Genomic DNA, 72,089 nt, shown 5'->3' on the forward strand with positions numbered 1-72,089 from the left:
GCCATTTACTAACCAGGTGAGCTTTAGCAATTACTCAGCGTCTCTGAGTCGCCAGTGTCCTTATGTTTTAAACAAACAAAAAACAGTTTTAGACTCAATGATTTAATATATGTGAAAGCCTTTTGAAAATAACAGTCGTAAGCAAATATAAAATGTTTTTTTAAGAGAACACGTTATGGGAACTAAAACTAAGCAACTAGATTATTCCAATTCACCTTTTAGAATTGCTTCACTCTACAGAACCCAGCCTAATCAAGACAACTGGCAAAAATAAAGAAGGCCATTTTCTGTGTTGTAAAAATTATTATTCTTTTTTTAAAAAGACACAGTTTGCACATCAGTACAGGCAAAGAAAATGTATTAGTGATAGTTGAACAAGCACTAGATCAATAAGCTCTAAATCAAGCATTTGAGGGTTTATTAAGAATGTTAATATTACCAATGCAATTATAGAACATGCCAGAGGTTTCTGAAAAGCTGTTCTTATATTCATGTTGATCAGTTTCTTTAGAAGAGAAGCATACATTTTTGTATATAAAACTAGTAAGAAAAATAAACACTATTCTGAATAAACATAATTTATATTGATAATACTTTGAGATTAACTTACTATTACCCATAGAAGTGACTTGCTATGACCTATGTTTAATGTATATATAAAAATTTGTGATAGAGGTGAAATAGTGATGGAGACGCTGATTCATAAACACAAACTAGGTTATAGTTTCTTAGAATTGCTGGAAATCGTGATTCTGTTTGGGCAAAATAACCAAAAGCTTACAGAGATGGTTTTAATTCTGATAGAGACATAGTTTTAATTTTTTATTTCCTGAGAACAGTGTGATGTGTTTTTGGAATGTTGGTAAGGTCCAGAGCCAACGGCCTAGAAAGAATTCTTGAGACATCTTTGGTGCAAAAAGGTGGTTTTAGTGAACCACTGGGACAGGACCCATGGGCTGGAAGAGCTGCTGCCAACCGCTGCCCGCTGCCCGCTGCCCGCTGCCCCAGGATTGTGAGGAGCAAGGGATCATACTCTGGGGTTGGGGTGAAGAGAGAAACTGCCCAAGGCAGGCCCAGGCCGGGAGGCCCCAGAAGATGGAAAGTTACTAACAATAAGCTAGCGATAATCAGAAGCCCTACTGGGAGCAAGAGATAACCAGCCCTTTCTGCCTCTGTAAACAGGCTTCCCGCCACAGGCTCCCTGCACTGCTGTTCCTGACTAAAGCAGCCTGCACTCCCCCAGTGCAAACCCACCTACCAGCAGTCAGCACAGCCCTTGGAGCCTGACTGCCTGCAGTGCCCTATAAAAGCTCTGTAACCCCATTGCCCGGGGCCCAGAATTTGGAGCAGGAGCTCATCTGGGCCCGCCAGAGTAAAATGAATCCGAGTTCTCTTACTTCTCCGAGCGTCACTTGGTCTCTCACCGGTCTGATTCTTATTTTTCTGCAGCAGGGGGGAGTAAAGATAAGGGAAGTTCCAAAAGGACATTCATATCCTGAAGAAGACTCACAGGATCTTGGAGGCCTCGCTATTGTCAAGTTAAGGTTGTTTTGCCCTGTGACAAGGCATTAATATTAAGACAGTTGGGAGCTCCTGGAGGAATGTATTTGTCAATGGGCTACAGGTTATAAGGATATTTAATTTTATCTACATTTCCTTCTGCCTTTTTCCCCCCACATCAAGTGTACCAGCAATGTTTGTGAATAAAAGTAAAAGAAACTTAAAAAAGTTTTTGAGGGGGTTAGGATTTTTCCTTACACAAAAAGGAATTTGGACATAGACTGTTCCATGCATTCCATTCATGCAGTCTCTTAACAATACCATGAGGATTCTACATTTTTCTGTCTTCTTTCCAGTATCTTTTGTACTATGGTTGCAAGCAGAATTCTCCAGCCCCTAGAATGAAGACTGATGAAGAATTTCAGAAGCAGGGATGGTGTGGGGCCAGAAGTAAGTGGGACTTTTATCTCATTTATCAGTGAGAGTAAGAAAAGTATCTATAGGCCTCTCAAGCTGACCTCCCCTTACATGTCCTACTAATATGCCAGGACTGGAACTCACATGGGAGACATGAAAAATTTCAACTAATGTCCTTAACAAAAAGTTTCTGCCAACAACTCAAAGATTATATAATTTGTTCACAGATGTTCAGTGCTCTTATTCGAAGAGTATTTGCACTTTTCCATCCATTTGAACGCAATCATTTTTTGACCCACTGCCAGGTGATTTGTAGTAGGAGAATTCTTCCCAGGCCCAGTGAAGTGGGGCTTGCCCATATTAGTTTTTACCAATGGAAAGATGGACTGAACATCTGATCAGAGTTGTAAGAGGCATCAACATAATCTGGCCTATTTCTCTTGTAATTTTTCTAGATAAATACATGGAATACAAATTAGTTTATTACTTAATATTAGCAGAAAATTTTAGATTAACTTCTTAAATATCAAATAAGCCAATGCTTAAAACTACATGTAATTCTTATAAACAGTCACTAATTATCACCTGACTACAGTACGTCCTAGGGGAGGCATCCCCATCCAGTTGAACTCTAAGGAAATACATCTAGGTACTTAGTACAGATAGAATATGGCTGACAGAACCACAAGGCCATCCATACCAGCTCCCTTTCTGAGGGGCATTTGTTCAGGGTGGAGAGAGACACTCAAAGTTTGGGTAAGAGAGTGGTGAAGGAAAGTCATTGAGTGCAGTGGCTGAACTGTTTATGATGGTAATTCTGGGACAGTCTATGAAGTATTTCTCCCACCTGTCCTCATGGTAGGAATTAAGTCTTGCTCCAACTGGCAGCTTGTTCTCATTATGGCCAGGAGGCAGAGAGCAAGCTGAGAAATTCTAGGACATAAATGTTAATACAGTCAGAAGCATCATGATCCTAATTGAGGCATTGTCAGAAAACCTGGGAGTAAAGACACTTTACGAATATAACCTTGTGTTCTTAAAACGCAGGCTTGTTTAGAGGCAAGGGCCTTTATCAGATGACCTCCTAAATAACTACCTACCTTGAACTATTTTTGATTTACTACAGTCTGTACCTTCAAATTACCTCGCATTCTCAATGCCTCGTTCTAGATAACTTAAGAACATCTGGAATAATGGGGTTCTAAATTACTGAAGCTGGAGAGCAAGGTTCTTGTCTCATGGAGTCGAAGAATGAATCTCATGGCCAAAGGAGAGCTAGTAAAGTGACAGAGTTATTAAGCAAGGATACAGAAAAAGCTCTCAGGAGTGAGAGAGGACCCAACAGGATTGCCACTGAGGGCTTTTAGTGTTGGTCTTTATTGAAGGCTGACTAGGGAACTTAAATCCTTTTAACATCTCTATTGATAGGCCATTGAGTAAGATTAGTGATAACATCTTTAATGGCTTACTTCCATTTTTTGGGGGGAGGGGTCAGGTAATTCTTTGTTGGTCAAAAATAGTTGTTATAACAAGACCCCACCTCTGATACCTAGGACAGGATGGTCTGATTTGTTTCCTTACTTCTGGTTTCCTTACACCTTGGCATTTTTGGCATTTCTGTGAGCCTGCTCCTGTAGCTCCCTACCTATCTCTCCCTACGTAGCCCCGCCTGTGCCTTACTCATTACCGTGAAGGTATTACTTTATTCCTTGGAAATATATACTCCTTGGTAAATTCTATTAAATTATTCCTCAGTCGACTATATTCATTTAATGTTGATAAATACTAAGATTAAACTATGTATGTTGTAATATTATTTTAAAATTGTAAACATTTAAAAATAAATATTTATAAGAACACCGAAAGGAAAAAGGAAACAAAAGGTTGAAAGCAACAGTAACAACAGAACCTTTATAAGTTTTTGATGAATTTATCAGATGCATGTAATACGTTCAAATGAACTACATGTATTTGACATAGATACGCTGTGTAAAATCTTGGCTAACTAAAAGTATAGTTATATAAAGGCTGAATAAAAATGGCCTACCCAGGGGCACCTGGGTGGCTGTCAGTTAAGCATCTGCCTTCAGTTCAGATCATGATCCCAGGGTCCTGGGATCGAGCTCCATGTTGGGGGGGGAGGATCCCTACTCAGCAGGGAGCCTGTTTCTCCCTCTCCCTCTGCCTCCCACTCCCCCTGCTTGTGTGCTCTCTCTCTCTGTCAAATAAATAAGTAAAATCTTTTTTAAAAAAATAAAGGTCTACCCAGAGTAACAAGTATCATTACAGAAATCCTATGTATCAGGAAGAAATAGCCAGCATTGTATTTTTCTATTACAAGGACATTTTTCCTGTCAAGTCAATCATAATAAATTTGAGATAATATATATAAATCTACAAGTCCTTTATTTCATAGGAAAGGAACTATCTGTGAGGTTCAGTAAAACTTCAAGGATGTTGATCAATGTAATGGTCTAATTCACTACGTGTCTCTTTTGTTTTTCATTTACATTTGAATGTGTAACATCTTAGACTCTTCTGCCAGTTCTCACTGAATTAGATAATTTTGCTTATGGAAACATGATGATAATTATAAAAATAACTATTATAGCAAGTGTCTAACCTCAGAAAAATATTTAATGAGATGCTTCTGATTTGTATCAATACTTTATTTGCCTTAGGAAATAGGATTTTTTGGGGGGGCACCTGGGTGGCTCAGTCGTTGGGCATCTGCCTTCAGCTCTGGGTGTGATCCCAGAGTCCTGGGGTCGAGTCCCACATCAGGCTCCTCCGCTGGGAGCCTGCTTCTTCCTCTCCCACTCCCCCTGCCTGTGTTCCCTCTCTCGCTGGCTGTCTTTATCTCTGTCGAATAAATAAATAAAATCTTTAAAAAAAAATAGGATTTTTTTGGTAGTGATGATGAGTTGCAAATTTTATTCAGCATTTTATTCTGAAAAATTCTTTGCTCCCTATTTATTCTAATATGTGTCTAGGGATCAATATGTTGAAGAGTAAGAATATAATATATGGGTTTGGGGAAGAGATAAAGATCATACAGGTCTTGTTTGTAACAAAAGAAAATAATGTATCAAAGTGTGACTAAATCAATAACTAATTGTAATATATTCATTTTATAACAAGTAAATATAATACTTTACAACTGCAACTAGTCACCTGTGCACCATTATAAATTAGTTAGAACCATAAATCCACTAACTTGATGGTTCTTATCGATTTTCTTTACTGACAGATTGGTAGCCTGACTATAATCTATTTAGTCATTGTCAGTGATAAAATATTCAAGTAAAATAGCTTATATGATGCAAATTTTGCTTTATTACTTAAATTTGAAAATAGAAGTTTTTGTTGCCTTATTAGGAGGAGCAATAGAACAAAATGGTATAAAAATTACAGATACATTTAGAGGCACCTGGGTGGCTCAGTTGGTTAAGTGTTAACTCTTGATTTTGGCTCAGGTCATAATCTCAGGGTCATGAGATGGAGCCCCTTGTAGAGTTCTGCACTCAGCAGGGAGTCTGCTTGAGATTCTCTCTCCCTCTGCTTCTTTTAAAATAAATAAATCTTGGGGGCTCGGGGATGGGATAACAGGGTGATGGGCATTAAGGAGAACATGTGGTGATGAGCACTGGGTGTTATATGAAACTAATGAATCAGTGAACACGACATTAAAAACTAATGATGTAATATATGCTGGCTAACTGAACATAATAAAAAAAAGAAAAGAAAAAATAAATCTTTAAAAAAATTGAATAGATCTTGTAAAATAAATAATTTTTTTTTAAAAAATGACAATTACACTTAAAATACATCATATATATCTTAATATATTGGTGCTAATGAAGATCTCTGGAAGCTTGGTTATTCTTCTAAAATCACCATCATTTGAGTGTAGAATTTTTAAAAGGCATGAGATTAAACTGTGTCTGAAAATAAAAGTAAAAATTAATGTATCTATATATTATACTAATTTAGCAGGGTTTTGTTTTGTTTTGTTTTGTTTTATTTTCCCATGACTATAACTAGCATTCACTTTAGCCACAGGCCCGGTTGGTGATCTCAGTGATAAATATCATTGCATCACACATCTCACTTTCATCCCTTATCCTTGGTATCATAGATCTAATCATCTCTCCAAAGAAAGCCAACTGGACAATTTTCTATTTTAACAAATGTGGAATAAAATCACTAAATGTTATTTATTTCAGAGCCGAAGTTTGAGGTTATGCTTTATGCAACAAAACCATAGTCTTACAGCACAAATAAACATTGGAAAGCTGCTCACACACATGCAGACACAATAACCCTGCAGCGCTGAGTTCTGTGTGTAAGGAGAGTATATACGGAAGACGAGCTCACTGTTACGTGAAGACCAAATCAGAAAGGCCTTTGAATGGCTCACCAAGGTGTTTAGGCCTCATTTTTCAGGCAACGGGAAGCAACAGAAGATTTTTAAAGCACTGTAGTGAGAAAACAATCTAATCTTAAAAGATTACCCTGCCAGAGTATTAATAGATGAATTAAAGATGATAGAGGATAGAGGTTCGAGACAAAGACTGGAAATGATGCTGAGGAACGTATTCCGTGAAAGAGTTTGAGATGATGAACTGAAGCATGAGAGTGTGGGGAGACAAGTATAAAGAAATATAGAGACGAGATTTCACAGGAGAAAGTAACTGAATGGATGTGGTGATACAAGGAAGAAGCTGCCTAGTCAGACACTTGGCTGCTGCATTTTTGGTTCTTGGTCACACATAATCTCTGTTGTTGACATTCCTTTCGAGCAAGCAGGGATTGAGGTGGAGAGCCTGGAGCCAAACCCCTCAATGATTCAAAGAAGTGATTTGGAAATTAGTAGCTGTTGGAAGGTAGAAAAATAGTAGTATAATGAGACAATTTAATCTTCTATTGGAGGGGTTTTTAAACAAAGGAGAAGTAAAACTGATTGGAAAATGCTACAAAGAGCCAGAAGAATCTTTTTAATATGTTTTTTTCATGATATGGGAATACAACACAGAATCTTCCATTTCTAAAGTGCAGTGAGAGTTTCAAAGATAAATAGGGGGAGAGCATAAAAATTCTAGGAAAAGTTTATGTTAGGATATTTATTGACAACTGAATATATTTGTTAAGTGTATAAGTGAAATAATTAGACACTAATTCAGAAGATGGGTGATAGTCTATAGCAGGTGTACTCAACCGTGTCCATTTGGCCATCCATTGGACATTTGGCAAAATCTGGAGGCACTTTAAAAGAAATTATTTATTTGAGAGAGAGAGCACAAGCAGGGGGAGGAGCAGAGGGAGAGGGAGAAGCAAGGCTCCCCACTGAGCAGGGAGCCTGACACGGGGCTTGATCCCAGGACCCTGGGATCATGACCTGAGCCAAAGGCAGATGCTCAACCAACTGAGCCACCCCGGTGTCCTGGAGGCATTAGTTGTCACAGCTGGGGCCCAAGTATAGGGGAGGTGCTAATGGCATCTACTGAGTAGAGGCCAGGATGTTGATAAATACTCTACAGGGCAATCCCCCACAAAAAAGAATAATCTGGCCTAAAGTACCAATACTGCCAAAATTGAGAAAACCTAGCCTGGGGATTAGTTTGGTAGCTGTAGATGAAAATCAAGACAGGAAGAAGTGGTCTGAGAGACTGAAGCAAAAAGAGAATGGAATTAAAAGCCTCAAAAGAATTGTTCGTTTTGGACCTTGTCCACCTCAAATTCAATCCTAATTTAAGTGATTTTCTGAAGCATAGGGGAAAGCTTTGTGTCAGTGTTTTAATAAGTGCTTTAAAACTTTTTTTGCATGTTGAATTTCACAATACCTTAATTTTTTTGTTTGTTTGTTTTGGTTTGTTTAATAATGGTCACTGCTCCAGGATAAACCACTCAATTTCAGAAGAAATAAAGGATAAGAATTAACAGTTACTGAGGTTTACTCTCTTAACATGGGCCTCATCATTTATTTTCACATCACTGATAACCTGTCGACGAGAAAGTTTAAGTAGTATTTTATTTTTCCCAAGAAGTTAATAAATGTTGGTGCTGCAATTTGGTCTCAAATCTGACTAAAAAGCCTATATTCTTTTACTGCAATCATAATGTGTGTTAAAACACTTCTCCAACATAAAAAAACAGATTGCTAAATTAAAATGTTAGCAAGGGGCACCTAAGTAGCTCAGTCAGTTAAGCAGCTGACTCCTGATTTTGGCTCAGGTCATGATTTCAGGGTCCTGGGATGGAGCCCTGCATCAGGCTCCGTGCTCAGAGTGGAGTCTGCTTGGGATTCTCTCTCTCCCTCTTCCTCTGCCCCTCCCCCAGCTCACAGTCACACTCTCAAAGTAAAGTAAAATAAAATAAAATAATAAAATAAAATTTAAAAAAATGCTAGCAAAATCCTGGTATAGCTATTGAATGATAAAGGGAATTGAAATAATCCATCCTAGAGTAAATGGGGTTTCATCTTAAGGGCTAAGAATGGGTTTGAAAAATATTCTGAAAATCTTGGTTCAATACAGTAGGGAGCAGCCTTACTCCTAAAGTGAAAGGACTACTGAGACAAATGGGTATGGTTTCTTTTCCCATTGTATTTGTGTTTGCATCCCTCAGGTTCCCAATCTCCATTATGTTGAACGTCCCAAATCGTGAAATTGATTTGAGGTTCCGAAGACTCTTGCATTTGGCATTAACAACACAAAGATTCTACAACCCCATGAACACTTGCATACACACACACATAGAGAGCTTCCTGGAGAAGTTCCTCATTATTTCCACCTTCCCTCGCTGTCCTTTTTAATTAATTAATTAATTTATTACATTTTATTCTCATATCTCACTCTCAGTCCTTTCTTCCACGCTCTAGGCAATGACCTTAATAGTTTTATGTATATCTTCTGGCTTATAGACGTTCTTTAAAATATATGTTGTATTTTGAGCATGAAATTAAACTTACATAATTGGTATTGCGTTTTGCATCCCATTTTGTTTTGCTGTTTTCATTAAAGACTATGTGTCTTATTCTGTGTACAACTGGAAAACACATAATTCAGTTGTTTCAAACCTCTGCATAATACTCACTCTAAGGGTTGAAATTAGGACAATTTCCCTGCAGATGGACTTTTAACTTACTGAAAGTACAAATGATAGAACAGTGAACATCTGTACATGTGCTCATTTATGGTATTGCATTAGAATTTCTACTAAATACTACCCAGGAGTAGAATACTTACTGAATAAGTCCTAGCGAGGAGATGCATCTAGTGTGACTTGGTAGGTGCAAGAGTTTGTTCCAAAATGAAATGCAAAATTGCAGGATCCGGGATTACTTATAATGCTCTATCCCCACACACTTGGCATTATCCAGATTTCTGATGTTTTTCAGGCTTAGAGGTAAAGAGATATTACGTGGTTATTTTAATTATCACTTCCTTAATTATATTCAATATTTTGAGATTCCACTTCCGTGAATTTCTACAAATAACTTTTGACAATTTTTCTATTGTTGTTCCTGCCCTCTGTTTTCTAATTTGTAAACATCCCATTTAGATTGCAGATATTAATCCCTTCTTAGTTTCAGACAGTATATATATCTTTCTATTCTCTACCTATTAACTTTTTCCATAATGTTCATGATGCACTTTGTTAAATAAAACTTTCGAATTTTAAATTAATTAATTTTTGCTTATGGTTTCAACTGCTTTTTAAGAAATTTATTTTTTTTTAAGATTTTATTTATTTATTTGACAGAGATAGGGACAGCCAGTGAGAGAGGGAACACAAGCAGGGGGAGTGGGAGAGGAAGAAGCAGGCTCATAGTGGAGGAGCCTGACGTGGGGCTCGATCCTCTAACGCCGGGATCACGCCCTGAGCCAAACGGAGACGCTTAACCGCTGTGCCACCCAGGCACCCCAGAAATTTATTGAAGTATAAAATGCATACAGGAAAAATGACAGTCTATTCAATAAAGATACTGGGAAAAATGGAAGACCATATGGAAAAATATGAACCTCTTTTTACACAAAAGTTAAAGTGGATCGTTTACCAAAAGTAAAATGCAAAACTATATAATTTCAAGGAGAATATGTAGGAGAAAATCTGTGTAGCCTTCCGTTTAGTTATGAGTTTTTAGACACAACACAAAAAGCAAAATGTATGAAAGAAAAAGTTGGTAAATTGGACTTTATTACAATTACAAATGTTTGTTCTGTGAAAACACTGTTAAGAGAATCAAGAGAAGCCATGGACTGGGAGAAATATTTGAAAACCCCGTATCTGAAAGAAAGTAATTCTATCCAGAATACACAAGGACCTCTTTTAATCAACAATAAGAAAAACAACCCAATAAGAAAAAATTGGGCAAAAGATCTGAAAACATACCTCATCAAAAAAACTGTACAGTTAGTAAATAAGCATATGAAAGGATGCTCAACATCATATATCATTAGGGAAGTTTAAATTCAAATAACAATGGCATACCACTACATATCGATTATGATGGCTAAATTGCAAAAACTTGACAAAACCAATTGCTGGTGAGAATTCGAAGCAACATGCCACTTTAGAAGATAGTTTGGCAGTGCTTATAAACCTAAATATAATCTTATCATGTGAGCCAACAATTTCACTCTTAGGTAACTGCCTAACTGATTTGAAAACTTATGACCACACTAAAACCCACATGAGAACGTAATAACCAAAATAATAATAACCAAAATCTGTAAGCCACCATGATTACCTTCAACAGGTTAATTAATAAACAATTTTGGTATATCCATACAGTGGACTACATTCAGTAAGAAAAAAGACTTAGCTAACAATCTGTGCAACATCATTAATGAATCTTCAATTCATATTGCCAAGAGAAAGATGCCAGTCTGAAAAAGCTACATGTTGTTTGATTCCAATTGTATGACATACCAGAAAAATAAAATTAGGGAGAAGATAAAATGATCAGTGCTTGTCAAGGGATTGGGGTGAGAGTGGTGAATACATAAATCACAGAGGATTTCTTAGGGTGATGAAACTATTCTGTATGATCCATTATAGTAGTGGACACATGACTCTACGCATTTGTAAAAACCCACTTCATAGCACAAAGAGTGAAACAAAACTTTTAAAAATCATTTGGGAGTTCAGTGAATCCCAGGATCACTACAGGAACTCATCATGCTTCATTTAAGTCAATACCCGTACATCCCTAAAAATAAAAACCATTATTTCTATCTGGTGATCTGGTGTCATTTTTCTTCTATCTTAAGGACTTCTAAGATTTGTAAGGACTTAATATTTCTTGTAGGGTGGATCTGTTGGTGATGAATTCTTTCAGGTTTTGTATGTCTGAAAAAGTCTTTATTTTACCTTTGTTTTTGAAAGATATTTTGCTGCTTGGAATTTGTGGCTGGTTTTGTTTTGTTTTTCAGTACTTTAAATAACTGTCTTCTGACTTGCATTGTTTTTGATGATAAATCTGTTGCCAACTTTATCTTTGTATAACATGTCCTTACTTTTTAGCTGCTTTAAGATTTTTCTTTATCAGTGGTTTTATTTGATTTTTTTTAAGAATTTATTTATTTATTTATTTATTTATTTACTATTTGAGAGAGAGGGAGCACACAAGCAGGGGGAGGAGCAGAGGGAGAAGCAGACCTCCCACTGAGAAAGGAGCCTGATGTGGGACTTGATTCCTGGACCTTGTGATCATGACCTGAGCCAAAGGCTGACACTTAACCAACTGAGCCACCCAGGCATCCTTATCAGTGGTTTTAAACAATTTGATCATGATGTGCCTTGTGTAGTTAAACTCCTTTCTCTTGTGCTTAGGTTCATTGAGCTTCTTAGTTTTTGAGTTTAAAATTTTCAGCACCTTTGGGAATATTTCAACATTATTTCTCTAAACATTTTTTTTTCCTGTTCCTCCCTCTCCTTTCTCTCCTCCAATTACACATATATTATTAGGTCAGTTAAAGTTGTCCCATAGCTCACTAATACTCATTTTTAAAAATTCTGTTTTTCTCTACATATTTAAGTTTTCATAGTTTTTGTTGCTTATGATGTGATGTCATGTCATCCACTAATTCTATCCAGTGTTTTTTCATCTCATATATTGTAGTTTTCATCTCTAACAATTGATTCGGAATTTCTTTTTTTATTTTCAATGGCCCTACCTAACTCTTTGAACATATGGAATACAATTATATTAGGTGTAAATGTCCTTGTCTGCTGATTCTAACATTTCTTAGTTCTAGCACTGGGTTGGTTTTAGTTGATTTGGGGCTGATTGTGTTGCATTTTACTGCTGCCTTGCGTGTTTGGTAAGCATAACTGGATGTCAGACAAGCAGAATCCTAACCTTGTTGCATTCTATATAATTTCTCATTCATATAAATACTCTTGCGCTTAGTCCTGTGTTGCAGAAAATTTACTTGGAAAAACTTTTTATCTATTTCATTCTTACTTTTAAAACTTGTTACTAATGACTTGAACAGAATTTAGTTGAAGACTAGTTATTTCCCACTATGGATGCAAAATTATTCTGAGTACTTGACTAAATTTGTCTGTGAATTATAAGATTTTTGAGCCTGGTATCATTTCTTGATAAAATATTTGGAAGAATTCATAAGGGAATCTGCCTTACTCTGTTCAGGCTGTTATAACAAAAATACCACAGACTAAGTGGCTCAAACAGTGAACATTCCATTTTTCACAGATCTGGAGGCTAGAAAGTCCAAGATTGAAGTGTCAACAAATTTGGTGTCTGGTAAGAGCCCACCTCCTGGTTTTTAGATGGCTTCTTCTCCCTGTGTCCTCACATGCCACAAGGGTTGAGAGAGCTCTCTGAGGTCTCTTTTATAAGGGCCTCAATCCATTTATAAGGTGCCCACTTTAAGTGACCTAATCACCTTCCAAAGGTCCCACCTCCCAATACCATCATTTTAGAGGTTAGGATTTCAACAAATAAATTTTGGGAGGACACCAATATTCAGTCCGTAACAGAATCCATCTAGGCCTGTATTTTATTTTTGGTTTAGTTTTTGCACAAAATTATGCATTAAATTATGAATTTAATTTAGTTAAATATATAAGATAATCAGATTTTATAGGTTTCTCACACATAAATGTTAGCTAATTCTGATTTCACAATAAAAGTATCTGTAACACACAAGAAAGTGTAAGCCACTATGAGCAGAAGACAGCAGAAATATAATAAACAACAGATTTAGGTTTTTTATTAATAGCAAAGACTAAATAGTCAAAGCAGACCCATACAAATCATAGATTTTACCTAACACCTAACTTTACTAAGAACTCAACATAGATAAGCACTAAGTATAGACAAAACTTCATTTGGAAGGAACCTGAAACTCTCAGATACAACTTGCAAAAGTGTTCCCTTTCTCCTGTATTATACTGTATTTTGTTTTTGGATTAACAGGCCAGTTTTAAACAAGGTATGTGAAAAATTTTCTCAAGGAAATTCATTTTGGTCTGGAGGCATCTCTGCTTTACTCTCTCTTGTTACACAGATAAATAATTTGGCTATCCATAATCTATAAATTCATAAATGTATATTTTATTGATAATAAAAAATAAAGATTAAATATATTCTGCTAATATATTTCTCTAATAAATACCATTAAATTGTTTTTAAAGATTTCTGGTCAAAGTCACTGATATTTTACAAGGTAGTCTGGTCGAGGCCATTCATTTTCTTAGATATTCAAGTAGGGAAGGAGTGAGTTGGAGGACCACTATGAACCCTTTCTTTCTGAGGGAAATACAGATTTTCAATTTGGACTATAAAATACAATCACCTAGAGAATAATTTAACAATAATATGGCCAGTTTGAATATATGTTGTAAAGTTAAATACATACCTTACAATCCATGATTTTACTCTATAAACAAGTGAGTTCTCACACATGTACAGAAGGAGATATGCACAAGAGTATTAGAGCAGGACTGTTTGTAAATAGAAAAACCATATTATATAAACTGCTGAACAAAAAGGAAGAACAAAGTAAAGAGCTTAATAAAACTTACTGTTCAATGAAAAGGAATAGAGTTAAATGCATTTTGAGATAGACATACAAGTTATACTATATAGTAGTAAAAGTGAATGAAACAGAGCTATATGTATAAACATGAATAAATATCACAAAACATCATATTATGCAAACAACAAGTTGAAATATGCATACAGTGTATCTAGTCATACAAAAAATGCAGCTTTGCAGAATGTATAGGGATCTGTACATATATAAAAAATTACAAAGAAATGTATGTGAATTATAAACACCAAATCTGTGGTTTTAGCTATGTCTAGGTGGGAGAGAAAGAAAACATCATAATATGCAAACAACAAGTTGAAAAATGCATACAGTGTATCTAGTCATACAAAAAAATGCAGCTTTGCAGAATGTATAGGGATCTGTACATATATAAAAAATTACAAAGAAATGTATGTGAATTATAAACACCAAATCTGTGGTTTTAGCTATGTCTAGGTGGGAGAGAAAGAAATGTCTTCAGAAGGGCTAAAACATATTTGAAAATTGTATTATTAAGAAAAATAATGGGCCTTTTTCCTGGATTATAAGTAATCTATACTTAAATTTTAAATGTTGTTACCATACATTTTCTATAAACTAAAAGGATAAAAACTTGTCTGTGAGGAGGCATAACTGTCAAAAAACAAACATTGTGATGGTCCCCATTAAATTATAATAAATTATATGAAAAATAAAAATCCTACAATTCACTAGTTTAAAATCATAAAGGAGTTAGTTTATAATCCAATGAGGACAAAGGAATGGGGGAATTCACAAAAGTAAACAGATAGAGGATATCTGATAAATAGAGTACAGATAACCACAAAAATAAGGAATATTTTTATCTACTAGGATGCATTAAGGAAATCAAAAGTGACAGCAAAGGCCTGTGTTGGACACACTCTTCTACATTACTATACACAGTGTAGAGAATATAAGAAAGAAAGAAAGAAAGAAAGAAAGAAAGAAAGAAAAAAGAAAGAAAGAAAGAAAGAAAAAGAAAGAAGGAAGAAAAGAGAAGAAAGAAAGAGAAAGAAAGAGAAAAAGAAAATAGGCTGGATGGAACAGAAATAATTCCTTTAGTTTTAGCTAGATATGGATTTCATCAATTTCTTGATTTGATAACATCCTTGGCACCATGTGTCAATATTACATTAACAAAATAGAAAATCATTATATATTGTTCTCTATCTATGGTGCAGAACAAATCATTCTCACCTAATTTTTAAATATCTTTACAAATTTCCAATTTAAGCAATCTCTTCCCATAGTGTTTAGAAGAGATCTGAACTAGTTGATTAAGACTAAAATCTGAAGTCAAGGTACCGGTGCCAACAGTGGGCAGTCCAAGTAACCCAGTAAGCACTGATGCTTAAAGCAGCATTTCCCACATTGTAATGAGTGTCCCTATAGCTGCTAACGATTATTCCTGTCTTTATTTTTTTTAATATTTTATTTACTTATTTGTCAGAGAGAGAGAGAGCACAAGCAATGGGAGCAGCAGGCAGAGGGAGAAGCAGGCTCCTCACTGAGCAGGCAGCCAATGCAGGAAGATTCCAGGACCCCAGGATCATGACCTGAGCCGAAGGCAGAAGCTTAACCAACTGAGCCACCCAGGCATCCCAATTATTCCTATCTTTAAAAAGGATTTTGGCCACATGCATTTAGGAAATTTGGGTTAAACCAGTTTTGTTTTGGGATACAAGAATTCTTGAAACCTTTTGTATGCTAACTCATTTTAGGAATTAGTGAGTATAGGATAACTCACCAAGAGCATGTGTGTTTCCCAAACCTATTTTATAATGGAAACTGTTTTTATTAGTCCCCTATTAACCTCTGAATTTTGTCTTAAAGTTTACTTCTAACTGGATGTAGACATGCATTAACATACCAAATATTTTAAAAATTAATGAAATTACAAAATAATGACCTTTATAGCCACTAAGATATTTATGTAAAATGTTGTATTTCAGCTTGCACTCAAAGTAAAAATAACAGCTTACCCTTATCTAACATTTTTAACAAAATGAAGCATTTCATCTCTTTCAAACATCTGAATGTTATCATTATTTCTTTAGCCTAAGTTTAACTTGAGCTTGTAGAGAAATAAGATAAGGTATGAAGAACTTTTCACCTGCTAGAACAATGAAATAGACCACACTGAGAAACAGAATTCTCTGTTGCTGAACCTTTTTCAAACAGCAGCTGAATGGTTCCCTCTAAGATATATAAAGAGTATTCTTGCATTGGGTAATCCCGAAAGTACATTCAATGTCTTGGTGTTCATAGGTGACAAGAGGTCATAAAGAAATTGGGTATCTACTTTGTTAATAAGGGTCTAAGTCAGGAAATGATCGGAAGCCATTCAACCAGACGATTATTAAGTCTTTTCTCAGCTTGAATGTCTCTGCAAAAATTTACCTTAGTGTTTGCATTATACAGTAATGACATAAAACTTACATACCCACAGGGCTTAGGTTGTTTTAAATGTATTCAAATCCTAGACATAGCTGTTTTACTGTCACATAGAAAGATCTCAAACAAGACTAAACCATTCATTCTGAAGTTGCCTAAGTATAAGAAATGCTTAGGTCTTCATAATAGGTTCAGGAGGCTTTTTACATAATCTTTGAGGAATGTGTTTAAATTTCTGGAAAGATAATTGACTACCTCCATCATAGCAGCATATCTCATTTAGATGAACCAAGCTATAAGGAGTAGCATTGTTTAAAATTACCCTGGAGTGAAAAAGCTATTGCAGTGAAACACAGTGCTATTAGTTTTGAGAACTAACATTGAATATTGGTACAGTCATGTGGATAAATGAGGCAGACATGAAAAAGCACAATTAAGGAAATAGTAAGAAAGGTAATAACTAATGATTTATGGTAAGTCAGCGTAATATCATGAATTTTAGCATTATGAGTAAATAAATGAAGTTGAAAATAACAACAGAAATCTTTGGTATTCTTCCATTTATAAAATAGATTTTTTAAAATAAATAAGGTCAATTGCCTAGAGGCAGACTCTTGCAGTAACATACCTTACATATCCTTACCCAGAAAAGGAAGATTTATTAGCATATCCATACACAGGTTTGTAGTAGCAAGAAATAGAAAAGGTGAAGTAGAATTGTAGCCATCACACATACAGATTTTACCATCATCATCTCCACACTCTAGAGATGATTACAGAAAGAGTTTTCTTTTTCCTTACATCTATTTAGTCTGAGCGCAGTAGTCCAAGAGCTGCTAGAATAGCCTGACTTTTCTTTCTAAAGAATGTAATAATAAATTGTGGATAAAAGAAACAAAGTAATGTGGATAGAGGGGACCTGGGGAAAACAAGATATAACCTGCACATGTGGCTCACATAGGATTTGAGAGGAAAATAATCACATGCAATAAATGCCTGTTGGAGAGCAAAGAGCAATGGACTTACTTTTCCCAATTTTAAAATAAGAATGAGAAGGATTGCACAAATAAATCTTTTTTTTTTTTTAATAATGATTTTTTATTATATTATGTTAGTCACCATACAGTACATCCCCGGTTTTCGATGTAAGGCTCGATGATGCACAAATAAATCTTAAAGCATTTTCTTCTTTTTTGTTTTAATTCTAAGTTCTTTCTTCAAATTACAATGGTCTTTATGTGTGAGTATGTAGGTGTGTGTATGTGTGTGCTCTCTCTTGCTGAAATATTCCAAGAACTAAATATACTTAGGGTATTAAGAGTGCTGCATCCAATTCTAATGTGTACAGGGGTTTTTCCCCACACCAAGGACTTCTCTGACACCAGCTGAATTCAACTAAGAGAACTGAATTGAATACCCAGAGATAACTTCAGATCCCACAGGTTAAGGGCTCAGTTCTGCAAGACAGCACCCTCCTCCCACACCACCACACACACACACATTTCAGACACCAATCACAAATTCAGGTTGTCACTTGTGTTTCTGACCTACCAGCTGTAGATTGGAGGTTCCAACAACTCCCTTCTTAGGTTCAATTGATTTGTTAGGGCAACTCCCAGAACTCAGAGAAACATTTTACTTACTAGATTACCAGTTTATTATCGAAGGATATAACGCAGGAACAGCCAGATGGAAGAGATACATAGAGCAAAGTATGGGAAAAGGACTCAGAGCTTCCATGCTCTCTCCTGTTGAGTCATTCTCCCAGCCTCTCCATGTGTTTACCAATTTGGAAGCTCTCAGAAGCCTCTCATTTTGGAGGCTCAGTTACCTAGGCATGACTTTAAACTCCAGCCCTTCTTTCCTCCCTGGGAATCAGGGGGATGGGACTAAAAGTTCCAACTTTAATCACCATTGGTTCCCCTGACAACCAGCCCAATCCTTAGGTGCAGTCCAAAAGTTTCCTTATTCACATAACAAAAGACGCGTTCATCATTCTCTTCACTTAGGAAATTCCAAGGATTTTAGGAGCTCTGTGCCAGAAATGGGGATAAAGATCTAATATGTATTTCTTATTATAAATCAAATTATTGCAGGTATACCAAATCCATTTGGTATTAGGTAGAATGTAAATAAATTAAAGACATTTCAACCTTTAAAAAGCCATGCTACAAGGTTCAGTTAATCTGTGTTAGATGATTTAGGCAATGGTCAATGAGTGATTTATATACACTTGTTAAATTTTACACATATTTTTGAAGATAATTAAACCCTTAAATACCTAAAGTAGAAGAGAGACTTATTTTTCTGTAGGGAAAAAAAAAAGTTCTAGATATGATCTTAAGAACACAGTCTTTCCCATCTAGGTGGCTCCAGACATACCTAGTTAGCATTTTTCTCCCAAGGAAAGGATGTAGCTAATATTCCAGGAAATAATGTTCCTTAGGCTCAACTTCAAGGATCTAATCTTTCATCCTTGTAGAAAACCAGAGAAATAGTGTAAAGTCTCTGTGCTGCATTCTCTCTAGAAAAATGGATTACCAACAAACAATAGTCCAGGTATAAGATCAGAGAAATGAATTTTTACAGTGCTCTCTCCTTGACAGCACATCAGCCCCCCATTACAGTATGGCTAACGTCTTACTGGTAGTTGTCCCCAAATGTTGTCACATCAGAAATACGGGGATCGCCACGCATTGGTTAATTATCTTCTAAAATCCAACCAAAGGAGACTCTAATTTATATAAGCTGTTTCTGCAGGAATGTGCTTGGACACATGGCATATCTAAACACATATTGATTGGATTGTACTGACCAGTCCCTTGTTAACTCTGAGTATACATGTTCAATTAAATTATGCTGACCAGCTGAAGCCCGAAGATAGAATAGCAATATTTCTATTTGCAAAAGGAAATAAAAACTCTGTAAGGATAAAATCCTATATATACTGCTATCTAATTTAATTTCCTTCATTCTGAATAATGTTAAATATTCACTATCTGAATTTATTAAATCTGAAATTTAAGAAATATACTATACAACCCTTAAAGAGCCTTTTAATGTATTCTATGTCTGGAACTACAAATGTTTTAAAAGATTGGTCCATAAGTATGCGATCTTTAACATAATGCCGTCTCTCCCCCACTATTATCTTAAAGTATATTGTTGGCAGGTTATTGGTAGGGTAACTGAGATTGGTGCACTACAGTTCAATCTTTGCTAATGTTTGCCCTAAATCTTTGATTTCCAAAACTACTTAGCTCACTGACCCTACTCTAATGGTCATAGACACATAAAAGTAATATACACTTGTTCTTTGGGATCTCATTTACTAGGACAAACTTGCTGACCATATCATTCTCTTCCTGTTACATTTTATTATATTTAAGTTTCAATAGTATACTTTAAATTCCTATTAATTAAGCTTGATACTTTTTTTCTGATACAACTGTCTCACCTTCTGAACATTATTACCCAACACAGTTTGCTATCTAGAGAGATTTAATGCTCAGTAGTTAAAAGCGGGAACTTTGAAATCAAATAATCTAACTTCTCCATTTTATCCTCCTAACTGAATTATTGTGCAAATTAAACCCATGTTAAAATACGGGCATACTGAAAGTGTTCAATAAATATGTTGTTGTTTTATTACTTACAAAGAGGACTATTTAGGACTAAATATATTAGAGAGAGTGTAGTCTTCAAATAGTTCAATTTAATTGAGTTCCATTTTGTTGCTTGATGCCAAAACCCCAGATGATAATAAAATATTGGTTTTACTACTATTTGACTTCCTAATCATTTCCATATGCATATATTTATCAGTATATATTTCCAGTATAACACACATTCCACAACAGCACAGACTTTTTGATCATTGCACATCCGCAACATCTGAAAGTTGCTGCATATACTGGAATATTGATAAATATTTCATTAAATAAGAAATAATTGTTTTTCCTAAGAAACTTGCATGTAGTATGGGTGGTCAGGCCTAGAAAAAACTCAGGACACTCCTAGGTGACAAGAAATTTGGGCCTTCCTGCTTTTTCTTCACAAAAGAGTATCATAAAACCATCTGATAACATTCCAACTCAACCTGATGAAGAGATACATAAATGGATGTAGATGTTTGCTAAAATTCAACCAAGGTTTAATATTGGGTGGTAAAAATAAAAGTTAGATTTTTTTTTTTTGGTTTAGTGATACTTTTTCTAGTTTCTACAACAGGCAAAAATTACCTTTTTCAATAAAAAAAATATATTTTAATGAGTTAAAAGATAGACAATTATTAATTAGTTATTTAACAGACTCTAAAATTTTAAAAAGTAAACACTGAATGCCATGAAATGTGTTGCTACATTTTTTGTTTGTCAGATATCTGGAATTGAGATAATATTTGGTATCCAGGATATTGAGAACACTCAGTAGTCCACATGTCTCACAATACAGATCCTCCAGGTAGAAAAGAATATGCCATGTGGCAACATATCATTGACTACCTGATGGTATTCTTTCCCCAAAGTCACTGGATTCTTTTCTAGAATATATGAGGAACATCATTTGATAAGATTAGACATGACGGAGCAACACCTACCCTTTCCTTCCACGCCCACATTCCTTGCACAAATGACAGTTACATGAGTGAAAGGAAACCAGTATGAGGAAAGGGAAAGCAAATGAGAAAAAAAGAATCCCTCTCTAAAACTTAGCATGGAAGTAGCTAATTTGCACAATGATTTCTTTCTACATTGGGAAATCCTGTGAACTGAAACAAGTCATGATTATTTAAACCCTTCTAACACACAAAGAAGAAATCATCCCAAAATGGTGGATGCAAAATATCTTGCCATTAACCCACGTATATCATGTCTCCCCTTTCTTTAAAAGGAAGGATATAGGAAATTGGAAGAAATTCAAGTCTGCAATCCATTGTTCTTTATATTTCTGTTAAAGCATTGAAGTATTTCTGTTAAAGCATTGTGTATTTTGTGTTTACTTGAATATTACCTATTTTTTCACTAAAATATAAGCACCATAAAGGCAGACTATGACTTAAAATATATTTAATAATTATTTGTCAAATAAGCTTCTTCAATTAACAAGAATAACATGAATTTAATGACTAGTAAGCTTATAGAGTTCTTTATATGTACTTATATAAATGAGTGTGTGTGGGTGTGGGTGTGTGTAAAAGATCCTCATAATTCAGCCTTCAACATGGCCTATGATGATGGACTACATGACCATTCTTTCATTTGTCCTCTCTTGCACTGATACTGCAGCTATAACCCTTCTAGAGTTCTGTAGACCATATACTATACTTCTAAGCTTATGCTATAACAGCCATGTGCTAGCTCACTGACTTCATATGATATTCATGGTTCTATTGCTGCAAGATGAAGATAAATGTGTATCTTACATGTGTTGGCTATAAATCTCTCTTGTTCTTTATCTCCTTCTGCTTTCACTAATCAAAACAGAGAAGTACCACAAATCTGTGAACGCTTTTTCTCTTTAGTCAATCTAGAATCCTTTGCCATAGTGCTTTCATATTATAATAAAGACTTTTATGCCTTATTTTTAAAAATTTTTGTTACTGCTGTCATTCCCTTATTTTAGATTTCATTCAAATTAATATCATAAGCAAAATATTCCCTTTCTTATTTTATGTTCACTGTTATGATCTATCTTAACTTTGCAAGGAAACTTTTGATACTTTAATATGGATAATACTGCAATGAATATCATTGTTTATTTTTGTACAACAGTAATAAAAGAAATTCTATTCAAGAGCATTTGCATAAAAGCAGCAGGAGAACTTCAATGTATTGTTAATAATAAGCATAAAAAAATAAACTTAAAATCTCCTCCATAAAACAATCTAGGCCAGAAAAACACAATATGGACATACCTACCTTACACCAATAATTAACTTTGTTAACTATATAACTTGGATATAACTAGTAACTTGTATACTATACAACGAAAACACATCATGCTAAATTCTTTCTCTGATAAAACAATGATATACTTTATTATTTGGAAATGTTATCTAACTATAGATAACATTGACATGAATGTCAAAGCTTAAAGAAGTACAATTTCAAATGACTTTCTAAGCACTTTAAATTCAATTTATTTCAGTTATTTTTCTACCATGTTTACCATTACTTTTTTAATGCTTTATGTTAAAAATACACTATATTGCCACGATGTGTATAAGCATAATGATTTTCAGAGATAGCCATGTAAAAACCAATAAAATTAAATCAATGTTTTCATAGTGAAAAATTAAGAAAATAACAAGCCCTGAAGAGATACTTTGTTAAAAGATTCTAACTAATTGGACATAACTATGATTTTACAGAGGCATTTATATAATAACATCAATAACAAACAAAATTATTTTATACTATTGACAAATAACTCAATAAACTTATTTCAAAAATCAGTTTAATATATTTTCTCAATCACATAATTTCATTTAAAATAGAAAAATGAATGAATTTGGTATTTTGATATTTTTATTAACAAAAATTATAATGTAACATGATTAATGACTGATTCAGTTAAATATAGGCATTGTTACGATTTCTTTACAATATTATACACCAAATATAAGTTCAATCTGAAAGTATATGTAAACTTTGAATAAGGTATTATATAGGCATTTTGTCATAACTGCTTTTGAGCCATCGGTGACCAAAGGTTTTTGCAGACTAGGCATTAGATTTACACAGACCCAGCTAGCTGCACTTTTGTTCTTCAGTCTGTTTGAAGGAAGAATGTTGTTTTAGAGTAATATTAAGTTATAATATCAGACTACATGCCTCAGCAGAATATCGATTTTTTTTTTTTTTTTACAAAAACAAATAGTATTGACATCTGGTTTTAGCTCTGACATGTGAAGACCTTGGAAGTCATCACTCCCCTCTTACAGCCAAGCAAAAGCTGAACAAACTAAAAATCAATGACTCTAATTAGACTCATCTGAGAATTGAGGTCACAGGATAAAACCCAAACCAATATCTGTAGAGACAGGAAAATACAAAGAAGCACAGGCTACATTAGCTTATCAGAAGTCACTAGAACCAAACTGGTGGAAATGCCTAAATGATAACTGAAAGCTGATTCTTTGAAAGGACGTATAAATTTGACAAACCTCTAGCCAGGCCAGCCAAAATAAAAAGAGAGAAGATCCAAATTACCAGTATTAGAAATGAAAGATTTATGATTACTAGTGATTAATGAACATCAAAATGATAATAAAGAAATATTATAAACAGCTCTATGCTTGCAAATTTGATAATTTGACAATTCTTGAAAGAAACAACTATCAAAGCTCACACAAGGACAAATAGATAATCTGAATAGGTCTGAATATCTCAAAGAAATAAAATCTATAATTAATATCCTTTAAAAAGAAAAGCCTATATGGATTCACTGGTGAATACTACCAAATATGTAAGTACAGTTCTCTACAATCTCTTCTAGCAAATAGAAGCAGAAGGAACATTCCTTAATTCAGTCAATTGCCCAAATACCAAAACCAGATAAAGATAATACATATGAGAGAGAAAAATTACAGACCTATATCTCTCATGAACATAGATACTAAACAAAATATTAGCAAACTGAATCCAATAATACGTAAAGAGTTATACCAAATAGAATGACCAAATAGAATTCATTCCAATTATGCAAAGTTATTTCAACATTTTAAATTTCATTAATGTAATTCACAGTATCAGTAGGTTAAAGAAAAAAATGCATATGATCATATGCAGAAAAAGCACTTAACAAAATCCAACACCCGCTTATAACAAAGACTGAGCAAACAGGGGCTGGAGGGGAACTTCTTCAACTTGATAAAGGTCGCACAGAAAAATCTTACCTGCTAACAGTGTATTTAATGGTGAAAAGCTGTATGTTTTCCTCTAAGATTCGGGAGGACAAGACAAAGGAGAACTCCTCTCACTACTGTTTTTAAACAGTGTAATGAAAATCCTGGCTGGTAAAATTAAACAAGAGGGTAGAATATAAGGTATACAGCTTCGAAGGAAGAAATAAAATTGTGTTTGTTCACAGATTATATCTTTGTTTATTAAAAAAATCCCAAAGAATCAACAACAACAACACAAATTCTGGCACTAAGAAGTAATTATAACAATATTAGAGGCTGCAAGGTTAATATACCAAAGACAATTGCTTTCTTATATACCAGTAACGAACACTTGGAATTTGAAAGTAATGTGAGTACTTTCAATACTTCAGCATTACAATATCTCTCAGAGGTCTACTGAGACCTCCTTCCAACTCTATGTCACAGGGGATCCAGGAGGAGACCTTGGAGAGGTCTTCTACTGCTGGAGTAGAAGAGACAGGTTATGATCACTACCCTCTATCTCTGGATCAGTGGCTCTCCATTAAGGGAGATTTGTCTCCCAGTGAACATTTGGCAATGTCTGGAGACATTTCTGGTTATCAGAACTGGTTCAAAGGGTACTACTGGTGTTTAGTGGCAAGAGAACAGATATTCTGCTTAACATCCTACAATGCACAAGACAGCCTCCAGGCCCCCCAGCAAAGAATTGTCTGGTCCAAAATAATGACAAAAAACTCTGTTCTCCATAGATACACGTGCCCAACTCACACTTAAACTAGATGGTTTCAACCAAAGTGAGAGGAAAGATTTGGGGTTGCCTGAGAGATAGTGATAGATCCAATCACACTGGAATAAATTAAAATAAATTTAAAGTTTAAATTTAAAAATAATAATACACATATCATTTTAATATAATAGATATATTCATGTAATATTCACCACAGAGAAAATGAGGGCATTTTGCTTATTTTTACAAAAGAAAAGTAAGCAAATAATTTTTAGTAAAATTGAACCAAAATTGAAATCATGATGCTTACATATCAATTTTATTTTAGGCAGAGGTATTCACATAGTTTATCCCTTGGCGATAGGAACTTGAATGTATCTTTCAGGAGGAAGAAAAAGTACAATTTCAGGGTTGTCTTTGTCATTTATCAATAAAACTGGTATTGCCTTTGCTTTGGGATTTTTAAAATTTTTTTTAGAATTTTGGGGCACTTGGGTGGCTCAGTCAGTTGAGCATCTGCCTTTGGCTCAGTCATGATCCTGGGGTCTTGGAATTGAGCCCCACATCATGTTCCCTGCTCAGCTTTTCAGTCTCCCTCTGCTGCCCCCCCTGCTCGTACTCTCTCTCTCTCTCTCAAATAATTAAATAAAAAAACAATCTTAAAAATTTTTTTAGAATTTTGATAAAAAGCAATAGCCAGAGAGCTATTTTCTAAGAAAAACCCACTTTCATTTTTAAAATGTTTAATCAAAGAGTTGTAAGGCTGCTAATAAATTAAATAAACATAGAATGTGTTGAGGATCTCACTATCTACCCATCTCTCTCTTTTTTTTTTGTGAATCCCCGTAATTAGAGAGGGTTATGTGGCTGGCACTCCAGATATAGTAAGACATTGCTTCCAGCTAGGGACTAGTGATTTCAAATGTGATAGATCTGTCACTAAATTTCAAAATGGGATTCAAAAAGCAGGAAGAGCGCCAAACTGTAACAGTGATGACCTGTCTCCAGCGAAAAGAAGGAGCATATTGAATTGCTTATTTAAAATGCTGAGGGATACTGGGTGATATATAGAATTGTTAAGTCACTGTGTATACCTGAAAGTAACATAACACTGTATGTTAACTCTATTGGAATTAAAATAGAAACTTAATTTAAAAATGTAGAAGAAAAGTAAATTTGATTGCCTTGATTTGTTTTCTCATTTTATGCAGAGATTTATAAAGGGAAAGCTAATATCTTGCTTGGAAAAGATCTTTAAGACATTCTATAAATGATTAAACATTTAAAAACTATGTGATCACTTTTCAGAGTATACATTTTTAATTGAGGAGCAAAATTATATTTCACATTTCTAATGCTAGGAAAAAACTAAAATTACTACATGATTGTCAGAAACAATAAATCCAAGTTTTTGTGCTCAAAATAGGTCATGACACTGCTTTCAAGAAGCATAAGAAGCAGAAACAGTGATAATTAAACAAATGAGACATATTCCACAAAACTCAGTTGGTTAAAGTGTTCTTCAATGTTGTATTTTCCCTTTATTTTCCAAAATTCAAGAGCATATTTGGCTGATTTTATTTCAGTACAGTGCTGATAGATTCTTTGATATCAAAGATTGTATATGTCTTGTTTTAAAACTTAAGAGTCCCTGCATGTCTTAAATTTCAGCAGGTTTTAGGCTCATTTTTAACTTAAAGTATTTGAAAATTTAACACACAATTATCAAATTATAATTATGTTTAAAAGAATGCATTACTTAAATCTAATACAATAATCATTAAGTTTTTAAAAAATGAAATCAGAATGTAAATTATATTTTCTTAGACTAAAAAGAATCTTCAGCTCTATGAGTATAAAGAAAATAATGCCAATTTCTTTTTTCTTACACTCCCTCCTCCCCACTCCAAGCTTCTTATTAAATTGAATTTAAGGAGACATAACATTTACTTACATTATTCATGTGAGTTTAAACCTTGGCCTTCTTTTACTAGCTGTGTGAAATTGATCCCTTTAGTTAAATCAACTTTTCTAAGACTCATGTTTCTCAACAATCACATTGAAATAATAATAGTACCCATACCTTAGGATTGACTACATGAAACATGGTACGTAATGTAAAGCTCTTTGCAAGTAAGCATGGGTCCTACTGGCATTTTGGTAACACCTGAACTCAGCTTGCTCTGCTAATATCCATGGTCCAGGTTTTGGAAGTTCATTTAATTAATATCATGTTCAGAAACTTGTCCAGGGCCTGAAGTTGATCCTGCCCTGATAGGTTCAGTTCCGCTCCGGATCAAATCTTACTATGGAAACTTCGTATAGCCTCTGCGGCAGTCACTTACTGTTTGCCGTGTTAGGCCTAAAGGAAGGCCTGCTAGAGTTTTACTCAGCTATCTTCCCATATTCATCCATACACTAGAAATGTGGTCAAGTTAAACTCCTTCTCTTCCCCTGCTGAACCATGGCTCGAAGGCAATATTTTGGTGCTGGCACACCTCCTACTGAATTGGGGTAGGAGGTATTGGTAGGGAAACCAAAAATGTCATACCTTCCAACAGTTCAAAACATGAATAAGGACAAAAGGATCTGGGAGGTGCATCTCCACATCTATCCCTGTGTACCCCTTGCATCACAGGATCGACTCCATACATATTCAGAAAGCACGTCTATCTCACATGCCAGGGTCCAAACTTTTCCTATTCAGAGCCCTGACTGCGGTGTAATTGACTTGCCTTGTTTGAGCATTTTGCCTTCTCAGTTGTTGGGCATTTAACCACTTGGTCTTTTAGGTCCTGTACTTGATATTTGGCTTTCTCTGCTCTGCCATAGAGATGATAAGATTGCTTTATAGGCAACCAAATAGACCTCTGGATTTCATAGTTGGCTTTTGGTTGCTTGTCACCTCAGCTCTTTTCTTCCTAAATGGAGCATCAGTGGCCCTTAGCCATAGTCACCCCGTCCGGTTATCCTTACACCTGCTAGTTCCTCCCTAAGTCGTAGCACCTGATCTTCACCTGTGCTAATGTAGTCCCCCCTTCCCTGGTATGCCCTCCCAGTTTACCACTGGTAAAGCATTAACTGCCACCTTTCTGGAGGAATGTCCTTGACTTGCCACCAGTGATGTGTCCTCACTGTCTGCAGGTTGCTGAGTGAGCTAGCCCCAGTGCTCCATCTTATGACCTTACTTGGACCCAATTTCTGGGTTCTCCAGGAGCCGAGATAGAGCTTGGTATTCAAAGTGTTTATTAAGGATCAACTTGTTTGAAAGGGAGAAGAGGAAAAACCTGGCTATGGAAGTCATTGAATTGCAATTAAGCCTCACAAAACCGCAAAGAACTTGGCAAGGAGCTCTGGAGTGAGTAATGCCCACCAGAGCGTCATATCAGGCCCAAATCCCTGGCACTTTTTACCTTCACCTTGCTCAGTCAATAGATACGGTCTCAAAAATGATGTGACCTGAAACTGAGGCAGCTCCTGAAGGAGCAAAGAGCTAAAGTCTCCCTGCTGAAGATGCTGTAGCTTAGTGACAACTTCATCCTTAAAGAGATGCCTCTGGGAAGCTCCTGTCTGTGTCCACCACGGAACTCATGGGTTGTGTTTTTTGTTTTTTTGTTTTTGTTTTTGTTTTTGTTTGTTTTTGGAGGGGGGCTCAATAAGTACATGTGTACAGAGATAAGTAGATTTTTGCTTTTAATATTTGTCATTTCAATTTCTGGAAATTCTGGTCATCTTTACCATTTAAATCAAATGCCAGCTTTCTAAACCTTCTTCAGCCTCTTAAATTAATCTAATCTTTCTTATTTATGCCTTCACACATGAACATTGTCTTCCTCTGCCATACTTGTAATGAGATTATGGACTAACAAGGACAATACTTGTGAGAAATTGCTTTATATAGTTTGCTTACTAGACATTTGAGCACTGATGTCCTCCTATGTTGCGAACAGAAAAATCACTCTAAACAGAACCAACCCAGTTGTACCAGGGAGATGGGATGGATATCACCAGAACTATGTAGTCATTCCATCACATTAAAAATAGTAACTTAAGCACTTCTGAAAAACCATATATTGAAAACTCTCCATCTTTACTAGAGTGACTCTTTATGAAGGAGATAAAATGGCAAGTAAATAGAATTCACTGGAACAAAACACAACATAAACCAAATTAACTGATATTTCCCTCAAAATTAGTCACAAAGTATATTCTAGAAATATATTGGTAGTAAGAAATGAACACAGTAAAGATAATAGCATTATCTTAATTTTTATTAATGATATAACTAGGAATGGAGTTCATTATCAGCAAATTAGCTATTTTCAAGAAAAATATTTCCTGTAAATTCTTTGATTTCCTCCAGTAATTTCTTTAATCATGAGATATGGTAGTATTTACACTGGTCATTTCAATTCATCAGTGGGAATTATTTTGAGTATTTACAAAAACCACCTTTACTCCATACATTCAGAAACTCACAATTCTTTCTGAAAGAATGACCTAACAATACAACTAACAATTTTTTCCACCAAAAGCCCCATGATCTGAACCACTGATTTACTAAGCCCCCTATGCTAGAAATCAAATCACTTAGGGTGTTCACTTGTGTCCTCACATGTTTTAATAAAGATGATATATTAGTAGATTCATCAAGTATGAATACACATCACTTTCTTTGGATAAGGGCACAGATTGCCTCCTTGTGAGGCAGTAATTGTGTCCAAGACTGTAGCCTTTCTCATGAGAGAGATTTCAGGGTTTAGTAAAGACAGATTTTGCCAGCTGTCACTTAAGGCTTCCTGGGTGAATGCAGTAAGGGTTTCTATAAATGCTGTAACATCCTCCAGGCCAATAAAAGGAACAAAGAAGGTGGCCAAATGACTGTACTGGTGGAAAACAGAATGTGCTTATCTGGCCTTAAGGAGAGGGAGATTGGCAATTGTGGTTACTGTAGGGCAGATTCTTGCCTGTGCCCAGAAAAAATCCAGGGTTCAGTAGCACACCACCCAGGTGGAAGGCATGGCCAAAGATTTGTGCCACACAACACTGGATTCCATTACGGGCCACCCAGTAAATGCCTGGGTAGGGACACCAGTCAGTGCCAAACCAGATGCTATCTTTCATGTGACAGAATGACTACATAGTCCCAGCAATATCCATCCCATATTCCCAGTACAATTGAGTTGGTTCTGTTCAGAGTGATTTTTCTGTTCCCAACATGGGATTGCCTGGGATCTTAAATGTCTATAACCCAAAATAAGCCACATGAATCCATCCCACATCTGGGTATAGCCACCCATGTTCTAATGGTGCTATTTTTAGGATCTTTCCAGTCACCATTTTGACAAGCTGCCTGTGTAGTTTGATTGACAGAAAAAGAATACCAGTATTGGTGATAGTGTGCATGCCACAGGCCAGGCCAGTTTTCTGGATCAGTATTGGTAATATCAGACAAATTAAGAATGCTAGTCCTAGCTCATTCTTTACTGGGGTTAATGTAGAGCATGAAATCAGCCATAATACCTGGTTTGCTAAAATGTAACACAGAGGCCGCTGGGGGAGATGAAAGGTTTCAGAGAAGGGCATAGGCCTTTGGAATGCCAAGACCTGAGTGACCCCTCTGCCGTTGGAATGCCGCAGAAAGTTGCCTTCCCTGAAGCTTCTGAGCCCAAACAACCACCCTGTGATCTAAGAGATGTCTGCATTGTCCCTTAGTCTATGTTTAGCAGAACTCGTAGAACAGGTAAAACACGCAGATGACCATATTGTATCTTTCCCATAAATAGATCCTCCCAGTTTCAGTAAGATGCCTTGTCACGTCATGCTCTTGAGAAACAGTGATAAGGATTTGTGATTATCCTGAAGGACCAATAAAAGTGGGAGCAAAGAAGAGAAAAGGGTCTTCACCTCTGAACTTTGACCCCCTTGCCATCTCCACTCTTTCGCAGAAAAGTTTGGAGTCATCTTTCATCCATCGGTACAGGGATTGCTGGCCATCCCAGCAATTCTTCCTTAATGTACCTTTAGTGCCTTCCAGTTCCCTCCCTGGAATAGTGATACCCATCATGGTAATCCTGATGAGCCAGAAAAGGGCAGGTGCCCACAATGATTCCTTTGCCAGGTATATAATTGGGTCCATTATAGAAAGATATTTCCATCAGCTGCTCATCCCATGACTAGGAGCAGCAGAAATCTAAAAATTCCAAATATTTGAAAAGGCAGATATTTAGTAGGAAATTATTTGGGAAACTCTTCCCCTTCTGTAAGAATTACACTCGTAGCCTGATCCTTTGATGCCAATGTAGCTGCAGCTTTAGGAATTTTACCTGGTTGTATATACCACACATGTTGGTTGTAGGAGGCAGCACTGGCAGGCAAGAGAAGATGGACTGGGGGCAGGACATGTCAAACCAGGACCCACCTTGTCTCCTCTTTCAGTGGTGTGTGTGTATTTCAAGTATAGAGTGTTCCAGCAGGTCCAGTTTGCAGAAGGACGACAGGATCCCAGTGCGGACTGTGTAGTTCCTCTTCACTCAGGGGTGCAAAGTAAATCACCCCTTTCAGCAGGATGTCCCAATCCAAATTCCAGTAAATAACACCCTTCCCAGACATGAGGGGCTTGGTGTTCTCAGCAGCATAGCACATTCATCTATAGTGAAAGTCAGGGCAATGGCTGTCTCTCATGACTTCCATACCTTTATAGGAATGGATGTCTTGGTAGGGGTCCCCAGTCTGGCATATGGGGCAGCAGGCCCTACTGGTTGATTATTCAAATGTATTAAAGACTGAGATAGTACTTTAGTCCACCTGGTCAAGGTAGTTTTACCTGTTTGTAATTAAATGTGACCCCTGTATCTCTACATGGTATTTAACTCTCTAATCCCCTAATAGTGGCTGCTTGGTTAATGTGGAGACTGGGGAAAGCTTGGGTTAGGCGAGGCACAGTGTCTACACAACCGAGGCATATTTAGAATTCTCTCTTGATGGAAGGGGGCCAATATAATCAATCTGCCAATCCTTTGCTGGTTGGGAATTTCAGTGGATGGCCCCAGGCTCCTTTGGCAGTTGTCTTGGGTGCTATTTAGAGCATACAGGATATGCTATTATTACATTAACCAAGTCACTGCTTTTCAAGAGCAATCCAACATCCCTGACAATATGCCATCTCATCCAAGCTCTATGATGGCCACTCTTCCTATGTACTCAATCTGCTATATCTACTGAAGGGGCAGCTACATCAATAAACTCAGTGGGCATATATTTTCTCATCATGAACATGCCCTGAATTGGGGGCTGCCCTGCTGGCTGGGGTTGTTACTGTGCTTTTGCTTTTCTTTGTGTTAGGGGTCAGATAGCATAAGGCGCTTTGTCCTTTTCACTGTTATCACCACAATATCCTCCTCTTCACTCTCCCCACTTTCCTAGTAATTCTACCTGTTAGCATCTCAATCAGGCTTTGTTATAAGCACTCAGATCTTAATCCCTTCTTTGCCCCAGTGCACTGTGCACAGTTCTTTGAACAAGTGCATCAAACCAGTTGGTATTTTCGGGGTGTCCCATACTCACACAGTAATCCATAAGCATCTAACATACAGGCCACCCTTCCTTACATAAAAGGTTGATGGCCAACTTGAGATTTCCTTAATGAACACCTCTTGCCCAAGACCCATTTCTTTGATCTCCTGGCTGGCTTGCCAATTGTTGGCAGTTCCCCACGTGGAATCCAAAACTGGCCACTGTAAACAGAGGGCAAGGGGTATTAAAGAAAGAAGTAGACTACTCCAGAGTGGTAGGTGGTAGTTTTAATAACCAAATGAATTCATATATTAGGCTTGTCTTGGGTTGCCACAAGATGAGTAGATCTCTGCCTCCAACTTGCTAAAATCATAAGAGTTTATATAGAGACCTTAATAAGGTTCAGTTACATATACAGTCCAGATATTCTCAACCTCAAGGCTGCATCCTTGAAGAGCCTCCTGGTGTGAGAATAGTAGGCAGAATGTACATTCCAGGGACAAGGAGGGGGTAAAGACCCTCTGATTGCCTGGGTCCAGCCTGCAGGGCAACCAGAGGTCATGTCCTCTCAATGATCCCTCCAACATGCACAGAGTATGATTGTAAAGACTAAGTAAGACAATGATTACAAAATACTGAGCACAAAGCCTAGCATACAGGAAACACTCCAGACCAGGTCTTTTTGTGAAGTATTTATTACTTCATCTCTAATAATCCCTGCCCACTGATATCTCCCTTATTCAGGCTGTAATATCTATTGTCCTAGGAGACTACTACTAAAGGACTTGGTATAATTTTACCAAAGCAAAGGCATTAAATTATTGTACTTTAACATGAATTATTAAAAGCCAGGACCAGATGTAAGGCAGAAAGGTTTGGAAAAATGCTTACCATACCAGTGTTTCTCACCTGAAAGAACGTAAAAGCTACCATGAGAATGGATAGGAAAAGAAGCTGGAAGGCAAGCAAAGTATTAGAGGTCTGTTAAAGTCTTTGGGAAGCTGAGATTGAAGGGAACCAGTGCCGTCCTCCCATCTGGACCTTTGGGAGGCAGCAGTTTCATTAGTCGCTGTTCCATTCCAGGGGCACTAAAATCGAGCTGCTCATGTACAGGCTGAAGCCGGAGCAGGGAGAGGCTATCCTAGTGAACATCCTGGGAGCATGTTGTTGTTGTTGTTGTTTTAAGATTTTCTTTATTTATTTGACAAAGAGAGAGAGAGCACAAGCAGGGGGAGGGGAGAGGGAGAAGCAAGAGCCCGATGTGGGGCTCAATGTGGGGCTCGATCCCATGACTCTGGGATCACAACCTGAGCCGAAGGCAGACAACCGCTTGAGTCACCCAGGCACCCCTGGAGCACAGAGTTTCAGAGAGCAGTCAAATATTTCTGATTTCTGAAGATGTAAGTTGAAAGGAGTAAAGTGCCTCTAGACTGAAAGGATCTCACAATTACAATGAGAAAAAGAACGAAGAGTGGCCCATTTGGGCTATATATATGCAGGGCTGGTTAAGAGCAGAGACATCCCGGGGTGCGTGCCAGCTAGATTTGTAAGCGTGGCTAATAAACTCTTAACCAACATAATGTCATAAAGCTATCTTAGATCAATAAATCTTAAAGGTAATCTGGTTATGGGAACTAAATAACAGCCATAGTATAAATATAAATATAAAAATATACATATAAAATTCCAAGTTTACTTGAAATTGACCAAAATTAGGTATTTTTCCTTAAAACATTGCCACATTTTTACATATCTGAAATTTGAGGTCTCCAGTTGTGAATCTAGGTCACTAAATAATAATTATTATTTTGATTATTAATTAACAGTCATGTCAGAAATCCAACAGAGTTTTTTAAACGCAGAGAAGCACAGATTTTTAGAATGATCTTATTTAGATATAGCAACATGGTTCTTTCCCTCATATTGAAAAATTAGTAATCTCATTAGTCTGTCTGCTCCCAATGAGCTCTAGCATGAAGGAAGATTTACTTAAAAGCAGAGAACAGGATCCTGTAGCATGAAAGCAATCTAACATCAAATTTAGCACTGCTATTAAGTAACAAAGCACTGATTGGTCCCTGGAGTAGCACACACACATAGATTATGTGTCAGGATTGAAACATGGGCAAACCTAAGAAGGTTTATACCACAATATAGCCACAGCACCTGGCATGCCAAAATTAGTTAACTTAAAAAGATCTGTGGTTGGAATTAATTTATTTAAATTATTTTATGTTTCTCTTTGTGCATGTCATTCAATAACAAGAAAAATCATTTTATTAAATGAAAAAAAAATCTGACATAATACATGAACTATTAAAATGAATAAATTCTATACTTATCTCATTTGCCTAAGGATAATATATAAGCTGTAAGTACTACATTTGATTTCTCTGTTAATCTGTATAATTTGTGGACCAGACAAACATATATTATCAATAGTAAATTTTGAAGCAGAAATGTCTTCCAGAGAATATATAGTACATTATATCCATTTAAAGGGTTGATTCTGTTGAGACTTGAATCCTACCAGCTATGTTGCTTCAGGGACTGAATAACTAGCACCACATCAAACAACAGCACAAAGACTATTTCCTAGTTGCCCCACACAGACTACACAGTGTTTTCTAATAACAAATTATACTCAACAATGTATGTCTGGAGCCAGCTGCCACTTGGCCCTGATTTTGTGACCCAGTAGGGAGTCAGGCTTATGTATAATAGAGATATGAGATCTCTCCAAACCCTCCCAGACATTTCCTTATGTCTCTCAATTCCTGGTTACCTGCTGTGCTGACTAATTTACTATTCAATTCCTCATTTCATATCAATATCTCATCAAAAATACTAATATCACTCACAGGCTACATCTTACAGGATGCAAATGACCATATCTGTGCAATGAGCTTTCCACTTTGAGATTTCAGCCATTCCATGATATTAAAATATAGGGCAGGATTTTCTTACTGTATTTTGTGTGACTGTCCAGTACAGATTAATTTTTCCTTGGTATGTTCCCACATTGGCCTAAACTATTGAATTCACAAATAGAGAAATTTTTATTTTATAGTTCATAAAACCATAAGTACTTAGCTATTTTTATTCATTTTTCAGATGATTTGAAGGAACAAAATACCAAGTGCCTTAAACAATAAAGGGTGTTTACTAGCTTTGTTAACTAAAAAGACCAGATGTAGGTCAGGTTTCAAAGTTTGATCTGAGATCCACCTTAAATTCTCTGTGATAATGCCTATTCTGAATTGCGCATGGTGACAAGATATGTGGCATTAGCCTAACTGACTTAGACCAATAAGGACCCAACTCTGAAGTTGAGGGTGGGGTTAACTCTACCTAATCACTTATATAATTTAGTAGAGAAGAGTAAAATGTTGGGGTCTACCCAACATCTATTCATAGCTTATAAACCTATGATGGTTTATGAAGGTATTTAGACATACAGAATTTATAGGAAGGTATATTAACCTTTTGAAATGCCTGAGCAATTACAAAACCAATTCATTTTCTACCCAAAAAGAGACAACCTGAAGTTTTGAATACTTATGCCTTTATGCTCAAGTCCAGACTCCCCAGGGATATTCCATTCTTTTTTGTCAGGCCCTCTTCATGTGCATCTTTATGGCCTAGTGATATGTCATATGGTTAAATGAAGGTTTATCTTCCTACAACATTTGCATTATCCCATGACAATAATTACATGACTAATAGATCAACTTTGGAAATGAGAATACTTATGGAGAATATATAGAGTCTATTGGCTAAAACACACATTTTAGCTAGACAGTAATACAAAGATTCTGCTCTGGAAGTTTAGTGAGTTTTTTGGTCATTCTGGCAGCTTCCAGTTTTGCTTTCTGAAAGAATAGCTCTTGTTTACTGTTTTCCATATCCATAGCTGGTATAGGCACAGGCACAGTGGTTTTCTGGGGACTGGATCGATTTAACAATCCTCATATTAAAAGAGTTCTTTAATCCAAGAAACGGAAATAATCCTCCAGCTTGCATCACTCTTGCTTGAAGATATTTTAGCAATGTAGTCTGCTATGCTAAGATGAAATTACTTTCTCCCTTTCTTTACTCCTTGTTTTATCTGTGCACTTTGTCACGTGACTTTGCAGGTCCTTCCACGTGAGGCAGTGTACATATATTCATGCCTCACTAATTTGGTACAGTCATATGACTTGATTGACCAATGCTATATTGGTAGACATGATTCAAATAGAGGATTGAAATGTGTCTAACTATTTGAACTTGCTTTCTGGTGCTTCCCCCCACCATCATGAAATCATACCTTAAAATGTCCATTGATCACAGAAGGATAATCAAGACAGAAACCCGTGGCTTGGAGACAACCCAGCTGAGCCTAGCTTACATCTGCCTTATCCAAGCCAAACCACAGAGATGTGAGTGAGAAATAAAGGCTTTTTATTGTATGCTACAGAGTTTGAAACTGTTTTCTTACAAAGGATTATTGAGGATATAGATGGCAGTGACAAAATTGGTACCCAGAAGTGGAGTACCGTCACACCAAAAATGTTAAATAGATAGCATTGTCTGTGGGGCCAGAAAAGGGGAAAGTAATGGTTGTAGAAGATTAAAACTTAGAAAAAAAACTTAAAAGATTTTTTAATGTATTGTTGGGTTCAGTTTGGTATATTTTGATGAGGATTTTTGCATCTATATTCATGAGAGATATTGGCTTATAATCCTCTTTCTTTGTGGTACCTTTATCTGGGTTTTGGTATCAGGATGATACTGTTTCATACATTGAATCTGGAAGTTTTCCTTCCATTTCTATTTTTGTACTAGTTTGAGAAGAATCAGTATTAACTCTATAACATTTTAAATGTTTGATAGAATTCACCTGTGAAGTCATCTAGTCCTGGATTTTTGTTTTTGGTGAGTTTATGATTGCTGATTCAATTTCATTGCTGGTAATTGTTTTGTTCAAATTTTCTATTTCTTCCTGTTTTAGTTTTGGTAGGTTATATGTTTCTAGGAACTTACACATTTCTTCTAAATTGTCCAATTTGTTGGCATATAGGTTTTCATAATATTCTGTTACAATTATCTGTATTTCTGTGGTGTTGGTTGTTATTTCTCCTCTTTTATTAGTGATTTTGTTGATTTGGGTCCTCTCTCTCTCTCTTTCTCTCTCTTTTTTTATGAGTCTTTCTAGAGGTTTATACATGATCAAGTGACACTTATTCCCAGGATGGAAGGGTGGTTCGATATTTGCAAAACAATTAATGTGATATGTTACATCAATAAGAGTGAGGATAAAAACCATATGATCATTTCAATAGATTCAGAAAAAGCATTTGACAAAGTACATCTTCCATTCATGATAAAACCTTCAGCAAAATAGATCTAGAGGGAACATACTTTAACATAATAAAGACCTTATATGAAAAACCCACAGTCAATATCATACTCAATGAAGAAAATACTGAGATCTTTTCCTCCAAGGTCAGGAGCAAGACAAGGATGTCCACTTTCACCAATTTTATTCAACATGGTACTGGAAGTCCTAGCCACAGCAATTAGACAACATAAAGCAATAAAAGGCATCCAAATTTGTACAGAAGTAAAACTCTATTTACAGGTGACATAATACTATATATAGAAAATTCTAAAGACTCCACCAAAAAAACTACTAGAACTGATGTATGAATTCAGTAAAGTTGTAGGATACAAAATGAATGTACAGAAAAAAAAGAAGAAGAAGAAGAAGAAAACTGGTGATATCACTATTCCAGATTTCAAGTTGTATTACAAAGTGGTAGTAATTAGGACAGTATGGTACTGGCATAAAAATAGACACATAGGTCAATGGAATAGAACAGAAAACCCAGAAATAAAGCCACAATTGTATGGTCAATATAACTTCAACAAAGGAGGAATGAATATGCAATTTGGAAAAAGTCTTTTCAAAAAATGGTGCTGGGAAAACTGGACCAGCCACATGCAAAAGAATGCAACTGGACCACTTCATTATACCATATATAAAAATAAATTCAAATGGAATAAAGGCCTAAAGATGATACCTGAAACCATAAAAATCCTTGACAAGAGCATAGGCAGTAATCTCTCTGACATCAGCTGTAGCAACATTTTTCTAGGTATGTCTCCTAACTCCAGGGGAGGTTGGTGGGAGCAGGGGTGGAATAGGGTATGAGGATTAAAGAGTACACTTATCATGATAAAAAATAAAATAAAATGTTAAAAACTTACAAACTGAAGAAATAGAGACTTCTGTTATATAATGGCCAAACATTTGTAACAGCTATCACCCACAACAAATTGGAAAACAAGAAATATACCTAATGATCTTGTGGCCTTGCAGAAGAGGATTACCAGGAAGGATGTTGAAAGCTAGCTTCTATAGCTGTATTTGATAAACTAAATAAATAAATAGGAACAAGTTCTGTGGGAAAATGGCCAGCTTGTAAACAAAATTGAGAGAAAATGTAGAAGTCTCAGAAATCTGGAACCTGGCAGGTTGGAAAATAAAAAAGACTTAATTTAATATAAATACTGGAGGTATAGTTCAAATCAAAGGTGGTGTGGCCATCCCTTCTAAGAGAATTCAAGTGGTGCTACTTGGATCTGGTTCTCCAGAGCAGACTATGAGTTAAAGTTTCAGGGTAAGTGATTTATCAAGGAAGTGCTTTCAGCAAAAAGTAGCAAGGAAGTGTAGAAAGTAAAATAATGGAATGGATGAAACCAAGCAGGATACAATTTTCAGTCTCAGATTTATCCTGATATCATCCTCTATGCATAAATCAGCCTTTTGAAGTTGGTTTCATTTCAAGGCAAGGGATTGGGCTTTTGTATGCCACTGAAATATGAAAAAATCTGTTATACCACATAAATTTAGATTAGGTTGAGTAACATATTTACTTCAAAATTTGGTACCAATTAGTTATCAATTCCATCACATGATACCCAAACCAAAGCTAGTGCTCCCGTTGATTTATTGTCCCTGAATCTACTATTAACAAATTTCAATGTTCTAATAATCTCTCCTATAGTCATTTTAACCATCATTGAAAAATCTAAGAGAAAGTACAATATTTGGAATAGAAGTAGATTGTTCTTTCCCTGCCTCAACTCATAAATTCTGCTATCTATTATCTCCATGCACTTGCTTCCATGTATCTTGTTTGGAGCAGAAACAAGCTGGTCCATACCTACTCATTCCAAATTCTGGGCTTGCAGCCATTTGGTGATTATAGTCCTTAAGCAAAAAGTGCTCCTTAGTGATGTTAGAAATACTGCTTTGTGTGAGGTTAAATATCTTTCTTCATAAAGTCTAAATCAAGTTACCCCAAACCCTAATTTTCTGAATTTTTCTGAGGGTCCTGTTCAATATTGTATTATATGATTCAACAAGACCCACAGATTATGGAAAAATAATGCCATCATGACTATTGTGGCTTTAGTAAAGTAGTAACGTGATCAAAGGAGAGAATTTTTTAGAAGATTTTATTTATTTATTTATTAGAGAGAGAATAAGAGAGTGAGCATGAGCGGAGGGGTGGGTAGAGGGAGAGGGAGAAGCAGACTACCAGCTGAGCAGGGAGCCCGATGCAGGGCTCCACCCTGGCACCCTGAGATCATGACCTGAGCTGAAGGCAGATGTTTAACCGACTGAGCTACCCAGGTGCCCTCAAAGGAGAGAATATTAAAAGATAAAGTCAGATAAATGAGTTTTGTGGGGAAAATGGGGAGGAGTAGTGTTGCCAAATAAATGAAAACCATCCAGTTAAATTTGAATTTCAGATAAATGAAAACTTTTTAGTATTAGTATATCCCGAATATTATATAATATATATATATATATATATACATATTTAAATTCTTGTTTATCTGAAACTCAAATTTAACCGAGAGTCTATTTTCTTTGTTGTTTTGTTTTGTTTTTGCTAACTTAACAACCCTGGGGAGGCAGGGGGGATGGTGATGAAAGGGCATATTTTGTTGACTATTATAGCCATGTCAAGGTCTTAGTCTTCTACTTTAAGTGAGATGAAAAACAATGAATGGTTTTAATCTAAGAAAAGACGTAGGCTGTCTTCCATTTTCAAAGAATTTTTCTGGCTATAGTTAGGAATAGCCTGAAAGGGAAAAATGATGGAAGCACAGAGAAATGTTAGCAGAATTCTCCAGCAATTCAGGCAATAAGTGAATTGTATGAATGTTAATAGTGCTAAGTGGGTGATTCTGGATTTATTTTGAAGGTGATATAGTCAGGGTATGCTAATGGATTAGTGATGAAGTATAAAAGAAGACAAGGATGGATACAGTGGGGTTTCCCGCCCCCTTGCCAACTGGAAGAAATGAGTTCCCATATGCTGAGATGAGAAAGATTGCAGGAGATACAAGTTTGGTAGATGAAATGGGTAGTTCTATTCTGGACATGTTAAGTTTGATAAATTTAATGTACATCCAAGTGGAGCACACAGTTGGATCTGAGGAGAGATGACCAGGATGAAAATAAATATTTGAAAATAATATGCTTATAAATGATATTTTGATATTTAAAGCCACCAAACTAAGTATGATCATATTCACAATTATTTGGGAGGTTATGGCTCATCCTCCTGAGCCAAAATTTATACTTGTTATCCTGAAGCATGCTGAGATCTGACACTAGTTATTGGTCAAATAGCCACAAAAGGTAGTTGGTTTTAAGAAAAATATGTGTTCTCCTTGCCAAGAAACAGCCCTAGTGAGATTACTCTGAAGTCTTCAATAAGGGAGGCTTAGTATCCTCAGAACATTGCTATAAAAAAATTTCTGGTGAATTTATAAATTATCTATGAGATAAAGAAATTTGGTACCAGGGAAATAGCAGCTCTACCAAAACTGATAGTTCTAAGATCTCATTAATATGTAATATCTCTCATAAACTGAGCTTCAAGAAGACATTGATTTTACCTTAAAATGTTTCTCCACTGTTTATAAATTTGAGACAGTAACTGTTTTAGAGCAGACAAAGTAGCAATAATTCATGCTGTTATATTAATATAATTTTCACCTGTGCTTTAATGATGTGTAGTTTTATACCCTGAGAACTATGATCCTTCTGTGCTAGTTTTTACCTGGTCCAAACGCCTCTAACTTTATTATATTTTCATATGCCAAAGAGGAAAAAAAACCTTAAAAATGTAATTACATCATTAAAATTCAAAATTATGATTTTAACCAACTTCAGGCACTTAATAAATCAATAATATTCAAGTAAATTCATGATGATAATATACCCCTGGTAACAAATATCTGAACCAAAATTCCCTAAGGTTCCGTAGGTTATTGATCATGAATCTCTGAAACAGTCTTAAGTTTAAGAAATATTGAAAATATAGGAACTAGATATTTTTTTTTCTACTACTTCTCAAAGTCTGCAGCATGGTAATGTTCTTTGTGAACCTGAAAATTTTCTGAGATTTATTTGGATGTTATTTGTAGCACACACTTTAGGAAGAAACCTTCTCTGGATATATACTGTTGATTATGTATATTTTGCAAGCAGATTACTAAAGCAAAATTGCAAAAACTAATAAAGGAGAGGAAGTTATTTTTTAAAATATTGATCTATGGGCCATACTAATACTCAACTGTGATATGCAAAGAGACAAGATATAGATAGATAAGTAGATAAATACAGAGACAGACATGTAGATAAGGATATACTGATTATTAAAACAATGGAGTGTGATCGTAGCTATAGTATCAGAAAATAAAAAAGAACCATGTTTAACTTAGTATAGAAAATTTATACTGTGTGTTTATATTTTGAATATGGTACATAACTTGACCTACAGTATACGTGAAATTGGGATGTGACAATAGAATTTTAATGTTCAAAAAAATCACAGGTTTTTCCCATTGTACCTTGCAATAGGGAAATGATCTTTATGATATCTCTAACAAGTTATTATTCACTCTTTATCATAACAATATACTACATAAAGCATATATTAACATGCTTAAGTGCATACATTGTTAGTAACACAAATCTGAGCTTAAATTTCAAATACAGCTTGAACTTGGTTATATAAACATTAGTTTCATTACTAAAATATAAATAACAGTATATACTCATACAGCATTTTAGAGGATTAAATGACAAACTATATAAAGTACAGAACTTTAAACAAGTTCTAACACATATTTAATACTACTATGACTCTTATTAGCATTTCTATGAAATGATAGAGCAGTACCTAGAGTTTCCACCATTCTTCCCAAATCTCTCAAATTAAATTAGAAAACTAATTTACAAAGAATGTTATTAAATAACTGGAAATAGATGTAGCTAACATTATCAACTTACAACTTCATACCTTATTCTAAGGGACTTATGTATATTAACTCATATAGTTACTGCATACTATTGTTATGTCCATTTTACCTGTGAGAAAACTGAGGCACAAAGATATTACCAAACTCCAAAAATATAGTAAATGGCAGAGCTAGAAATTGAACCAGCAGCTATTAGGCTCCAGGATATCTGATCTTTATTCTTATCATATGCTGTCTCTCTAGCTATAGACAGATGACAGGTAGATTACATGGCTTACTAAAAAATATAAATGAATTAGAGAATGAGATGAAATAGATGAGAGAACAGGGGTGGGAGAGACTTGGCCAAGAAACATGAGTGTGTGACTCATCTAATATAGAGTGAAGAGTGATAACAGACCTAAACAAAGCCTTTACCAACAGATGGGAGATTGGTAAGTAAGGCTGGGGGCAAAGAGGTAGTCAGAGAAAAGATATATAACTAGTGCTCAGAATTTCATAGAGGGGCAGATCTCATAGCTTTCACGCTCTACCTGGAATGTGTCTGTTTAATAGGGTATAACACTAGGTTACCAAAATAAGTTACCAATAAGTATTTGAATTATGTGATACCTTCTCTTAAGTCTGATTCCATTAATTCATCAATTTAACATTCAGTGCCTATTGTAACTAGGCATTACTGGATACACTTGCAATATAGTGATAACCCAGGCAGAGGGGTTGATTTTCTAAAACACTCTACAGTTTGTACAACTATTGGAAAAAGTCAATTCCTCCACCCTTGAGCCCACTTGGTAGACATCAAATAAGTACTCAGAGGCATTCATCCAAATAGGAAAAAGGACATATTTCTGATCATTTGGAAAATGAATCTAAGGTGGGGGGGTGAGTAAGACATGCAGGGAGAGTGCCAGAAATTAGTCTTTTTATGCATAAATGCCTTCAGCCATCCCTTCACTTCCAGAAAGGCCCCTACAACTCCTGAAAGCTCAAAGGAGACTGAGATTTTACTCATTCTCCACTCGGAGATAAGAAATTATGACACAATTAAAAATTCTCATTTCTCCTTGAAGCCTGTTCATGAAGGGCCAGTTCCCATGAAAGTGGGAGGTTATAAACCAAGAGGAAAGATACGAAAGCCATCTTACATCTCAACTCATTTATAATGCCCCAAAGATTTCTGGGGAAGGTTTTAAATACCCATACACAAAACCTGTCCACATTAAAGAGATATTACATATCCTCCATTAAAACACTACTCAATTTTACATCATCCTTCAAAGATTTACTACATATTAGAAAGTATTTTAAACCTGCAAAGAATTTATAGCAGAGCAAGAGTATAATCTTGATGTGGATCAAAATGGACCTGCTTGATGCAGATGTAAATAGAAATAAGAAGTAACCTAACCGTGATAGGCATGAAAATCCCTGGGCATTTCATTTTACTCACAGGGGAAAACAGGAGTTGTCACAACCCTGGACTGACTTAATAGAGCTGGACACTCAGGAAAGGGAGAGGAATGGCCAGGATGCCCATTTCATGCTTGACACAAGGGGAAAAACAGATTATCTCCAGCATAATTGACACTGAGCAGGACTGAAACCATGGAGAGGCTTTTCATCTTGGTAAGAATTTGGTCATGATCAAAGCACCACTGTGGGGAGCAAAAGCATGAGAGATAGTGCCCAGAACATACCATAACCGCCTCCACCATAATTCTCTAGGGGTGGCTGTGCAAGCATCTGCTAAGTATTTATTAAAGTATGCGAGTAAAGGACACTCTAGTGACATTTTTATAGCACTCATGAAGCTAAAATATAAAGCCTGTAATATTTATCTAGTGCAATTTATAAATACATTTTTTATAATCCCAAACAATTGAGAAGCTTGGCAGCCAGTAAGCTCAATTTGAAAAAGACAGTTTTAGCTAAGAAATGCTTTTAATCATTAAAAAAGTTTACAACTTCGTAAATTTGGGCTGCTTATCTAAATCATCTGAAATTTTTGCAAGTATGGCTTTCCTAAATATAAAATATTCTTCCCACTACTGCACTTTATCTTATTATAGTAGCTGGAAATGTATTTTATTTTATAAGAACAACCATTTTATCTGTACCAACGCTATGAAATATCTTGAATTGACCCCTGTATTGAATTTATAAAATGTTTTTCATTTTTGTAATTGATTGAAATTTTAAAATCATAGCCATGTTGAGATTTTACACCCCATAGAATTTGTGTAGAAAAAAGTTGAGAGTTCTGCAGTTTTGTTAACTCTCAGAATCTAGATCCAAATGTTAGCTTAATTAGTGAGTTTGGCAAATCTTATTATAGTTACTGTAGTAGAAAATGTCTTAAACATATGATAAGTGGGCCCAATAGATATTTTAAAATGACAAAATATCTAATATAAGAAACATTTCCATAATCTGAAAAGAACGACCCATTCTGGTTTAAGCACAAATATATTCACTCATTTGTCTGTGCATTCAAGTTACATACATACATACATTCATTTAATAGATATTTATTGAGCAGATAAAGTGTTTTAATGTGCCCTGGATAAAAAAGGTAAATAATAGACAGTAATTGTTCTTCTGAACTCAGTGTGGAAGAGAGAGAAACATACCCCCTGGTTGACATTCTGTGGGTTATCATTTCATACTAGCCAACAATCATGAAGTGAGAAAAAAAAAGCCTTTAATTCCTGATTTAGACATTTCCTACTTGTGTGGCTCTGGTTAAGTTACTCAAACTTTCTAAGTTTTAGTTTCCTCTTCTATTAGAGAAGTTTCCTCTGCTTTTAAATAGTTACAATAATATTACTTAAGGATTATAAAGATTAGATGAAATAATTTATGTAAACTATAACAATACTAGCCTAATAGTTGTTTTTATTAATTTATACACAATGAGAAATCCAGTAGTACAGTGGTCAATTTGAATGTAGTGATTATTCTGCTCAATTATACCACTATTACCATGGAATAAAAATATACACATTTATTGCTACTTCGTTGTTTTGCTTCCCATACTACAAAAAATGAAAGATTGATAAGCACTATTAAAAGCTAAAATTAAAGTAACAGCTAATTGAAAAATTAACACATTTTATACGTGAAACATTAGACACTCTGGAAAAGACAAGCTGGGTCCGTACACAAGATAGCACAAGGTATCTGTGGCTGACGCTGTTCATTAGAGTTTATGGCTTTGGAATCCTTTCACGTCACACTCCTTTTCGTATACACTGATCTTATAATGATGCAGTGGTCTTTATAATTGAAAGAAATTATAATTTCTTGGGTGGTCCCATAATTGAAAGAAAAAGTACATATAAAGTCACAGAACATTTTCCTCACCTTTTTGTTGTAAGAATGATATTTAAACTAGTCCCATTTATGTGTCGAGCATCTGATCCTTTTTTTACTGACATAGGTGAATATATTCGGGTTTATTTCTGCTTCTTCACATGTATTCACTTACGCATAATTATTTATAGCCCAAGATTAAAAACATGTTATATTTCATGTCATGAAACTATTATTCTTAAAGTTAAAAACATCTATTCTTTCATACTATTTTTCGATGAAACATCAATTTCTATCAATTTCTAAAAACAACAACAACAACCTAGTAAGATAGATAAAATAAAGACCCCTAAAAGGGGATCAAGGAGGGGCAAAGGAAGAATAATGACAGCAGTAAGAATCCCCTTGATGATGAAGGAGTGCAGCAGAAGGTGAGCGTAGCTGGGTACTTGCTCGGACAGCTTTTGTTGTCTCTTAGGAGCTGGAATCTGAGAGTACTTAGAGGTTGATCACCATTGCTACAGAAAACACACATTTTGCAAAGAGCTAGGATTTCCTAAGCACCATGCAGCATAGAATTAGGTCTTGAAAATGTTAATTTTTATTAGGTTACAAGTCACTGAAGCCAAGAAACTTGGTGGGAGATGACACACTTAGCTCACTAATCCAAGGAAATACTGCACAAACCAAGCTTCAAACCTCTGTGTTCATATCTCTATTCAAGATTTCGGATTACCAGGAACCAGGCTGAAGGAGGTTGTAGCAGGAGTTTTCTGCTGGGTCATTCTTATATCTTGTCGTAACTTGGGGGTGGGTCCCATTAACATGTGGCTGCCAGAGGCACCAGGAGTGTTTTTCTAGGGAAGAAAAGGGAATTGTTAAACACCTAGACGCTATCCTAAATGGCAGTTACTATAGAACTGGCAGTGTTTAATCAATTGATCAATTTTACCATCTTCAGACCAAGAGGCAAGAATAAGAAAAGATGTTGTATACAGAAAAATAACTTCCTCTCTGTAACTCAGATCCCATGCATTCCCAGAATGTATGCACATGAAGTTCTACTTAAGTACTGAAATAGCTATAAATATTTGGTACATATATTAGGGTACTGGTTAGGCTGCTTTAAACAGGGGTGATATATACTAGTCACTTCAATTAAATAGTAGTTTATTTCTAATGTTATAGTTTTATTTCTTTTATTTTTTCTTTTATTTTTAAAATTGTTTTGGAGAGAGAGAAGCTGAGCCCAACATGGGGTTCAATCTCATGACCTTGAGGTCATGACCTGAGTTGAAATCAAGAGTCAGATGCTTAACCCACTGAGCCACCCAGGCTCCCCATTACAGTATTATTTCTAATGGTAGAGTACAACAGTAAGTGACCCAGACATATTAGAGTAGCACTGTCATCTTCAGGGTATGACTTCCATGTCTGGATCCAAGCAAGCTACTCCTTTTTTTATCACCTGACAACCAAGGAGATGGGAGAAAGGAATTAAGAAGCACATGCTTATTCCTTTTAAGGAGATCTGATGATGGCTGAAAGCACTTCTGTTCATTTCTCCTGATCAAAACTTAATAAAATGTCCACACCTAAAATGCACGAGAAGCTGAAAAACTGTGTCTAATTCGGTCAACCATGTGGCCCATTTATAACTATTGTTACGGAAAAATGGAAGACTGGGTGTTGATGACAACAAACAAGCTGTCACAAAACTTTAAAGAAGCTCAGAAATGAGGCCGGCAAAATAAATTAAGAATTGAAATCGTAACAAAGACATAACAAGTTCAGAACTATGAAAACTTAATAATTCTCAAATAACCAAAGTGGCATGGGATTTTCCAAAAACAGAGTCCCCAAGTTACAACAGAGATTTCAAGCATTTGTTGAATCCCAAATTCCTGGAGTGAATGTAAAAAAGTCTCAGTTTCTTTTGACTCTGAAAAATAGTAAAAAAAAAACAACCACAACATATGATTTTGATCTAATTTGATGCTTACAGCAAAAGCTCATGAATATAACAGTTACAATACAGATCCAGCTTTTTTAAGTACTTATGTTTTTGAATTTTGGTTTTAAATGATAATATTTCCTAAATCTTATTATTATAGGAGTGATTTTTATTTGTATTAAAAACTACTATTGATAGTATTTTAAGTTTCATCAAGGAGAATTCAAGATTAATGCGTTAACTAAGCCTTTACGCCCATATAGATCCTCCCCATCTAGTGGCAGCTTCTTGAATTACATGGGGTGTCCTTTAAGAAAAGCAACATTCAAACCATGCAGTATGCAAAATATAATTCTTCTTGAGTTATATTTATTTATCATAGAATCTTATCAGACACTTCTGGAAATAGAAGTGCCATATGTCTCATTGGTTAAATGGCAATAGATAATTTGCTTTTGGAGTTACCTATGTGTACGTGTATGCATATGATAACTGTCCACATTAAAGAAAATATGACTAGGTATTTCAATCATATATTAAAAACCAAATATTCCACACTGGATACAGAGTGTTATCTCTAAGACACCTCCGCTATTCCAATCAGATGTGACTACTGGAGACAATAATCAACAAAGATTATCCACACAGGACAAAAACAAGGAAATTTAATTGGCTGGCTGAAATACTGGATCCACTTACGTATTTGATTATTTACTTATGTCATTAAATTAAATATATATTGATTGTATTTTATGTATATACTCACAATAATTCATTTTGTTTTATGGTTTAAAATCAAATTCCATCTTTATGGACTTACTGTTCAAATTGTTCCAGCTTTGATCATGAGGAGTTTCTCATGGTTGTCTTCTGTGTTCTATCAACAGGTATCCATTTTTATTAAGATTTTCCATACTTTGTGGCCAACATATTTGAAGATCATATTATATTTTCCCTGCCTGAGCCCTGGAATCAACTAGTTCTTAAAAAAATCCATGGTTCCTTTTATTGGAGAATGGTGTTTAAAACCAAATCTGGGAGCAAGGTATGCTCATTACTGGGAGTCATTGCCTCTATATGCTTTCAGTGGACCTAGCCTGGAAATATATTCATGTACACTAAGCATAAGCACACATCTATACTTCTTTATCTACCTGCCTTCCTATCTATCTACGTCCCTATCCATCTATTCATGAGAAACATAATTACTAACTAGATTACAGCATTTATGTTCAGTGCTTTTTGTAATTAGGTTTCCAGTCAAGATACTGGTTTCCAAATTTAATAAAGTTATTTGTTTTCTTCCCCATCTACTTCAGTATGGTTTTGTTTTTACCTTTTAATCTAGTTAGGTTTATTTTTTAGTGTTCATATTCTGTTTTTATTCTCCCCATATCCTGGTTGGTTTTGTTTGTTTATTTGGAAAGATACAAAGAATTATGAGATACATTACTATGGTTCTAAGATTCAGAGCCGTACAAAATGATATACTCAGAGAAATGTCACTTCCTCCTCATTGCTATTATCCTGATCTTATCTCCTTTTTTTAAAAATCCTTTTCATACAACTTCTAATAGAATGTACATATAGAAATCACCTGAAATGTCCATTGCTTTAAAGAAAATTTATACTTTCAGTTCTTATATAATATATATTATACACACACATACACTTACAGAGAGAGAAAGAGCTCCTGTACATTTATTTCATCTCAAATTCACCACAGTTTGTACTTTCATGTTTTCAAATGAGCAAGCTGATCAGAATAGTTGATAACAACAAGTGTGAGTCTGTTTTACCTGAACAGTCTAGGGCTTGGTGAAAAAAAAAACCCAAAGCCACAGTAGAAGTATATCCTAAATATTTCATAAGACATATTTACCGTTACAATATTTTGTTGCTTATCTGAAATTTAAATTTAACTAGGTGTTCTGCATTTTATGTGATAGCCCTATCTGAGCAGGGCAGAACTGGATCAGGTCAGAAGGTGACATTTCACGCACACCTAAAGGTACAGAGTAAGAGTCAAAGGTTCTACACAAACAGGGAGCTTGAACACATTCTAATGAATATATGCATGGAAGTTGTTTTCTTTTATTGCTATAAACTCATAAATATCTTAAAGTTTCAACATAGTTTCTGGCAAAGCCTATGAAAATCCAGGAATCAGGGGAAGCCTCCCTGACTGGTTCCTATCACTGCCCGTATGCTTTGTAGTAAGACCGGGCTCAAAGATCAGGAACAATTATGAGAGGCAGTGTGGAAGCTGCTTTAGTTGCCTACAGGGTTTGGAGTTAGGGAGGAAAAAAGCAGTGTCTAGCACTGGTAAACAGAGGATTGAGTTGCTGGTCTCAGGCCCTTTCCTCTGTAGAGAAAAGGGTTCAGGGCATCTCAGTGGGGAAAGTTTCAGAATCAGAAAAACCTCACTTGGTTGGATCTGTAAACTGAAATTTAGGAAAAGAAAGAACAGGATCCAGGCGCATATTCTTAAAGGAGTTTTTCTTTGATTTTTTCCATTTGGAATTTTTTTGGTGATTGTTTTGGTATTCCTATCAGAATCATATTCAGAGAAAAAAATTATCTACCATTTGAGAAAGGGAGACAATAGCTACAAAAATGGTATAGGAATAGCGAGCGGTATGAGTGAAAGTCATAAAATAGGATAATTTTCAGAGGGCAACAAAAGTTGCTGTCTTCTGTATTCATCCCTCAATTATATTTTGCCACTAGAGCTTGTGTTACAGTACAAATGGAAAAATATTACTAAGTGCATGCATTTGTTGTCCTAGTTTATGAAAGATCATCAGTGTTTTCAAATTCTGCATAAGTAAAAGTAAATTATTTAACCAAATTATGTGGGGAAATAGCAAAGAAAAAAGGAACATAATTATGTTTAATGTATTCTCCAAGGTAAAGCATAGTAATTTGTTTCTTGTACTTGTAGTACATAGGGCTATTTCTAATAGGTTTTCTTCTAGATATTTATCTGCCAATCTCCAACTCATTAACACTAGTTATTAATATTTGATATGGAAGCAAAAGCTTGAATTTGTAACGTAATTTAAACCAGATATTAGCCAGTATTTATGCATTTCACAAAGTATCGGCCGTATGTAAAAGGGCAGTACATACAGGGCTGTGCAAACTGACCAGGACTAAAGGGTCTTACTAACAATGGAGAAAACTATAATACATAATCCCAAGATCTTTAAAAATGCTCATCAAAACATTAAAAACTTTCTTAAAAATAGTAAAACTGATATTTATTTTGTACACTGTAAAACAGTGGAATCATGAAGAATTAAAGTGTTTTTATTTCTCTGTAAAAAAACACATCAGAAGTTTGAACAGTGCTTCCTTCTTCTCATGTATCTTACAATATGGAGCAAGTATCTTTTCTATGACTTGGAAAACTGCCTTCCTCCTAAGTTTTGATCAACTTCCCGCGTTTATCCTTTCTACTTTCAATGTCATGAAATATCTCCAAAGTTCCTTTAAATGTGAAGTTTTTGGCCAGTGTCAGTTCCTCTGAGACACTGTGATCCTTTTCATCACAAACACTTCCCTCATTTACACTGATGAATTTGCCTCACTAAATTCTCTTAGAGGCTCTCTCAAGCTTTTCTAGAATTTCATTTACACCAGATTCTAACTCTACTTCCAGCGTTACCACTTTTTGTTTCTTTGCTGCATTTTTATCTTTTGATTATCCATCTTTGTAAAATGCCATCTGAGTTTATCAGGGAATACAAAGAGGCCATGTGACTATAGTTTTGCTTTCTGTGTGTGAACTGAATAACGCACACACACTGGCCAATCGCTGACAGACCCTGAAAGAAGTGACGTGATTGGTCGCTGATTCTGATGTGCGACAATTATTTCCATGGAGATTTGTGGGCTGAAGAGGTAGGAGCAAAGTTGGTACTTTACTTGATGACTCACAGTTAATACACCGTAGTAACTGAAATTTGAATCATGTTGTCAACAGTCTGGGGTTAGTTAACTCAAGTGTGGTGAATGAAATTTGTTCATCTCAAAATTGGAAAGCTAGGATTGTATCTACTGCAACCAGAATTAGGCTGGTTGTTAAATTTAGTTGGCAGTGAAGGCTTCTCTCATTGATCAGGGGGCTCAGCAGAGTTAACAACACAAGGCTAACTTAGAAAGGACTTAGCTTTGCCATAAGCCTCAAAAGCACCCCCAAACACACACCAGTACCCAAATACAAAATATAACTGAAAATAGCATGCTTATCATGTAAACACGACTTCAAGACCAGTGCCCTCGTTGCTCTGACCATATAGACACACATAATCTTCTCATTTACAGATATTCCTCTATATCAGATGCTATCAGTGATTAAGCCCAAGATAGAAAAAAATTACTTTATAGAGACCAGCATTCAACTGGAACTTTGAGTTCATCAGTGTCTCAATAATCAGCAAACAGTGCTTCTACTTTCTCTCCACAAAACTGTTGGCCTATGAGTCTGCCAGCTCATGTCCCTTATTATTGTCATTATCCATAATTATTGGCATAATTTGGCATAATATCTAATCCCATCATACCATATTGCACTTTGGTCCTATAGAGATCACATCCGTTCCTCCAACTCAGAATTGTTCCTTACCTATCTGAGCCCTCATGCTCTGTCACATGGGCTCTCTGTTCTAAAATACTAAGGAATTTGCCAAATTGTGTGTGAATAATATGTTCACATTATATACAACCATAGTTATGTACATTTCTTCTACCAGTTCATTCTCCTTCCACGAGGAAAATAACAAATAACGTAAAAATGAAAATATATATACATATTTATATATAAAATAACTTATTAATATACATATTTATATATAAAATAACTTATTAATATATAATGTATTTTATATATAAATATATATAATATTATGTATATTCTGAAAATTTATAGAGAATTTACAAAGCCTGAAAGAAAGTTCTTAGCATAAAACAAGTTTTAATGGAGGAGAGATAAAAGACATCTTTCCCCCAAACCATGGATCCTTTAAATTTTTTTTTTCTATGAAAACAAGAAAACGTATTTTGTCTTGTGGCAGATACTAAAACTCTGTGGTTATGATCTATAGGAAAAGAAAGCCCTAAAAAACTTATTCTCAGTAGTCAGGAGCTAATGTTAAGTTCCTTTATCTGACATTACCAGAGTTCAAAGATTGTTGTAAATGTCAGTAATCAAATCTACAAAGGATGTCTCTGAGGATGGGATTAGGAAGCAAACCCATCCTGAAGCCAACTGTTAACCTCAAATTATCCTTTTATACTCCAGCAAAACATCAAGGAGATTAGAATCAAGGAAAAACCATGCTAATTGATACTAATAAAGGTCAGCCACAAGAAGTAATTAGACCTCTATGAAAGCCCTGGGGGCCTAATCCTCTGCCTGCGTTGCAGTCTCCAACTGGAAGCTTTTAGAAGACACTGCCTCACTGTGAGTGAGGGGCATCCACAGGCTGTGATAACATGAAAGTGTTGAAGATTAGCAAAGCCAGGCATGAGGATATGGAATTGGGAGAGAAGCAAATAGGACATAAGAGGAAAGAATCAGCAAGTACACCAGAGCATCATTTTCAAGTTAAGATCAAGTGAGGAGTTAAATCTCAATGTCATAGTCAGATGGGAACAGACAAAATTTTAGAACCAAATGACTCATTTGGAGTGAAGAATTTTCAGTTAACATGCTGAGCCATGTAATCATGAGATATGTAAGAGGACCATCTGACCAAAGTTTGGATATTAAGCCACAAGACTTGAGCTAGTGTTAGATGTCTAGAGCATGTATTTTCCCACAGCACGTCTCTTCTAAAGACTTACGATTCAGACTCTTTACCCTTCTTTCTTTTCCCTCAAATTAAAAGCATGTTATAAAATACAACATATAAAATAAAAGTACACTCTGATCACCAACAGTTTTGGAAACACTCTGCCCTTGGGCAGTGAAATATTTGATTTCCAAAGACAATGCCTCCATGAATTCAGAGGCTCTGTGGTGGACATTTAGTTATGAAAATTATTTCGTTCCCTCACATTCTTGGGTATTTGTAGTTAAATAAGGCCTAAAGAGTTTGTTCTATGTGGCCATAGTGAAATGTCCACTTCACTCAAGTAACATAGATCATTACCCTTCCTTCCTTCAGTCCTTCATTCAAAGATAATTATTGGTGACCTACAATGTGGCAAGAGCTTTATTTTCTATTTATTAGAAATACAAATATATGGGGAGCCTGGGTAGCGCAGTCGTTAAGCGTCTGCCTTCGGCTCAGAGCGTGATCCCGGTGTTCCGGGATCGAGTCCCACATCGGGCTCCTCTGCTGGGAGCCTGATTCTTCCTCTCCCACTCCCCTGCTGTGTTCCCTCTCTCGCTGGCTGTCTCTCTGTCACATAAATAAATAAAATCTTAAAAAAAAAAAAAAGAAATACAAATATAAATAAGAAAGAGTTCCTACTTTTAAGAGTTTAGATTCCAGAGAATCTCAAAAGATGGCAGGGAGATGGAAGCTGAAGATTCTAAGATCTACTTTTGATTGTATTAAAGTATAGACTCAAATATTTATTCTTTCTAGAGAGGCAATTCCAGTAGAAGTTGGTAAATATCCTTAGCTTCATACAGGCAGAAACTTTTTGCAAATCGTGTCAATCAGCACATAACATTATTAGATATGGGTTTAAAAGAAGATAGTGTTCAGGATATTGTGGACTGTACAAAATTGTCTGGTGTGGTTATTGATCTTCACAATTGCAGTATATGGTAATGATATTGTATAATATCAGGGTTGGCATTATTTTATTTATATTTATTTTTTGTATTTTATTGTGTATATATTTATGTGACTATATATTTATATGTATTATATTTTGTAATGTATTTTATTCATTTGATTCAAATTTCTTGTAGTCTACTTACTTAGTGGATGTAAGTTTTCCAATGTCAAAAAGAAGGTAGTCATTTTTTCCATTTTATTCTTTGCTATATTTCTAATATTTGCAATTTAATAGATGCACAATAAGTATTTGTTGACTATTGTTTCATATAACAGCAGGAGTAGGGGTCTAATACTGGATTTTTCTTACCCTCTACCTGACAATGCTATATTCAGAGAAGTGCATCTTTGAAAGGTAAAATCACAAGTACTGTCTATGATTTGACACACTTATTTTATTAGCCCATGGAAAATTACCATGCCTCCAATAGCCATATGGGATATAAACATGAAGGAAAATACACCATTTTGTGGAGAGATTAAAATTTTATTGTGTTATTATTGCTTGATAATGACAGTTATCCTATACAGAAGTGTTTTTTGCAATGAGAGACATGTGCATAAGTTTGACGTGCATTAAATACTGAAACACGTAGACAAAAATTATCCAAGCATCTATCAATCTTCTGATTAAATCAAAGATAATGTCAGTGTACTGTTATTAAGCCTTTTGTACCTCACTTATACTTGCTAATCTCCTTTTTTCAAAAATTTTATTTATTTAATTTGAGAGAGAGAGAACATGAGCAGGGGAAGGGACACAGAGAGAAGCAGACTCACTGCTGCTCAGAAAGCCTGTTGGAGGGCTTGATCCCAGAACCCTGGAATCATGACCTGAGCTGACTGAGCCACCCAGGCACCCCGCTAATCTGTTAATCTCCTTTTATGGAAGAGAAAGCAAGCTTTGCTATTACAGCATTTGTTAGGCAACAATATTTGACTGGAATTTTAAAATCTTGTTTGTTTTGAATTTATTTTGCATAGATACCTTCTATTATAGTAAGTGATAATGTTTTAAAAATAATGATACAAAGTTTTAAAAAAATTATGTTTAAAAAAGTTGATTTAGTCAAAACTAAACAGCCTGACAGGAAGTAATTGCATGTGGTTAAAGTTGTAAAGATGATATGAAAAAAGACTGAAATTTGGAAAACACCAATTGAAGTCCAAGGAAATAGAATTGCTTTATTATTTGCTTGAAGCATAATGGAGATATCAAGACCAGAGCTTGACCTGACCTTAGAATCAAGGTCTTCATAATGGTGTATTAAGATCACAAAGAGATTGTCCTAGAAGGAATTTCTAATTCCTCTTCCCCAATCTCTGCAGCTCACATGGCTTGCTCAAACAACAAATTTATTGTCTTCGACTTTCTTAAGATTTTCTTATCTTGATTGCCTGCCTGGTCTGATCTGTGACCATTGTGATTATCTACCGGTTTTCATCCTTCAATTCTGACTCTGAGACCAATACATTCTAACTTGCTCCTGAACTCCAGCTTTACTATAATTTTTCCACATCTTTGTAATGCCTTGGGCTAATTTCCTCCGAAGAATAATACAGGTCCTGTGTTTTCAAACATACTACATACATTCTGCCTAGGTGGAGTTCTTTACGTTTATAAAGATGCAACCAGGGAGACAATTCTGTTATGTTATATACCTCTCTTCAGAAATGGATTTACCCTGACAGCAATGAAATCTAAATATCACCAGTGAAGACAGCTTTCAAAGCCATGTACCTAATTGTTTTCCAGAATTTTGTGTTCTTTTCTAATAAGACAGCAAGCAACATTACATAAACTTCAGGCCACATAAAATGTGGATTGATGCCAGCTGCAACTATAACAATAAGAACAATTTAGTAATTTCTGAAGCCAATGTATAAGAATATATCAACTATACTTCAAATAAATAAATGAGTAAATAAATACAAATTTCAAAAAGAATGATTCAGGCATATTAGTAAAATAACAAAACATTTGTAAAGAAATGATGGGGACAATTATAGCTTGAACACTGAGGACTGAAAGTACCTACCCTCTCACAAAGCATATTTTCTGTAATAACATGATTAGTCCATTACCTTCACTAGCATAATTTTACTATTCTATAAGACTCTTATCCAGGTAAACATACTTATTGTTTAGTAGAGGAACTTCATGAAAGACCCATAAATGCTTCAATATAAACCATCAATCGTTTATATCATTAAGATTCTTTGAACCCTCAGCCCCAAAAGCCTTACGTTGCTGTTACTACCAATCTTAGACTGATATATCCTGATTCTTACACAATCCTAATCAATCTCCCTCACTCTTCACATTGAAATACTACCTTAAATCAAACTGTAAATACTCAGTAAAGTAGAATCTTGCCTACCCTTTATGGGACATTTGCCCAGTTCTGTTGAGATGTTTTTCTCCCTTACTATAGTAAGCAATGAACTCAAATCTTTTTTTTTTTTTTCTTCCAAATCTGTCTTATGAGCAGACTATGTTGGGAAGCCAGCATACAACAGCTTACAAGCCCTTTTATGTATACATATACCTGCAAATAATCATTTTAGCTGTAAACTTCTCTAAGTTATGGCCACATCAATGATTAAGAGAATATATAATTTGATAATAGAATATATATATACAATGATAAGAAAATATATATAAATTTATATATATAAATATAAACAGATAAGTCCAACCTGGTGGTATCCATGGTTACCTTCATTGAGTTTTTTCGTCATCCTTTGGAAGATAGAAATCAGAATTTTAACATTTAAGCACTGAATCTGAATTTTCTGCAATTTTTAAAATTCCTTCTGAAAATATGTGGTCTTCTGAAAGTAACATTTGGTTATTTTCTATGGGAAACAAATGGAGCTGAGTGAATTTTTGGAATTGATTAAATGTGATTATGTGCAGTATTTCCTTTTTTTTTTTTTCCATCAGATCTCAAGTAAGAGTCTTAAATGACTGAGCTTTAATCCCAGAGATAGGCGAGACAGAAGGTCAAGTAAAGAATTCTCTGGTCCGCATTTTCAGTTTATTCAATCTAGTTTCTAAATATTTGTGACTCCTTCTCCTTATTTTCCCTATCAAATGCAATGCTAGTTGCAATGACAATGGCTCAAGTCTGCATAAAAGGAAAAGGAGACAGCATGATGACACTACAAAAATAATTATTTATTATTTGAAAATAATTCATTCATCTCCATTGACACAGAGACAGAGCAGAAGCCCTCCACCCCATTTCGCTTTTGCAGCCACAATATCCTGCTTCTTCTTATCCGCTCTTGTTGGCCCTGATGTTCGTTTAAACCAATTTCATTTTTGCAACAGTGTGTTTGATAATTATGTGGGGAGGTAAGAAAGACGATGCATGAAAATCGAGGACCCTGCATTTAAATATCTTCCTCGGGGATGCATGCAAGAGTAATAATCTTGGTAATAGTTCATATTTGTGATATTTGCTTTCAAGATTGGACATAATATATTACCAGAGAGGTAGAAAGAAAAGACCAATAAAGGGTAAGGATCAATTTGTTGGAGAAAATGAGAAATGTGAAGAATCTCAGGTTATGTCAAAAAAATAAGTCCTGAATCTTCTATCGGCAGCTCTTTATGAGCTAACCATTTACTTTTGACCTTTCCTGAGAGGAGATATGTAATCTTTGCTTAAAGAAATGTGGAGGCTGGCATCCTCCTGGCTGACCTGCACGTACAGCTGGGCAAGCACAGCCTGGCCTCGTCCACCTGAGAGCTGTTTCAGATGTGACTGCAAGGGGCGGGCATCTTTGGGTTTGGAATGCACAACACAGGGATCAAACACGACATCTATTCACATGATGGCACTGACCCTGTTGACACCCGTGGGACCATTCTTGAGTGCTCCAAGTTTAGCAACACAGAGGTGTTCCAGGCAGTGCAGGTGCACCTGGGCTGCCTTGGTCAATCTCATCATCACCCTGCAGTGTGTGCCCCAGTTCTACTTGCAGGAGATCTCCCTCCCCTCAATCCTGAAAGAGGTTCTTGACAACCTGGACAGACACCTGAAGAAATCTGAATACTTTCACTTCCTTTGGTTCTCACACAGTGAGAACATCAGCATCATCTACTGGGACCACGCCAAAAAGCCCCCCTTCTCTTCAGCCAACTGGTTTTGGGACTATGCCATCAGATTCTATTTACTGAAGTTCTTGCTCTGGATCAGTTCCTTCTGCTGGGCCTTTGTCAGCCAGATCAACCGCTTCTTCTTCTAGCTCCTGTTCATCAGGAAGGAGAGTAGCAACGTCAGCCACAAGATCTTCACCCATGAGTGCTGCTTCAAGCAGCATGTCCAGGACAGGGCCATCCCCAGATAGAAGACCAAGGAGACCCTGCTGGAACTGAAAGCCATCCTGGAGACCTGCCCCAAATGATGGCTCACTACCCCATAGAGGCACTTCATCTCCGGGAGATGATATCTTGCTGAGTTCCTGCTTCCAGAGGGACAGCTGCTACATGAACATCATTATGTGCAGACCCTATGGCAAGGAAGTATCACAGCTGGACTACTGTCTGGCCTAGGAGATCATCATGAAGACAGTGAGGGGCAAGCCCCATTGGGCTAAGGCCCACAAATCTGCCTGGAGGGACTTAGAAAATGTATCTAGCCTCTTCGTAGTTCTGTGCCATCTGAGAAAGCTGGGATGTTCCTGAATGGTATCTGAAGGTGTTCTACAGAAGAAGAAACCAAAAATAAATTGAGCCTGCCCCATTCTAACCCCAGGCCCACCTCCAATTAGGTTGAAGGCTCAATGTCCCACTGGCCTGGTGGGTAATATTACCTCTTTCTGCGGGCCTTCTGCTGCAGCACTCACAGCTGCTCCTACCCACAGTGATGAGCCTGGACCTGGACAGGTCTCCCTGCCCTCCTACGTCCTTTCTCCTCACAACAACCCCATGCAAGGAAGAGCAACCAAGTCCCTATTTGCATTTCCATGTGGCAGCTCCTTTTCCTGAACCTATAATCACCACAATTTTTTTTCCCAGGAAATAGAGAAACCCCAAAATGTTATGCTTCTTTAAGGGGCCAGGGATTCAGTCATTCACAGGTTCACCTGCCAGCTAGGTGTCTGTGGCTCGGGGACCCCATTAAAGGGTTTGGGCACAGTAGTCATTTGTAAAGTGCTCTCCCTCCTTTCACACATGAGGGTTTTTCAAATGCTCAGGTGAGTGCCCACCTGCCCTGGGACTGCCTTTTTCCAGTTTCTACCTGAGTTTCTACCTCTCATAGCCTGACCTTCAAATATGTCTTTTGCAGGGGTTATTTGAGGAGTGGGATTCTCTTTGCCTTCTTTTAAATAAAGACCAAGAATTGAAAAAAAAAAACTTGTAATATCAAAAATTTCAAAATAAACAAAACCAAACATAAAATAGGCTTGTATAGCAAAAAATATAAAGGAAAAATTATAGAGGAAAATGATTTTTCTAGATTTTTTCCAAAGAAATGAGTAGGCATACATCAAGTGATTACACCTTCATATAAGTATGCTAATATTATATAGTAAAAATAGCCAGTGTGAAAGACTGTCTGTTTCTATCTTAGTCTGTTTTAGATTGTAAGTTCTAACAGGTCAAAATCTTTGAATTCTCCAAGTTAGTTCAATGTGCACTAGAATATTGAAATATGTGACAAAAGCATGAGCTAAGATATTCATTTTCAATTAGAGATATTATCCTACAATTTGCTCTTTTAGAAGGTTGTGTCACTAAAATACATGTATTTGTATTGATTTGTATGCTTCACTCTGAGTTAGGCATTTGAAATTGCAAATTTACTTCTTTATCTCTTGTTACTGCTCAAATTAAAACATTTATTAGCATAATCAACAATCCAACACAAGAGAAAAAGGTTTTTCTTAGAACAAGTTTGTTTCTTGTTGGAGTGATCTGTAAGTCATATTCCAATATTCCAAATGCTTAAAACTACGTCCCCCCCGCCCGGCCCCCAGCATCATTGCATGGCAGTATCATAGTGCTCTTCATCCTATTAAGGAAAAAAAATGGTTCACAAGTGACAAAAACAACAAAATAAACCTCGTCAGCTGTCTCTGCAGAAGATAAAAATCAGGAAATAATTGTCTCTTAAGTGTTTTTTCCTCATAGTCTTGATGTATCCCCCAGAATGTGTGTAATATCAATATTTTCCCTCTTCATGAAAGTTGAGGGACAGATGATTTTCACCACTGCTTCTCTCCTTGCTTGCAAATATTTGGAGGAGGAAATATAACTCATTTTGAAAGTCTTTTGGATGGCAGCCTTTCTATTTTCAAAGAAAATACTGGAGTCACCAAACCTGAGACTATGGATTTGGGTTTCAACTTATCAATTAGAGAACCATTCATTTCTTGATTCCACTACAGCAGCCAGATACCAGATCTCAGAAGACCATGCAGCAATGCTGAAAGAAGGAAAATGCTATACTTCCAGTCTGCAAAGGCCAACAAAAATTGAGACTATATATTCACTGATATATAAAGTTATTCCTGCTGAAACAAGGTCCTTTCCACTAAAAAAATCACAGTTCTCTCTTTTGACACATTTGGAATTATTACTTTGCTTTTAGGGAATCATGTCCTGGAACAGGGGCGATCAGTCAAATAAAAATACTTCTCCTAGGATCACACAAATCTTTTCGTTTACATAAATCAATATCATTCTATCAATGTCTCATTTGGAAAGGATCAAAAGAACTCTTTTGCTAAAGTCAAAGGAGTGACTTAGGACAAAATTTTTACAGTGGATTTTCTGTCAAATGTCAACACCATACAAAGAGGGAAGGAATCCTGACACAGTGGTTTGTCCAGCCACAACCCACATGAAATTAATTCACACCTTGGGAAAGAGCCTAAGTTTCCAGTCCACCACTGGTACATACAGCACCCTGGAATAATTTCAACACTTCCCACCTTGGAGCAAATAATGTTCCCCAGAGGGACATGGCTTTGGAAGCAGTGAGCTACAAGTCAGCCTTCTCTAGTTCTCTCAGCCAGGTACCTTTGTGCTATTAATAAACAGTACAACCATATGTGATAGCCTTGGGCCCAACAAGCAGCTTTGCATCATCTGTGCTGATGGAACTCTTCTTGTGTGTGTTTGACCCGGGCCCATTGTATTGGAGAGTTGTGTTAGTTAGGTACAGAATATATGAACTATATTTCTATATAGACCAAGTAACTTTTATGTGTGTCACTCTCCTTATGAAGAATTTCATTAGTATAAATCTAGATGTAAATCATTACTACAATACTTTTATTAAAAATTATCTTAATACCTGCTTATGATTTAAAATTGACTTATAAGATTAATATGAGCTCCCAATAGTACTATTAGTTATTAAGACAAAAATCAATAGGGTCTACAAAAATAGAAAAAATAATAAAATAGTAAATTATGTCAATCAGGTATGCTCACTTATAAAATTATATTGGTTTATACTTTAATATATATATATAAACTATCACTTTATCTTGTCTCAATATCCAGATGAGTGATCTAGTCACAAAGTCAGACCTCATGAAGATAATCAGCTGCTGTGTGCCATCAACACAAATGGTATTTATTATCAAGAAGACAATTCTAGACGTACATAATGTAGTGTCATTCAGAACATAATGTCAACTATCTGAATTACTTGTGGCAAAACCTTCTTTGCTGATACATCTGTAATCAAGGGACCTTTGACACTTGCGCTCAATCTCAGCTGATGTTTTGAAAAAATTCAAAACTTCTATAATTTATTTCTCCACATACTCCTTCTTTCCACTTTATGGCAGCCAGAACATGACTAGACCTTCAGATAAAACTCCCAGGAATTTACATATTAAAGAAATAATTCATAATACAAAAATGATAGTCAAAGAATGACTCAATAGGATGACTATGGCAAAAGTATGGCCAGCATGGAGTTGACAGTTTGGCAACATTGACTGCCCACCCAGCCAAGCATCCAAAACACTATTCCTTGGCTATTTGTGCAAACTAGATTCTGAGATTCTTGTCATTTTCTGAGCCCAATTCTCTTGCTTTTCCACTGATTCCTGAGCTATTTGATATCCCTTTAATAAATTCATTTTTTGCTGAGTTCAAACAGAATTGGTTTCTATTGTTCTCAACCAGGAATTCTGAGTGATACAGGCAACATAGAAGGAATTATATCAGTGAGCGACTTTTATTCCCTGGGACATTTTTATTCACAGTGCTGCTCTAATAACTATATAGCTTTATAAAAATGCCTTGAATCGTCATAATGAAATTTTCAGGTTGGGAGAATTTGCTAATGGTCAATATTTGCTGAAATCCCGAGAGAGTTCTCCAAGGTTCTGCCTCTTCAATCTGAGAAACCTAACGACATTTCTGTTCTCAATTCTGAAGTGATAGACAGCTATACCAGAGTATAGCATGTTTAAAATTATAAAATTTTCCAATATGTTATTCCGTATATTTTTATTCAAAAGTTAATTTTGGTTTTTATGAATGTAATATAACTCACACAAGCATGATTTGGACAAATAATCCATTTTCTAATCAACCACCAAATACCATTATTTTCCATTAATTTATAACACATGGCTTAACTACAATAATAATGCATGTGTTTTTATACACTAAATGTGAATTCAGATCAACATAAATTAATAATTTGAAGGGTGTTTTATCAGAAATGATGTCCAAAATTCTACTCTGTGTTAAAACAAGCTTCCACATTGTCTATCTGAGTAAAGTTAACTCAACATTGTACAGAAGTAGAACACAGTCAAAACTTCTAGAGTATGTGTATTGCTTGGCAATCTAACTCCTAGAATAAAATACCTGTTGGTCATTAAGTAAGAAGAGAGGAGAGCACAGACTTGCCTTAAACATATATATGTATGTATTTTTTTTTAAGATTTTATTTATTTATTTGACAGAGACAGCCAGCGAGAGAGGGAACACAAGCAGGGAGAGTGGGACAGGAAGAAGCAGGCTCCTAGCGGAGGAGCCTGATGTGGGGCTCGATCGCAGAACGCCAGGATCACGCCCTGAGCCAAAGGCAGACACATAACGACTGCGCCACCCAGGCACCCCTGTGTGTATATTTTTAATTGGAATTGACTTATCCCAGAACAGAGACCTCTCTATAAAACATAACCACAATTAAGCTTTTCTAAACATTACTAAATGCTCACCATGATAAATGTATTGACTATATTCCCTATGCTGTACTCTTCATTTCTGTGACCTATTTACTTTATAACTGGAAGTTTGTACCTCTAATCCCCTTCACCTTTTTTACTATATACTATTGACTATTTTACGTTTTTTGAAAAAGATTCATTTATTTGAGAGAGAGATTGGGGAGGGGCAGAGGGAGAAGGAGAAACTTAAGCAGAATCCATCCTGAGCATGGAGCGCAACACAGGACTTGATCTCATGACACTGAGACCATGACCTGAGCTGAAACCAAGAGTTGTATGCTTAACCAACTGTGCCACCCAGGTGCTCCTTGACTATTTTACTTTTTCATAATTTTATAGTAGCTCATTAGGAGAGCAAGGCTGTTTGAGAGTAATCATGTAGACGTATTTGTGAAAGAGCTAGTATATATGAAATAACTGTGATTAGATACTTATAGTATAATAACTATCCAAAAGTACAATTGCCTGCTATATAGGTCCAATTAAAATACTGTCATCTAAACGGTGGACCTGCATGATATTCTCTAGAATATCAAGATATTCAAGATCCTTTCTATGTATATTGTGCCTACCATACTAAAGAGCAAGAAATTAGCATAGTCTTAAAGCTATGTGTTTGATGTAAATGTAAACTGCCTTAGATCCTCCTCCTTGACCAGTATCAAAAGTAATACATTTTCCAGATCAACAGGACAAATCAAGTACCAGAGGCTATGGTCTGTCCTAGTAAAGATACCACCTCCTCGCAGAGACTGATTACACTAACCTTGGTTCAACTTATGGTAGTCCATTAACAGTGACCATGGTCCCTATGGTTTTCTCAGGAGTTATAACAGTGAATTAAAATTTTTATGAGGGATGCCTTCTTTAAATAATTGAGAGTAGCACCTGCATGCCTTAAATTTTTGAGTGTGTCATATACTTTTCTGCTTCTACCTAGGTCCTAATATGGTTCCTTATTTACTATCTTGTCCAGTAGCAACAGAGTCACATGCTTCTTCGCAGACTTTCCTTCTGTAATAGCTCTTACTTTACAAGACAGAGAACCAATTCAAGTAGCCTGCTAGCCAATAATTATATCCAGCCTGATTTTGTACTCTGGAACACAGCAAGTGACTATAATATGGATCTCTGTCCTATAAGACCCACTATGATATGAACTGGGGCCAGGTTGTCATTAATAATCTAGACTTTTTACAACCTCACTTTAACAAGGGGCTATGATAGCCTTTTGTGTTCTCTGTTGTCAATGTCAACTGAACATCCAGTATCCAAAGACCTTAAAAAGATATTGGTATCCCTCTTTCCCTTATATATGTCTAGCTTTTCCTATGAATATATTTAGGCCCATTTGGCAAAGCTTTGGGTGAGTAACTACTGAATAAGCTTATATGGCATTTCAGCCTTCTACTTCAATGGTGATGGCTTCCCTTTTAATCAATGGGCTTTATGTCTAAGAACTAACTCAGTTCTGGAAAATAATAGAGTGTGATTTTCTATTTTGATGTCTGACATCAATCTTGTGTTTGTCTCGATCACTTTGGGTTACTTAAGTCAAGCAACATACTTCATGACTGTTCATCTGTCTTGTCCTTAGGAACTCCTAGCTAATGGCAAGGCCTTTCTGACCTTATAGCCCTTATGCAATTATTCCCAGGTCCATATTCTCTAGGACTTCCTAGAGAATATAATCAAATGGTATAGTCTCTGGTGTTGTATATAAATCAATTCTATCAAGTTTAATTTTCTGAACCTTTTGAGCTCTTCCTCAGTACACTACCAAGGCAGTTCTGCAATCCACCTATTTAACCATAAGTCTTCTTTTTTTTTCAATCTAAATTTCCAATTGTCCCATTTCAACAGCTAACAGCATATAAATAGACAACATGTTCTTTTGCCAGAGTTATTGGAGAATTTTAAAAATCTGTCTTTTTTCCAGCTCTATATTCTTTTCTCTCTGGTCCAGTATCTATAAGGCATATTCCCTAACACGTTATGGTGGTTATTGCCAGTATGTTAGCCAAATGCCGCAGCCCTTTCACTGAATGATCATTTTCTTCCAGCAGCAGTGATAGCACTCCTCTCTAAAGGTTTTATAAACATTTAACTAGTTATCACACTAGAAACAATGCAAACAGTCTGAGGTAACATATGAGGAACACAAGCATCATCATGTAAGGTATCCACTTCATGTGAAGCCTTTGCTTAATTTCAACCAATGGGCAGATTTTCCTTAATGAGCAAAGATTTATGATCCCATGCCTTAAGAAGTATTAAAAGCTTCCATTTACCTATCTTGTATATATCCTGGGTAGTATTGGTCCCAGTGGAATTAGATACACACGGAACAGACTTGAACCCACTCACAGCTTGGAGCTGAGCTACTCAAGCCTAGATCAGATGAGTTGCAAGCAACTCACAGACTAATGTGTGTAAAATTAAATGGTTTGTACTCAAATCTCCTGAGTTTGGGAATGGCTTGTCATGCAGCAATATTGTTATAGAATAGTATTCACTTCAGAAACTGAGCCATTAAATTAGCATATATCATTTCATATTTTCTCCCAAGAGTCTGGTTATGTTCTTATTTTAATATTTTCCAAACAAATGTGTCTATAAATCTTGAACACAGCATCTGTAGTTGTTGTTTATAAGAAGTACTATTCCCATAAAAATTAATTTTCAACCAGCATATATTACAACAGAATGAGAGTACAGCAATGATTTTTCCTAACTTGTTTTAGATTCTGACCAAATAACTAACCAACCAAAAAAAGAACTAAATAGATGGATGAGTGAATGAATGACTGGGTGGAATGTAAAAGAACTTTGTTTTTCTATAGACTTGCTTTTAAGTGTTGATCTACAGCTATTTAGTTTGTTCATTTTAGCAGACTGTGTAACTCAATGAGATACCATTTTCCAACTCTATAACAGGAATAATCATACCAACTTCCCCAGAAGTGGTGTGATGTTATAATGAGATATATATATAAATTTGCATATCACATTACATATCACAGAATCTGGAAAGCAACAGGCATTCAATCAATGCAGGATTTCCCCCCCTTCTCTTACCCCTCCTATCACTATGTTTAAGGAAGAATAATACTAAACACTGGTATTTATATTATGACTATCTTCATAATCTTTGTTCCCTTAAGAAGAGAGAGAACATACATAGTCATTTTGATACCCCTATCTTAATTTTTGTTAGACTTGTCTAGATATATTTTTAGTATGCTGTGCTGGCTTGTCTTATATGTATGAATAATTTGGGAAATCAAGATTCTTAAGAAAGTTACAAGGAAACCATCCACGTGCTGAATGCCAAAATGACAGATATTCTAGAAATGTGCACATGGATGTTTATTTTGAAGTATTTAGGAGGGTTTTTTTGGCACTTTACATTGTGAAATATTAATCCGATTTTGCATGTTTTAAAAGACATTTTGGATAAACAATGGATATAAAATTGAAATGGAAACTCTAGCCAGGAGTCTAAAAGGACATTTTAAAAAGTGATTATCCATTAATTTAGCTTTTATAAGCGTTGAAAATAGAATAAAATTTTTGAAAACAAGCAAAATTACTGGTGTAGACACTTGTTGGTTCTTCCCTGACATAGTTTCTCTCCTCTCCCACCACTGATATTCGGATTTCCTATTGACAAACTCACTTTTTCGTACTCAGCCACCGGATTTGAAAGATTGTCCCCACCCTCAGTTCCAGAAAGGGGAGAGAATGAGGTTTTTGAGTGGTTTTAGCCTATCAGCAGATTATGCTACTAAGGCAACCAAGGAAATCTTTACTGGTGCTTATAGGAGAAAAAAAATTTCTTCTTTTTAGGAAGTCACTGCAATAGACTCTCACTACATGGGAAAGAGGATTTGACCTGGAGTATTCTTTTGTGAACCCAGGATAAACCTGCATGAAAATGGAATGAACCCAGAGAAAACAGAACCAAGAAGTTGAGAAGGAGGGACTGAGCCCTGGTCATATGTCTTGAGTCTGGATCTAGTCTTACCTGAGGTCAGAGGTTTCCCTGGACTTTTAAGTTTGTTTGTTTTTTTTTTTAAGATTTTATTTATTTATTTGACAGAGATAGAGACAGCCAGCGAGAGAGGGAACACAAGCAGGGGGAGTGGGAGAGGAAGAAGCAGGCTCCCAGCAGAGCAGGGAGCCCAATGGGGGGCTCGATCCAAGGGACCTGGTATCACGCCCTGAGCCAAAGGCAGACACTTAACGACTGAGCCACCCAGGCGCCTCTGGACTTTTAAGTTTTCGAAACCAATAAATCTGAGGCTTGTTTTCTGTATCTTGCCGCATAAAGCATACCGACTGATTTTTTTTTAAAGAAGCAACTTATTTATTTTTTAAATAATTACGTAAACTTTTTGTAGTCATTTTGAGAAACTCAACATAACATATAAATCTGTTTCTGGAATCTTTTCTGTGTGTGAATTCTGCTTTTGCTGTTTGATAGTTGACCTTGGATAAGTATCTCAGTTGACGTGCTATAACAAAATATACAGACTGAGTGGCTTAGAAAGAAGAAAAAAAATATTTCTCACAGTTCTAGAGGCTAGAAGGGGAGATCAGGGTACTAGCATAGTTAGGTTCTGGTGAAGGCCTTCTTCTGGATTGCAGACTGCTGACTTCTGGTTGTTTCCTCACATGGTGGAAAGAGAGCAAGCTAGTTCTCTGGCCTCTTATTATAAGGGCACTGATCACATTCATGAGAGCTCTGCTGTCATGATATGATTACCTTCCAAAGGCTCTACGTCTAATACCTCTAATACGCCAGGGATTAGATTTCAAGATTTGAATTTTGGGGGGACAAAAACATTCAGTACATAACAGTTAGTAAATGAATATATGTGGTCTTCAGTTTTTCCATGTATATCATAGAGATAAAAGTACCTGCATCACAGGGTAGGGTTAAATAAGCTAGTATATGTAAAGCACTAATAAGATATGGTATATAGCACATCCAATAACTGGTAGCTATTATAATTATCATTGCTTTTAATAATTAGAACAATGTTTTACCGTATATATTGAAAATCTTTTGATTGAATTTCTACATAACATGAGCATAACATATTCTCTTTAAATAAGATAAAATGTTAAAATAGATATCAATCCAAATATTCAAAAATTTCAACTATAAAAATTCAGTGAACCACCAAAGGAATTTAAAAAAAATTTCTTAGCAAGACTATTGTATCATCAATACAGGAATATGTTAACAATAAGTAACTTCACTGGGTTGCACACATAAAAGTCTCAATATAAGGAAAAAGTGAATTCCTGAAAAGTTATTAGTGATTCTGTATATTGCATTGACGTACATATTAGTAAAAGGCAGGCTAGGGTATATTGAAGCAATTTCAAAATATCATGGGCTAAAGCAAACAAAAGTTAGATTCTTGAATTTTCAACAACTTTTTACTGGCCCACACAACTCCCTAGGTCAATTGTCCTCTATAAGGTGACTTAGCAAATTAGTTTGTTTTGATCTCATAGCTTGAGAATTTCAGTGAAAGTCCAACACACTAGTTACAGTAAGGAAAAAGAAAAATTAGGGAAATGTCACTTCCACTTTCATTATATATTTCATAACTAAGCACATGATCCTACCTAATAGCAAAGCACCTAAGAAATTCAGTCTCGCTTATGCCACAGAAAGAAAAGAGAATGGGATAGTTTCAGCACTAATTTACATCTATGAATTAAAAAGTAAAAATGAAATTATTTATAATCTCTAATGAAAATGCAATGTTTTATACACTACAATAAAAAGCTCATAATTTTAGAATTACAAATTAAACATGATCAATATAAATATGAATGAATAATCCTATATCTGAAAATACCATAATTTGTCTTGAAGAAGGTGTAGCTTAGCTGCCTAAGGTAGAGTCACTATTGCTTAGAAATTTGCTATCATCTTTCCACCCTTAATCTTTTTTGATTAACTGTTTTATTGTACCTTTCACAATTCTCTTCTTTCTTTCCTTTTTCAGATTTTATTTATTTATTCCTCTCTCAGAAAGAGAGACAGAAATAGCACAAGCAAGGGGAGCAGCAGGCAGAAGGAGAAGCAGGCTCTCTGCTGAGCAGGGAGCCCGATGTGGAACTCAATCCCAGGACCCTGGGATCATGACCTAAGCTGAAGGTGGATGCTTAACTGACTGAACCACCCAGGCACCCCAGACAATTTGCTTATTTCTTAAAAGAGGTTTCCTTCAAAATCTTTGAGCCACGATATCTGATAAAATTGTTTTAATTTTTTTATTAGAACCTCTCTGGGAAGGCATCAACACTACAGATTAAATCAGTAAATTCTAAGACACAATAAAAGATGTGTAGTTCATTATCATAACTGAGAAACAAGAACAAGAAGTGATAGGTAATCCTGGAGCAAAAGAGGTCATGCTCTGAACTCCTTGGCATCTAGGATTCTACAAGAATGAGTACTTTTTCTATCTGTTGGTCTCAAATATACACTTAACAACAACCACAGTCAAAGAGGTTTTTCTTCTGACCATAGCTCTAACCTCTAATTTGGCCTGGAGAAGAGTTGATGAAAGCTGAAAACTCTTAGCTTGAGGTTTCCATTACCAATTTCAAATTCATTATTTACTCAGAATTCCTTTAAAAACATTTGAGTCCCAAAATGATTGAGTCCCAATATGGGACAGAGTCACTGAAAATTTTATTAACTTCAATTATTTTATAATAATTGCAACACCTATAACGTCATCTCAGTTCAAAGAATAAAAAGCACACTAGAATAATGTCTTTAATTTTCTTTTTAGCATCCACACTCTAAAAAATATATATATTTACTATCACAGTTTTCTAGAAGAGACAATTATGACACAATTATTTTCCTTTTTATTTATATATTTTTTTAAAGACAATGAATATATAGTTTAAATTTATCCTCAGTCAAAGATAGGACAGAGTCAATGTTTGACTGATGAAATCTTCCTTCATCAATTGACAATGTGACACCAAAACTCTAAAGCAAAAATTGGAACATTGATTCTGTATAGTTATTGTTACTGACAATGACAGGAAGGTATATAATACAGAATAAATATTTTTATAGTGAAAGGAATAAAATACTAGAATTTTTTCAGAAATATGGAGGCTTGAGTTTGACATGAATGAGTAATCCCCCCTCTGTAACATAAAACAGTAGCCAGAGGAGGAAAGCTAATAACACAGGAAGGCTTTTTACAATAATAAAAAATTATTGCAAATGACAGAAAACTCAACATTTTAAAAGTCTTTAATGAAAATACCAGTGTTAGCAAAACTGTGGAAGAAACAGAACTCTCATGTATTGCTGCTAAAAGTGTGGATTGTTACAACCATTAGAGAAAATTGTCAGCAACTACTAAAGCCGAAAATGTACCTATCTTTTGACCTGGTAATTACATGCCTAGGTATGCTCCCAACAGAAGTGCATACATATGTTCACTGAAAAACAAGTTCCACTATGTTTATAGAGCATAACTATAAATAATAGCCTCCAACAGAAGCTACCTAAATGCTTATCAGCAGAAAAGTAGATGAATAAACTGTGGTATATTCACACAATGGAATCCAGAATATCAACAAGAATAAACAAACTATAACCATACATGACAATATTAATGCAGCTCACAAGCAAAATACTGAACCAAAGAATCCCAGACCAAAAAATTCACATACATTCCATTTATATAAATAATTATTAATCTACACTGTTAGACTACAGGACAGTGGTTACCCTTGGATGTTACTGATTAACTAGTAGGGAGCATAAGAGAAGCTTCTGGAGTAATAAATGTTCTATTTCTTGATCTAGACTCAAGTTACACAAATTTGTTCAGATTGTGAAAATTCATTTTTTGTGAAAATTCATTATTTATGATATTTTAAAAATTAGTTTTTA

The 72,089-nt window shown here is 35.6% G+C and overlaps 1 pseudogene; it reads left to right on the top strand.

Annotated features, from left to right (window-relative positions):
- The first annotated feature begins 856 nt into the window (after positions 1-856).
- Positions 857-59,618, top strand: LOC103662032 (annotated as a pseudogene).
- Positions 59,619-72,089: the final 12,471 nt, after the last annotated feature.

Source organism: Ursus maritimus, unplaced genomic scaffold (assembly GCF_017311325.1).
Source record: "Ursus maritimus isolate PB19 unplaced genomic scaffold, ASM1731132v1 scaffold_4, whole genome shotgun sequence".
Classification (NCBI taxonomy): Eukaryota; Metazoa; Chordata; class Mammalia; order Carnivora; family Ursidae; genus Ursus; species Ursus maritimus.